This window comes from Quercus suber, unplaced genomic scaffold (genome assembly GCF_002906115.3).
Source record: "Quercus suber isolate HL8 unplaced genomic scaffold, Cork oak 2.0 scaffold_165, whole genome shotgun sequence".
Classification (NCBI taxonomy): Eukaryota; Viridiplantae; Streptophyta; class Magnoliopsida; order Fagales; family Fagaceae; genus Quercus; species Quercus suber.
The window spans coordinates 175,394-247,482 of NW_027069626.1; the positions used below are offsets into that span (position 1 = coordinate 175,394).

Consider the following 72,089-nt stretch of genomic DNA (forward strand, 5'->3'; position numbering starts at 1 on the left):
GAACCTAAGTTAGACCAAGCCACCATTTGAGGTGTTGGTTGTCGTGGAGAAGCTCAAGGTTGTCATCTCCCTTGCTGAGAGAGTGAGATCGAGAGGTAGAGATAGAGGTTTGGAGAGATTTGATGAGGACCGTGGAATAGCTCAAAGAGAGAAGAAGAGATTTTATTTGTTGATAAAAGGAGAAGAGAAATTAATATGAGACTTGGGGAAGATGCTTAAGGCCAAATTTGTATTTTCAATTTAAATTAAAATTAAGAAATTAAAATTTTTAATTTTTTATAATTAAAATGCTGACATGGCATTTAAAAATGCCAAATAATTATTTTATTATTTTATTTGCCACGTTAGCATTTACGGTGCCAACTAGGCACTTCGTGTGCCACGTAAACAACTTCCATTAGTGGGTTGATGGTAGTGACCAAAATAGATGTGATTTTCTATTTTTAGGGATTGACGTAGACGCAAAATCAAATTAGAGACCAAAATGAGAATATGCCCAAAATGTATGGACCAATAGTGCATTTTTGCCTACTAAGATATGTATTATTATTATTATTATTTTTTTTTTTTTGACTTTGACGAAATCTGATAAAAATGTCGACATGATTGACTCGTTTAATAAACATGTCATGTTAGGATTGAGGAATCATGACATGTTTAATAAACGTGTCAAGTTAGTGTTCACCCATATAGTCAAATACTCATAAGTTGACACGACACAAACTTGACATGTGAATACGAATCGTCACTCCTATCTATGTTGTTGCAACATGCCAGCACCCAAAAAACTTCTCTCTTTAAAAAAAAAAAAAATTATCATTTTCATGCATGTCTCACAACTAAAGAATGAACCACTTTGTTTGTTTGTTTGTTTCTTTTTTCATCATTGTTTTTTCTCTCTTCTGTCTCTCACAAATTTCTTGTTTATTTTTTTAACCCTAACCTACTATTTTCTTAACACGGGCAGTATTGCTTAGGATTGGATGTACTCTTATTTAATTTGTCTATTTTAGTATAAGAATCTACTTTTATTTTTATTTTTGTATTTACTCACTTTTTAAAATACCCCACATCAGATTATCTATTTTACACTATATTTTATTAAAATATAAATTTTCTTGATTTTATCAACTGTTTTTTTTTTTCCTTAACCCTCTTTTTCTTCATTGTTAGCCTTGAGATCGTAAAGTAAGAAAAGCAAAATGAACAGTACTAGGTTGCGAATTTTGGACTCGATTGGCTATGACTTGCTTTACTTTTATCTTTTTTTAACTTTTTGATCTCAAATCAAAATCAATTAAAGCACTATTCACACACATGTTTTATAACCCCTTTTTCCTTTTTGCTGCAAAAATAAAACTACATATGTTATAACTAAAAATGTAGGTTCACCCAAGATCATACTAAAAAAAAAAATGGTATTTGATACCTTATTTTGACTAAACAGTCTCATATTGTGGGTTTCAGTTAATGCAATTGATAAAATCTTTAATGGTTAAATAAGAAATTTTAGGTTCAATTATCGTCTGTACTAAAAAAAAGTGATACCTAAAGTTTATATATATTTTTTATTTTTATTTTATTTTTTAAAGAACCAATAGACACTACAAGTTGAAACTCACTTATATATATATATATATATATATAAAAGGATAATTACACTTTATCCACCTGTGGTTTGCCTCTAATTTGACTTGCCTCCGTAACCCACCTCTCTATCTGCGTTACTCTAGCACATTTTCTTTCAAAATCAAAACACAAAACAGATCAAGAAGTTAGGATTTTTGATTGCTTAAGAACATTTTTATGTGGTTTTGGTTGTGAGTTCATCTGATTTCCTTCGTTCTCGCATCCGTCTCGGTCTCAACCTCCGTCTCGGCGATTTGGAGTAATGGAGGTATCTCATCAACGTCTATTGGAGTATTCGCTGATCGCATGACCCATATCCTTTCTACATACCTGATGAACCCAACAAGAATTAGGGTAGGAAGAAGCGAAAGCCAATTGCCCTTCAAAGATGTGTTAAAGATGTAGAATGTCAGACATGATTGAACAACTAGTGCAAGAAAGTGCCTTAACCACAATTGATTGTCTTGTATCACGAAAGCTGTGATTGTGTCCTGGCCGCCAAGGTGTAACAGCATAAATGGTGCCTAGAATGCTGTGAGCTCATTATGTACTTTAGGATTATTATTGCCAAAATTACGGTTTTTACTAGAAATGACACCTAGTGCAATTGTTGGCGCTGAATCAGTCATGAGGTAGCAAAACCACATAAAGATATGGATCCTTATTTTAACATTGAGAGATGCTACATCTACAACATTTTTACAACAAATCACAGGTGGTTAGTTGTTATTGGTTCAAATTTGAAATTAACACTAAGATTACTTTTTTGCCCCAACAATAACAACCAGTAACAACTTGTTACTTAGGATTTGTTGTAAAATATTGTAGACATATTATTTTCCTTTAACATTATATCTTCTTTGTCTGCCAAAGTGAAAGAGAGACAGTTGCAAGGTGAGATTGAGAAGGACTAGCAGTCGTAGCTCCCAATTATTCCATACTTTCTGCAGTAACTATGGAACCACTTGAAAATGCTTTCCTATTTTCGGGAAAATCCAACTATTCAAAATTTCACCAGGATTTAAACCAAAAAATAATATTAAGGCAAACATATTTAATCTGTTTTGTATTTTGATTTTGAAAGAAAATGTGTGAGTAATGGTAGATAGGAAGGTGAGTTACGGAGCAGTAACGAATTGAATTTCAGATAGGTAAAATGTCAAAATTGAAACTACGAATAAGCAAGTCAAATTAGAAGGAAACCAAGCGAGGAAAGTGTAATTAAAAAAAAAAAAAAGTTGAATCTCACTAAAAAAAAAAAATAGTTCGAATTAGGTCCAATACTTTCCGTGCACGGTGACGCGAGTCAAAAGCCTCAAAACTGCCCAAAAAAACACAGCCTCACATTTAGTCGGCTCACGAACCCAAAAAAGGAAAATAGTCCTCCCGTCCTACGTTATTTCACTTGCCACTTCTCACACGTGATTCTCTCGTTCTCTCCTTCTCTAGCGCGCGCTTTAGCAGTCTCAGAAAAAATCTACACCAAAAAAATGGACCCAGAAAAGGCAGAGTTTCTCAAGGAATTTGGCGCCGATTATGGGTACCCCACTGGCCCTAAGTCTATTGATCAAATCCGAGCTACTGAGTTCAAAAGATTAGATGGTCAGATTTTCTCTCTCTCTCTCTCTCTCTCTTCTTTTCAAAGAAGATTTCAATACTTTATTATTATTTTTTTGGGTTTAGTCAAACTTGCTCTCTGTTTGACTGCTGAGAAAGTTAAAGAAAACCAGGNCTCTCTATCTGCGTTACTCTAGCACATTTTCTTTCAAAATCAAAACACAAAACAGATCAAGAAGTTAGGATTTTTGATTGCTTAAGAACATTTTTATGTGGTTTTGGTTGTGAGTTCATCTGATTTCCTTCGTTCTCGCATCCGTCTCGGTCTCAACCTCCGTCTCGGCGATTTGGAGTAATGGAGGTATCTCATCAACGTCTATTGGAGTATTCGCTGATCGCATGACCCATATCCTTTCTACATACCTGATGAACCCAACAAGAATTAGGGTAGGAAGAAGCGAAAGCCAATTGCCCTTCAAAGATGTGTTAAAGATGTAGAATGTCAGACATGATTGAACAACTAGTGCAAGAAAGTGCCTTAACCACAATTGATTGTCTTGTATCACGAAAGCTGTGATTGTGTCCTGGCCGCCAAGGTGTAACAGCATAAATGGTGCCTAGAATGCTGTGAGCTCATTATGTACTTTAGGATTATTATTGCCAAAATTACGGTTTTTACTAGAAATGACACCTAGTGCAATTGTTGGCGCTGAATCAGTCATGAGGTAGCAAAACCACATAAAGATATGGATCCTTATTTTAACATTGAGAGATGCTACATCTACAACATTTTTACAACAAATCACAGGTGGTTAGTTGTTATTGGTTCAAATTTGAAATTAACACTAAGATTACTTTTTTGCCCCAACAATAACAACCAGTAACAACTTGTTACTTAGGATTTGTTGTAAAATATTGTAGACATATTATTTTCCTTTAACATTATATCTTCTTTGTCTGCCAAAGTGAAAGAGAGACAGTTGCAAGGTGAGATTGAGAAGGACTAGCAGTCGTAGCTCCCAATTATTCCATACTTTCTGCAGTAACTATGGAACCACTTGAAAATGCTTTCCTATTTTCGGGAAAATCCAACTATTCAAAATTTCACCAGGATTTAAACCAAAAAATAATATTAAGGCAAACATATTTAATCTGTTTTGTATTTTGATTTTGAAAGAAAATGTGTGAGTAATGGTAGATAGGAAGGTGAGTTACGGAGCAGTAACGAATTGAATTTCAGATAGGTAAAATGTCAAAATTGAAACTACGAATAAGCAAGTCAAATTAGAAGGAAACCAAGCGAGGAAAGTGTAATTAAAAAAAAAAAAAAGTTGAATCTCACTAAAAAAAAAAAAATAGTTCGAATTAGGTCCAATACTTTCCGTGCACGGTGACGCGAGTCAAAAGCCTCAAAACTGCCCAAAAAAACACAGCCTCACATTTAGTCGGCTCACGAACCCAAAAAAGGAAAATAGTCCTCCCGTCCTACGTTATTTCACTTGCCACTTCTCACACGTGATTCTCTCGTTCTCTCCTTCTCTAGCGCGCGCTTTAGCAGTCTCAGAAAAAATCTACACCAAAAAAATGGACCCAGAAAAGGCAGAGTTTCTCAAGGAATTTGGCGCCGATTATGGGTACCCCACTGGCCCTAAGTCTATTGATCAAATCCGAGCTACTGAGTTCAAAAGATTAGATGGTCAGATTTTCTCTCTCTCTCTCTCTCTCTCTCTCTTTTCAAAGAAGATTTCAATACTTTATTATTATTTTTTTGGGTTTAGTCAAACTTGCTCTCTGTTTGGCTGCTGAGAAAGTTAAAGAAAACCAGGGCTGTAAATGAATCTAGCTGTTCATAAACAGGTTGCTTATCTACTAAATGAGCCAAGTTCAGCATAAGTTTAGGCTCCGAATTATAATAATGTGTTTGTGAACAAGCTCGTTGCACGAGGCTTGATTAAAGTATGTACTATATTATATGTTTATAGGTAGAATGTACTTTTGTAGATAGGAGATTAGATTATGTAAGTTTGTAAAAGTAGTTTCATGGAAAAAAAAAAAACTTAGATACGAGTGGGCCCTTTCCCATGTGAGAGCTTGCACTGCTCTGGAACTACCTAAGAATTTCGCGTAAGTTCATAAGATATAAAATTTATGTATTTATTTTTATTTTGTAAGTGTAAGCTCACAAGATATAAGATGTCAAATTCTTATTATTAACTTATTGAAAATACTATCCAATACAAGGTTGAGAATCTAATTTTTATGAGTTCATAACTGAGGATCTTTCTATCTAATAATTAGCATGTATTTGTAAAGATGTAAACAATTTTAGTCATAGGTTTTATTGAGTAAGTTAAACTCCTTACTTTTGTTTGTGTCTTTTCCCCCATACCTGGGGTGCCTTAGTGGTGAGGGAGAGTGCTTGGACTAACTGGAAAGCCAAAAGTCTCTTGTTCGACTCCTAGTTGAGGCATTTCGCGATTTATCTGATGCCTGCTCAGTGGGGGTGTGTAGGCATCCTGGGTTTGCCCCTCAAGGTTGGTCCCTCTGGCCCATACCTTGGGGGGTTCCTTGTTTTTTTTAAACAAAGAAAAAGTTATGCTCGAATCTGTTCAACAATAAAATGAACCAAGTTTGAACATATACTCTAGTTTGGTGATGAGGTCGAACTCGGCTTGTGTTCAAAATAAAATTAAATGAACAATCTTGAACTTTCAATTTTCAGCTCAACTTGACATGTTTACATTCCCAAATAAAACACAAAAGGAAGTTAAGAAAGGATTTGATTTGTGTTTTTCATATTGTTTTTGGTATCGAGAAATGATGAATTTAGCTTGATTAAAGTACTTGCTCTTTGTTTGGTTGCTGAGAAAAGTGAAGGGAAATGAATTTAGCTTGATCAAGGTACTTGCTGAGGAATCGAAAGGAAATGAAAGAAACTTTATAAGTATTTCATGGTGTCATTTTGGTTTTTTTTTTTTTTTTTTTGGGTAAACAAAGAAAAAAAATCAATGTTTAAGGGGGAAAAAGACTTGCTCTATATGTGTGCTGAGAAAGTTAGAGAGAACACTAAAGGAACTTAAGATATTATTTGATTTTTGTAATGTTAGGTCTTGTATACTTGGATCATGCTGGGTCAACTTTGTACTCTGAGTTGCAGATGGAAGCAGTCTTTAGAGATCTTACCACTAATGTTTATGGAAATCCTCGTATCCTGTTATGCAAATTAAAATGCTTTTGTATATTTTTGTAAGGTTTGCAATATTAGCTGAATCTTGAATTATTGTGGAATTGCTTAAATGACTTTGTTTTTGTTGAAGTCTTTGGTAGTGTGTTGTTACCTTTTAAAATTGGTTTTGTAGCTTTAGGGGAATTTTGCCTGGAGAAGTAGCTTGAAGTCCCCTTGTTGTTTTACACTACCTAATTTTGATATGGCTATCTGCTTTTAATTTTGTTTCCATGGTTCTGTTTAAAGCCTTCGCAATAATTTGGGTTGCATTGTGATTTGAGAGAGCATACCCTATCTGTCGGGAGGGTTTGAGTAACCCAAAAAAGAGAGAGTAGTACTTCAGCTCCTACTACGAATTCTGTGTGATCAATATCAAATAAAAAACCAAATGAGAGAGAAGTAGAAGATCTTCTTCCATCTGTGTCTTCTCTTAACTATTTCAAATTTCATAATTTACAATTTTTTATATATAATGTTTTCTGACCTTTTTTTCAAGAATATGGGATGTTCTATTTACCTTTTTGCGTTATCCTCTTGTTACATGCAAAACATATTTGTATATTTGATTGTTCATGATTGCATTTCATTGAGTAAGCTTCCTTAATCTAAGCTTAGACAGCCAAAGTGACTCCAGCTCTGCCACTTGTGAAATTGTGAGAGAAGCTCGCCAACAGGTACTATATGTTATCTTAGCAGCCTTTAATACTTTGATATCTGCCCATAAGGTTTTGTGAACATCAGACTTTCAGATTTATCATAGCTATTCTTTAACTGTTTCACAACATTCAATTTCCAAGTTATCTGCAAACATTAATGAATTCTTTGTAGATAATAGTATGTTCTCAATCAGTTTGACTGCTATCTTGTGTCAGTGTTTCATGTGTAAGCAAGTGATACTTTGTTCCAAATTCTAAAATTTCCATCAGTTGTTGAATGACCTGTTGTGAGTATCAGGTCCTTGAATATTTCAATGCATCCCCAAAGGACTACAAATGTATATTCACTTCTGGGGCATCAGCGGCACTGAAGCTGGTTGGGGAGGCCTTTCCATGGAGTCAAAAGAGCTGTTTTATGTATACAATGGAGAATCACAATAGTGTCCTTGGTATTAGAGAGTATCCTACTGTAGTAGCTTCCTTTGGCTGCTATTGAATAGGCACACTTTTTGATGCCTTGAGTATCTTCTGTATATTTTTTCTTCAATTTTTAGCTTATTAATTAATTTCCTGAGTGGTCTCATTATAATTTTTTTTTGTTCTTCTTTCTTCCTTATAATTCCATGGCTATGCAATCCTTATTAAAATTTTAGATATGCTCTCAGTCAAGGGGCTGCAGCCTTTGCAGTAGATATTGAAGAGACTGTGCATCATGGAGTATCAAATGGCATTGCTGCATCTGTCAGTTTATCCCAGCACCAAATACAAAGGAGAAATGAAGAAAAGTTCCTTGAGGAGGAGCTGATAGGTAGCTATGATGTTTATAATATGTTCAGAATTGATTAGAAATATTTTTGCTATTTTAAAATTTTGATTGTGCGGTGCAAAATGGACGTTAGTGTCCGTTGTCTTATCTTAGAAGAACTTGTTTATACCTCCTCCAGCATATAAATTTTACATGGTTGCAATAATTTTATGGTCCTTAAAGATTTGTGATATGGATATAATGATTATTAGTGCATCTTAGACCTCTTAAAGTCTACTTTTTTTCGGTACTTTTTTTCTATGGGCTTGTACTTGGGGTTGTACGAGTTGTATTTCATTGTCTGAGTTTTTACCCTCCCTTTCTTTTAGCTCTTGATTTGGTTGTATTTTTTCCTTTTTCAGAGTGTTCACTATCGTGAACATAATGTTTAGTTTCAATAAAAGTTTTATTACCTATAAAAAATAAAAAAATTTAGTTTTTAAAGGGTCTTGTATTGTACCATAATTTGAGTTCCATTTAGTTAATTGAAGTTATTTGTAAGTTTCGATGTTGTATAAACCATTAAAATTCTTGTAGGTGAATATCCTTAAGGTCTTTTGTGGGATTGGAATTTCTTCTTGCATAAAATTTTTGCCCTCCTATGCAGTGATTATAGCAATGACTGAAAATAAATCATTCCTAACGCTAATACTCTGTTACAAACTCTAATCTTACCTTTATATAATCCTTAGGATATTATATTGTATTTTAGTTAGAAAAATAAACAAACTCTTATAGTATTTTTGCAAAATGATATGTGCTTAAGAATTCATGATCATGTACATATATTTGACACTATCTCACTTTCTTTTATCATGTACTTCACTTAATGCAGGTGATGCATATAACTTATTTGCCTTCCCCTCAGAGTGCAATTTCTCAGGTTTGAGATTCAGCCTTGACTTGGTGAAGATTATTAAGGAAGATTCAGAAAAATTTTTGGAAGGCTCCCCGTTTTGCAAGTATATAACCCATATCATGTCATGCATCCTTTAGTTAACTTAGGCAACATTCTACCATTGATATACAAAAATTTTGCAATTATGAAATTCATAACAACATAACTTGTGTATGAACTATATGAACTGATTTGGGTGTAGCTTTTGATGGATGAAGTTACTGCTAGTTTGTATGTGATTTGTGAGTAATTTAGTATACCATGTCAATGCCATGTCCGTGGCTTGCTTCTGCTAAAGAGGATCATGATAAAATGGAGACTATGTCCATGTGCATAAAGAAACTAGTAAGTAATAACATGCATGATGACGTGCAAGCATGTGTGTTGTTTATGCCTTGTTTTGTTGTTTTCGTTTTATGTCCATGTCTTTTCTCTACAAGAGCTCGCAGAATTGGTGGTTGAGTCTGTGCCCATTCTAGTATTTGTACAACATAACATGTCAAATTTTATTGTTAGTCCTTGAAATTTGGGGTAAATTTTACTTGTCAAAAAAAAAAAAAAATTTGGGGTAAATTTAATTTTGGTCCTTAAAAAGTTTGGATTTATTCCTGAAGTATTAGAAAGGGAACATTTCATCCCTTCGTCTATGGGGTCAGTTTGATTTTGGTCTCTTAAATATGTTGGTTCAATTTTATTCCCTTAAATACATGGTTGGTTTGATTTATTCCCTCGTAAATTGGGAGCCTCAATAGTCAACATCCATTTGTCATGTAAATAGAAAAATAGACGGGGGGAACCACATTGTCCACTTTTTTGAAATTTCAGGAACCAAATCCTAACTTTTTTAAATTTGAGGGACTAAAATCAAACCTACACTAAATTTCTGGGATGGAAAGATATATACATGCATGCATACATACATACATACATATATATATATATATATAAATCACAAATCAAACTAAAATTGAATAAGGTACCTGAGTTGAGAATGCGTGAGAGAGAGCTGAAGTTTGAATGGCTGTGTGGCTGAGTGGCTGTGTCTAGACTCTAGAGTGGCTGGGATGCACGGACTGAGTGAGTCAGTGAAGCAACCGAGCAACCAGAGCACAGAGAGAAGAGAGAGACGAGCGATGGAGATTGGAGTGAGGGAGGGAGTAAGTCAGTGAAGCAGCCGAGCAACCAGAGAGCACAGAGAGAAGAGAGAGACGAGCAATGGAGATTGGAGTGAGGGAGGGAGTGAGCACTGAACAGCCCAGCAACCAGAGAGCACAGAGAGAAGAGAGAGCCGAGCGATGGAGGGACGGAGGGTTTTGGAGTTTCTGGACAAAGTGAGAGTGTGTGGGAGTGTTTTAGGTTTTAGGTTAAGTCAAACGGTGCGTTTTGCACCTTTTTTTTTTTTTTTTTTTTTTTTTAAATTTCGGCCTGAACCGGCCGTATCGACGGTTTCGGCCGATACGGCCGAAACGGCCCGAATCGAGCCGAGTCGGCCCGATTTGAGCCGCGTCGGCACGAGTCGGCTTCGCCACGTGGCCGACGCGGCCCGACGCGGCACGGACACGCGGTCAACGGTGTCCACGGCGCGTCGCCGCGTCCGTGCGTATCGGACGCGGGTGCGGCGCCTGTGGCGCCGCACCCATGCTTTCCAGGTTATAATCTGACACCTTTGACTTTAAATTAAAGACAAAATTAATTACCTGAATAGCTGTAATCATCTACTTAACTATCCAAATTGTAAGTGTAAAGTAGTACTTTCAGGAAGAATCAGGAGTAAAAGATAAAAAAAAAATAAAAGAAGAAAAAATGAATTCTAAATACATATCATGAAATTAAATAGATATGGGATGATGATCACACATGATAAATGGAGAAACCTTTCAAACCACAAATCACATAATAATTTCAAAAAATTATACATATTTCAGAATCAAATGCTTACCATTTCGAGCGATGAGAGCTCCAAGTCCAGTTGGATAGCCAAATATCTTCACAAAAACAATATGAAGACAAAAAGACATCAACATCCAAAGGTAGTTGTTTCTTACAGATGAAATTTCAACACACACACACCACACACCTTATAGAAGGAGATGACGACAAAATCCACAGGATATTTTGATAAATCTGGTGGTTCTGTTGCACATCCTTTTGCCGCATCAACCAATACCATCCATCTCCCACTGTTATGAGATTAAGAAGACAATATTTGCATTCATGAGTGATATACAAATTATTGAAATCATTACTTTGAGGAACCAGCAAAGAGAAATCTCCTCTATCATCCAGATGCAACAACAATAACAATAAAATCTGCTAACAATCAGGTAACATTTATAACTTAAGTTTCATAAGTTTCTTGGCAAGCACAGCCTGATCAAAGATTCTACAAAAGGGGCTGACTTGTGGATATACCTGAAGTTACTGTTTCCTTCACATTATACATGCATTCAGAAAGCCAAATCATCTAAAATAATTTCACTATTTTAGATACCTTTAAGTCTTGTTTTGATAAGTAAAACAGAAGCGGTACAAAAGTTTTGGAAAAAAAAAATAGTTAATTTTATGGTATTTAGATAGCTTTAAGTCTTTCTAGTCAATCAAAAGAAAAGGTCAAGAAATCATTTATAAATATTTCCATTCATTATGGCAGAACTATAAACCTAGATGGAAATTTTCAAAATATGAGGAAATAATGGGAATCGTTCTCTTTTTTTTTTAAATATAAATTCAAAGATTCTTGTTTGAAGACATAAAAGCATTATACACATAAAATTTAGCAGGTTCATAGAATATAGCCATGTACTGTAACAAACATTGCACAAGAAGTAATTTTGTCCGCCAGAAAATCATTAAGATCAAAATCTCTCTCTCTCTCTCTCTCTCTCTCTCTCTCTCTCTCTCTCTCTCTCTATATATATATATATATATGTATGTATNGTGCTAGCAACTTCATCCATTGCAAATTCAATAGATTCAATTTAACCAATTAAGTATTAACCAAATAAATTAGTAATAAATCAAACCCAGTTCACAGAACACAAATCACAAATCACAACTCACAAATCAAACTAACTAACAAATCACAAATCAAACTATTAACTAACAAATAATAACAAACAAATTTAACCTACAAATAATAACTATTAACTAACAAATCACAAATCAAACTAAAATTGAATAAGGTACCTGAGTTGAGAATGCGTGAGAGAGAGCTGAAGTTTGAATGGCTGTGTGGCTGAGTGGCTGTGTCTAGACTCTAGAGTGGCTGGGATGCACGGACTGAGTGAGTCAGTGAAGCAACCGAGCAACCAGAGCACAGAGAGAAGAGAGAGACGAGCGATGGAGATTGGAGTGAGGGAGGGAGTAAGTCAGTGAAGCAGCCGAGCAACCAGAGAGCACAGAGAGAAGAGAGAGACGAGCAATGGAGATTGGAGTGAGGGAGGGAGTGAGCACTGAACAGCCCAGCAACCAGAGAGCACAGAGAGAGAGAGGAGCCGAGCGATGGAGGGACGGAGGGTGGTTTGGAGAAGTGAGAGTGTGGAAGTGCTACTACTAGTGAAAGTGAAGTTCGAAGTGAAGCAATTGATATTGAGGATGATGATGTTGGTATTTGATTGTGTTGTTGATTATCTTTTATTTTGTTTTAGTTTCAATCTTGTGAGTTGTATTCTAATTTTCGAACATCATGGAATGTTTTAGACTTTTAGTTTTAATCTTGTGGGTTGTATTTTATTTATGAACATCATGTTTTAGTTATTAAATTTGGTATATGTTTATATAATGTGAAAAATTATGCTTAGCAATATATTAAAAATATAAATAAAAATATTTTTAATAATTTTTTAATCGCCGAGTCCCGCCGCACCCGCACCCACCTTTTTCAAAAATTGCCGAGTCCCGCACCCGCACCCGAATCTCGAAACGCACCCGTGCTTCCTAGATTATAACAGAATTCCAGCTCTTGTAATTAATTTTTCAATTGTAACAGAATTTCATTACCAATTTCAGAGCATAGGCTCAGTTATATCGTGATTTCTTGATCAGCTATTCTTGTCTAAACCTTAAGTTTCTCTCTTTCTTCTCCTATCTGAAGGTTTTAAAGATCATAATTTTATTAGGTCTATTGATCTTTGAGGGAAAAAAAAATTTTATTTTCCTCATTTTATTTTTGATTATTTTGTTCTGCAGATGCAGCAAAGTTACTGAAGAAAGCCTACTTCAGTGGAGGTTTGTGCTTGGGTGTATAATTGCAACCAGTATTCAATGTGGTTGTTACAGTGTTTCACTATAAGAGCTTTACAGGCACAGTTGCTGCCTCAATTGCTGACATTGACTTTGTTAAAAGAAGAGAAGGGATTGAGGAACTTTTTGAGGATGGCACTGCTTCATTCTTGAGCATAGCATCAATCCGTCATGGATTCAAAATTCTGAATTCCCTGACTCTCTCTGCAATAGGCCGGTATGTAAAATTGGCTTCCTTTATAATGTGAATATTGTTTCTCTTGATGATAATAATGGAATTATCTTTATTTGTTTAACGAATTTCTATGTGTGCTTATTTGGTGTGGTTTATCCTTAGTAGAAAAAGAAAAAGGATATTCATGATCATCATATTTTATTTCAAAAATTTAAATAATTTTGTTTGTGATCCTTCTCAAAACTTTCTTTTGTTGGAGATATTATAAATACCTTCTTTTATTAAAAAAATACATGCAAGTACAATGGTGGGATTCCATTCACTTTTTTGTCTAGTGTATTGTTGGAATAGATAGTGGGTATGAGAAAGAGACTTTCATTTACAGTTTCCTATAATAAATTCAATGCAATATTTGATAATGAGAAAGTCATTCTCTCTCTCTCTCTCTCTCTCTCTCTCTATATATATATATATATATAGACATATAATTAATGGAAGATTCAAAGTGCATTTCTTGCTTTAATGTATGGGAAGATATACAGGGAAAAAAGAAAGAGGGAAATACACAATGGAGAACACAAAAGAGAATAAAATTGTTGAAGTGTATGGTAATAAAACATATGATACTCTATTAGTTTAATAACAATAAAACTAGAAGAATACATAAAACATTTAGTTTCATCAACTCTCACAGATAAAATTAGTTGATGGAATGAGAGGAATATGTCTGATCAACTGGTAGTGAGCAAATTATCAATTGTTTGTTGATCAGTTTTTTTTTTTTTTTCAAAGAAGTTATAGCTCATCTATTTAATTGAGACTCATAAGATAATTCACGGTTCATGTGTTTATTCAGACTAGGAAGGAATAAGGAATAACTGAAGTGAGTTCAAAAAGTAAAGGTGGGGTTAAGGACCCATAATTTAATGCCTATTGGCTTTCCTTAGTACCTTTTCAATGTCTGTAGAGGAAGATGAGCCTTGGGTTGACGTATGGAGCTACTCTTAGTACTTCTGTTGTAAATGCTGCTAGTTCTTGTAACTGGATATTGATCAATAATAATAAAAAATTCGTTATGTCCCTCTTATTTAATTTACATGTCTTGTTCCCACATTTGCTATCAGAGGTTAAGAAAAAAATGTGTGCCAACTTTTGTATTATTTTGTAATGTGCACACAAAAGATTTCATGTTTGTCAGGAAAATTATGTTCTCCTTGCCGTTTATACTCTTTCTTTTCTTTGCTCTTTTAATTGAAAATGCACGCTTTAGATTAATATGCAGTGTTCTAAAGTGCATATCACCTTTCAGGCATACAGCAGCACTTGCTACATATCTGAGGAAGATGCTTTTGGCCTTAAGGCATGAAAATGGAGCCAGTGTCTGCAAAGTTTACAAAAGTGACAGTTTGAAGGTTAGTTTTGTTTTGCCTTTTTTGTTTTATTATTATTACTTTTTTGTTTTTGTAAGTAAAGAAAATGGAGAAAAAGTTAGTTTGTTATTGAAGTTAATTGCTAATTTTATTCAGAGAAGATGCCTCATTCTGCACCTTCTCATTTACTATAACCAAGAATGCTTCACAATTTCAGTGCTTATGATACTCTAGCTTCATATTTATATTAAGTAAAAAAGTTGGCTTGAGGATTTTGTGGGTATTATGTATCAGGTTGGGTCAGTTCTGTGGGTCTTAAGGGTTTGCTTTTGGGTCCAAGCGTTTTGATTCAGACAACTTGGTTTGCGAGTTTGGTTGGTAGCATATTGATTCTAGTTCCATTTGTCTTCTTCCTTCTATCTTGTTTGTTAGTATTTTCCAGCCTGCAAGTGCAACCCAGTGTCTCATTGTTTAGCCTTATCCTGATCGTTTCCCTTCCGAACAGCCTCAGTCCACAAGCTCATTGCTTTCCTGGTTCATTGGTGATGAATGTGAAGGCCCTGCACCAGATTTGATATCAGAGGCATCAAGTTTTGTCTGAGTTGCGGTCCTTCATCAGTTCTGATCTTAGAGCTGTCCTACGTCTATTATAGTGTCTTTTTGATTGTTAGAGTTGTTATTTTTCTATTCCCCTGATATATTATATCAGCATAGGGGTAGTCTTGTATTCTTGCTGTATCCCTATAATATAAATATGTGCTCAGGTTCGTGACTGATTGATCAAGCCCTAAACCTTTTTTACCTTTCTTCTCTCTGTCTCCCTCTCAATTTTTCTCTCTTAATCCTAATTTTTCATACTTTATAACGCTTAACTCTGATGTATTCATGCTCCAAAGTGTATTGTGTCATGGTGATAGTAATTATTTAAGGCTGTCTATTTTCAAAATCTGGGTCCAAATTTATTAATAGGATGTTGTGAATATGATGCAGGAGGCAGTGAGAAGACAGATTTCCTAAATTTTATTTGATTTTATGCATCAAGGGCAATTTTATAATTTCATAATATTCTGGAATGGGCTGTGCTAACAGTCTATTAGATCTTCTTTTGGGCTTTATTTTAAGTTTGTTTATTTACTTGGGCTTAGTAGTAAAAGCCTAAGGATTTCTTAGGGTTTTAAGAAATCCTAGTTCAACTAGGATTAGGTATTAGTCTTCTATTTAAAGAGTTGTAGTACTTTCTATTGAGATAGAGATTAATGAATGTTTTCAGAATTTAAGAGCTATGCTTTCTTTTACGGTTTGTGTAATGCGACCTTCTCCGAGGTGTGATGCCAAGGAACCTAGGTGTGATGCTTAGGAAGTCTAGGTGTGATTCCTACAATTTATCTATTTTCTTTAAATTTACTATTCACGGTTACTATTTACATCACTGTTCACAGCCACCCAAATCTTGATTTTCACCTTTTTTTTTCATTCCAAAATCCTATTAATCCTTGCCTCCTTTGAAAACCCTATAATCCCTATTATTTTCTAGCCTATTCCCCACCAAAACCTAACCCTAATTCTTCAAAACCCAAGCTATACCAGATCTGCCCCTAGTGTTCTAAATCAGATTTTGTTGTTCCCCTTGTCCTACATCAGAATATGGTTGGGTCAAGGCCAAAAACACAATTCTCTTGGTGGAACAACTAACAAGGATGCCTTATTTTACAGAATGCATGTTTTCTTCCTATTTTTTGGTTTTGTTTGTTGACATTCTTGTGAGAAGTGAAAACTAGATATCATATTCCATTTTAGCTTAAGCCAATTATACAACTTGGATTAAGATTCTTTTGGAGCTCCTAAATGATATTATGTATGTAAAGTGATCACTTTGGAATGCCTGCCTTCAGGCGAGTCACATAATGATAAGACATGTACTTATCTCAAAAAAAAAAAAAATTACAATAACATATGCATATGCATGTTCTTTCCTTCTAACTTATTCCAGAATCTGTTGAAAAAGATCTGACAAGTGTTATGGTTTTTCTCCCCTAGGGATTATGTCGTGAATGGGGTCCTATTGTCTCATTCAACTTGAAAAGGCCTGATGGTTCTTGGTTTGGATACCGTGAAGTGGAAAAACTGTCATCCTTATCTGGAATTCAGTTACGGGTAAATTTTTTGAAATAAACATGCATATTTATGTTTTATTCTTGTACATTACATCATTTTTTAAATATATTTTTGTTACTTTGTTTTTATAATTGAATTTTTCTGCATAATAAATGGCTGAATTGATGTTTTCACTCCATAAGGATTGGGAAGATCCAAAGATGCATTTTATTTGAGTTGAAAAAGCATATAATTGATTTCTTGAAGTAGCTTCTATCTCAAGTTGAGAACTTTTTATTTTTTATTTTTATAAGTAATAAAATATTATTGATATAAAAAAAGGTCACCCAAGAATACAGGGATCAAACAATCAATTGCATACATTACATAAATCTATTAAATTAACAACAAAAAATAAAGTGTGACTCTGTCTAGCTGACAACCAATCCAATAGGGTTCTTAAAAAGAATAACTTAAGATAAAGGATAGTTCTTTCTGTATGTTCAAAGCTCTATTATTTCTTTCCCTCCAAAGGCGCCACATCAAACAATAGGGCACAGCCATCCATATATCACCCTTCCTATGGTGACCAAATCTATCTTGCCAGCAAGCTAACAACTCAACAGCAGACCTTGTCATCACCCAACGCACTCCAAACAAACCCAATACTGTGGACCACAAATCAGTAGCAATAGAGCAATGAAGTAACAGGTGATCGACTGATCCCCATTACATTTGCACATATAACACCAATCTGAAATTCAAACATTTTTCCTCAAATTATCAATCGTTAGAATTTTCCCCAAAGCTGCCGTCAATAAAAAGAAAGCAACTCTAGGAGGGATTTTTGGTTTCCAAATGCTTTTCCAAGGGAATGGCTGATCACTAGGACCAATCAAGAGATGATAGTAACCTTGCAGTGGATCAGCAGATCATAACCCACCAATTTCTCTTTAAAATGAATAAATGTCTTCAAAATCAACAATATTATTTAGTTCTTGAAAAACACAATTTCTTAGAAGTACTCCTAGATTTTATTGATTGTACTACTAATAATTTTATTCTCAGTAGTTTCCACCAATTCAGGTAGGATTTTGATTAGTCTCTCCTATTAGTATTGTGTTAACGTAAATTTTCATGCATATAGTAGCAGTACTAAGCAAAAATCATGTTGTCATTTCCACACAGTTTTCCAAGAAAAAGACATGAAGGGGATGGTAAGACTTTATAATAGGATCTAACTTCAAACACCCCCTGGGATGATAGTTTCCAGCACAACTTGTCCACTCCATCCCCCTCCACACTCCAAAATATAGTAAATCCATAAAAGAGACAACCGATTCCAACTTCCAATCTTGAACCGCTTGGTTAAAACTGATATTCCAATGGTAGCTATCCCCTGAGAAAGATAAAAGCTCTGCACAGAATCATCTTTATGATGTTCAATACTATATAATTCTGGGAAGTTCTCCTTTGGAGGATGTCCCCCACACCAATGATCTTGCCAAAATTTAATAGAACAACCATCCCCCGCCTTAAAGCTAACAAAGCAATGAAAAGTATCCCACCCCTTCCTTATACTCTTCCACAGGAAAACCTCATAAGGGCCCTGTACGATATTAGAGCACCAGCACCACCATATACTACATATTTTGTGTCAATAATCCCTCTCCTCAAAGCTTCTCTCTCCAAAGCATACCGCTGCAACCACTTCCCCATCAATGCCTGATTAAGAAAATCAAATTTCGTATACCTAAACCCCCACTATGAAGTGGTACAGAAACATTCCTCTAGCCAACCAAGTGATACTTAAATTCATCTCCCATCCCTCCCCACAAAAAAATCCCTCTGTACTTTTGCAATACATCTAGCAACACTCATAGGAACAAGAAAAAATAATAATCATTTAACCATTATTCTAGCACTTTCCCTCACATGGGGTCAAATTCCTCCTTACTAAGTGGGGTTCCACATGTTGGAGACAAGGCTCAACGCAAGACCACTTGTTCTAATACCATGATAAATTACTATTTGTCCCAAAAGCTTAATCTATTAGGAAATTGTGGATATAATCACTCCAAATATTCCATATCAAGCATGATGAACGATGTTCCATACCCTATTTCTCAAAGAATTGAGTCTACATTGCCAACATTGAAGCACTCCCACACACCATCTTCAGCACCATCCATTTAACTTGAAACACTAAAAACACAAACCCCCATAACTCCCTTGCTATTGGGCAATGCAACAACAAATAATCAACAATCGCACCCTGTTATACACATACAATAAAAATTCACTATAAATTTACACCGTTTAATGAGATTTCCTATATCGCGTATCTTCTTCCATGATGCTGTCCACGAGAAAAGGTACTCTTGAAGGAGCCTTCACTCTCCATATTGCCTTCCAAGGAATGGACATTATACAATCATTTTTATTTAATTTCCAGCAATTGATGATCCTTTTTTTTTTTAAATTACACACACACACACACACACACACACACACACTCATACAAACTTTTCTTAGCTTTGGTATGTATTTTACTTTTTGGTAATTTTCTTTTCATATTCTTCTTTTTCATCATAGAATGCAACCAAGGCGATGATTAGTTACTAGAATACATGATAAATGCTATCTTTTGTTGCTTACATTGGCAACACTTAAGCATACTCTGTTGGACATTTTCACTGTCCCTAACAATGCATGTTCACTTTACATTGCTGTATTTTTTTGATGTCTTTGTATCGTTTACAAGTTTGATTGTATGATTTGATGACTTCTAATACACATCTAGTTCTTGATGATATGGGAGGAGCAGAATGAAATAAATGGTTCAATTTCTTAATTTTTGATAGGATGCTGATTGGTATGGTATCTCTTTGCCTGCTTTCTTGTGTAGACAGGATGCTTTTGCAATCCTGGAGCATGTGCAAAATATCTTGGCTTGTCTCACTTGGATCTTCGTTCAAATATGGAGGTATTTCTTATTTTATGGCTGATACTTGCCCACCTTTATATGACAATAATTGCTTTGTATCTGTTTCTTTGGTTTCCGCAAGTCGAATGTCTGCAATACATCCTTGACAATTGCACATTTGAGTTTAGGCTGGCCATGTTTGCTGGGATGACTATGATATACTTAATGGAAAACCAACGGGAGCTGTTAGAGTGTCCTTTGGTTATATGTCATCATATGAAGATGCCAAGGTAGATTTTCTTTTTGCTACTGCTCAAATTTTGAGGGATAAAAAACTCTTTTTTATGGCTCTGCAGTTTATTACATTTTCAGCATGAGTGTGACAACATATTTTAGGTAAAAATATATTGAGATAATTTCAAGATTCATCTGATTAAAGAATTTCTTTTGAAAATATGTTGATGGCTCTCTTAATTTTATTCGGGATGTTAATGGATGCCTTAAGGGTATTGGTTTAGGAAATATTTTTAGAAATTTTTTATAGGAAAAGAAAAATGTAATTTATTTTTTTAACAGCTTTTTATATTTTCCATAAAAGTGGTATTAAAACTTTCCTAAAATGATCAATTAATAAATGTCCTAAGGGCACCCATTAACAGGACCCTTCTTTTTTTTAATGAATTTTCAGTTGATGGCTTATTTATTGTAGATGTAAGGGGTTGCAACTCAGAATAAATTTTAAATTTTTTTTTTGTTGTGCCTTTCTTTTCAGTCTTATTTTTCTTTCTTGTAATAATATGCAGAAATTTATTGACTTCGTGAAAAGTTCCTTTGTATCATTGCCAAATCAGGCTGGACTTGGGTATCACTTGAGAGAAAGGTCCATCCCCTTTCCAGACAAAGGTCACCCCTCTATGCTACTTAATACAATATTATTATATATGGTCTTGGAACTTCTCAACATGCTATAGCACTAACAGGAAAAAAATATTGCTTTGTGTCTCTCTCTTAATCAGTTCTTAGTTGGAGTAGCCTTCCAATTATACAGGGTGCCACATCAAGCACTAGTTTTGTATGTGCTTCATTTTATAAGACGTAATTAACTTCGGTTAGGGAAATGGCAGTTAGAGAAAAATGTGCTCTCTGAGAGGCCTGGCTACCTCAAATTAGTCAGAAATACTGGTTTTGGTTATTTTTTACATTTGTCTTGGATCGGTATGGGTGGATTTCAAAGTTTTTTTTATTGAATCGAAGCTGTTTCAGTTGGTGGTTGAGGAAGGGGGGAATTTTTTCTCCCTTAAGATTTTTGAACGGGGAAAGTATTACACGCAATCAGTTTTTATGGGTAAGAATGCAGCACGTTGGTTAATGCATAGCTTGGAACACATTGTGATTGGGGTCAACCCCAAGCACTTTTTCACGCTCAAGGAAGGAGATGCTGCTTACACATTGCAACGGGGTTTTATCTCGTTTGGTCAATATTTATTAGTGACAGAGCTCAAAGTAGGGGGGATGAGGAGATCTATCATTATTCCTGCAGGCAAGGTACAACAAGGTTGGAGGGCCTTGGGATTGAATAAAGTAGAATGTTGGAACCTTCTCATTATGCGTTGGGTGGTCCAAAATTTTTACCATACAAGCCTAAGCAGTTTTCAGAGATTCATTCTTCTCGGTCCTTTGTTGAAATGGTAAAAGCTCTTTTGTAGGCAAGGAGGCACTCACAACAGCCCTCCATTAGAGGGAAGGAGAAGAATTGAGTAGTGGAGAATAAAGTGGAGCCTCCGAGAGACAAATCTTGTACACAGGTGGTGGTTTTTGAAGCTCCAGCTGAAAACGCTATCCCGACAGCCATGGGTGGTGTGGAGGGTAGAGACCGTGGTATTAATGGGGAGAATAAGTTTAAGGAGAAAATTTTCGAAATGAAATAAATTTAGATTTCCTTTGAATAACTTGAATTCAAAAGATGTTGATTTTGGAAAGGAGCGACAAATTAGGAGGTCACATTGGCTAGGGATTGTGGAAGTGAATGATTTTGGAAAGAGGTAGGTATCTTGGGATCGTTATAAGTGTGATAAGCAAGCCATTAATTGGGTAGCACAAGAGGCCAAATTTGCTCAGATTGATATTATGGGAATGGGCCCTTGGCATTCAAAAGCCCATGCACCTCTATTGGGAAATTATAAGAGTTACTCAGGCCCAATTTTGACCAGCCCAAGTAACTTTGAGGCAGGCGACTGTTCCAAGCATACCCAGGCGGGAGTGGCTATGGCAGTTAGTTGAGTCCGAGTTGGCCTACCTCGTCATCCACCATGCCGATCTTGACAGCGGAAGTGGCCCAGGCATCCTTCGAGCTAAGATTGACATCCTTAGAGCCGATATGAGCTTTTTTCGAGCCGGCAATGGTGATGGTGTAGTCACCTAGTGACTCGATGGAGTCAGCGGTGGTGAATTGGTCATCTTTGGTGGCGATGGATGAGGATGAGGAATCTGTTGGTTCGGAGGTAATGGTTACTGTACATGAGTCTTCTGATTTTAAGGGGGTACAGCACTCTTGTCCCATTATTAGGGACTTGGTTGGAGATTTGGATAAATCATGGGGTAACTCCAAAGAGTGGATGTTACAATTGCATGATGGTTGGCAAATAGTGCTTCCTATGTCTCTATATTGATCTCTAGAGAGCATGTCGGATTACTCAGTCATGGAGGGAGAAGTTGTAACAGGTAATGATTCTCTTGTCAATGAAGGTCAGATGGTTAGTTGGGCAGATGAATGTGATGGGTTAGTAGATTCTTTGTTTGTTGTTACTGGGTTAAAGGATGAGATTTGGGAATTTGATGAGAGGTCGATGACTTGGGAGAGAGGTGGCGAGCCTCTAGTTGTTGTACTTTTGGCCACAGAAGTTCCCTTGGAGTTGGAGTTAGTTCTGTGAAGGAGTTTGGGTGTAAGGAGAATGTTGATAGCAATTAGTTATCATAATGGGTAACCAATTGGATTAAGGCTTTTAGAAAATCGGTGGAAACTTCACTGAAAGGTTTTGAGAAGCTAATTACAGGATTGTTGTTAGCTATAGAGGCTAGGAAAAAGAATAAATAGCATCATGTAGTAGGTGATCAAATGAAGCAGGTCAAGTCGGGGCAGAAAGGTCAGCAGGAGTTGAAAAATTTATTGACCTCTATGAATGTTGAGAATGGTTCAACTAAACTAAGGAGTGTAAGTAAGGAGTGGGCTGTTGTGGTTCATAAATGAATTTGAAGATTATTTTTTGGAATGTTAGATGGTTGAATGAGCAGGATAAAAGGCTGCGGGTTAGAAATCTGGTTAGGAAATGGGGGCCAAATGTTGTTTGTCTTCAAGAAACTAAAATGGAGTTGATAACTAGAGCTGTGATTTGCAGTTTGTGGGGTAGTCAACATGTTGATTGGTCTTACTTAGGCTCTTATGGAGCTTCTGGAGGGGTGTTAATGATGTGGGACACACGGGTTGTGAATAAAGTGGAAGAAGCAGTGGGGCGATTTTCGATTTCTTGCAAATTTACAAGTGTGTCAAATTAGTTTGTTTGGGCGTTTACTGTAGTTTATGGTCCTAATTCATTGAGAGATAGAAGGTTCTTATGGGAGGAATTATTTGGTTTGAGCAGTTGGTGGAATGTTCTATGGTGTGTGGGTGGTGACTTTAATGTGGTAAGGTTTCCTTCTGAATGCTCTGGTTCTACTTCTTTTACTGCTGCTATGTCGGAGTTCTCTAATTTTATTTCTGAGCAAGGTCTCTTTGATCTTTCGTTACAAGGGGGATCTTTCACTTGGTTGAATTCTCGCGAAGTTGCTTTGAAGGCTAGGCTGGACTGATTTTTGTTTTCTGCAGATTGGGAGGATAATTTTCCAACTGTTTCTCAACGACGGATGTTTAGGTTGTTATTTGATTACTTTCCGATTGTCCTTGAGGGTGGTTCTTTTCAGAGAGGTAGAAGGCCATTTAGATTTGAGAATATGTGGCTTACGGATGAGGGTTTCGTGGCGTCTAAATTACACTTAGTTAATTAGGCTAAGTTTTGTAAGGCGTTGCAGGTTGGGGGGTTAGGTATTAGACGATTGAGGAGTTTTAATTTTGCTTTGTTAGGAAAATGGTTGTGGAGGTGTGGCATAGAGACTGATGCTTTATGGAGGAGGGTTATAGAGGCAAAATATGGGAATGTTTGGGGTGGTTGCTGCACAAAAAAGGTGACAAGTGCTTATGGTGTTAGCTTGTGGAGATTCATTAGAAGTGGTTAGCTGAATTTTTCTAAACTCCTTCTGTATGATGTGGGGGATGATACTAGAGTAAAGTTTTGGAAGCATGTGTAGTGTGGAGATCGTACTCTCCAAGAGGCTTTTCCGGAACTTTATTGTATTAGTAGGACAAAGGATTCTTCAGTAGCGGAGCTTATGTGTTGGTTTGGTGAGAGGATTCATTGGGATGCTAAATTTCATTGTCCACCACAAGATTGGGAATAAGAATCTTTTGATTTGTTTATGGATATGGTCTACTCTTCGACTGTACAGGGGTTAGGTCCTGATAAGGTTCGTTGGAAGCCAGCAGGGAGTAGAGGTTTTGAGGTTAGAGGATTCTATCTTTCTTTCTACCCTCCTACTCTCTTATCCTTCCCTTGGAGAATGACATGGCAATCGAAGGTTTCTCCAAGGGTAGCTTTCTTTTCATTGTCTGCTTCCTTAGGTAAGATTTTAACAACACATAACCTTTGCAAAAGACGTGTGCTAGTTCTTGATTGATGCTATATGTGTAAAAGTTGTGAGGAGTTAGTGGATCATCTTCTGCTTCATTGTCCCATAGCTTGTGAGTTGTGGTCGTTGGTGTTCTGCTTGTTTGGAATTCATTGGGTTATGCCTCACAAGGTTATTGAGTTGTTTAAGTCTTGGCAGGGTAAGTTTGGACAACATCGCAACTTAGATTTTTGGAGATTTGTGCCTCATTGCTTGTTATGGTGTATTTGGTGTGAAAGGAATGCTAGAAGCTTTGAGGGATGTGAACGTTCTACGCCAGAGATTAAGTCTTTTTTTTTTTTTTTTTTTTTGCACACTCTCCTTGATTGGAGTGTGGTTTTTTGTCATCTTTCTTGTTCTTCCCTTACTGTTTTACTTAATCGTTGTAATTTTGATTCCTGATTTGTGTACCCATAGTACATTTCCAATGTACTCAGATTGGTTGTTTTCTATTATTAAATAAAATTTTACGTTACCTATCAAAAAAAAAAAAAAAAAAAAAAACTTTGGTTAGTTCCCTAAATTTGGCTGTACATCTTTTGGCACCACAATGCATTGTTATGAAATTGGCCTAACATTTTTTCCAATCACTCTTAACATTAGTACTCATGGTGGATAAAATGCATATTGCCATATTACAAGAGAATGTGTTTCTAGAGGAAAAACTCATATTGCTTGTCACAAAAAAAATTTATATATAGAATTAGTAAAGGTTATAAAGCAAAGAAGCACCCGCATTTTTTTCCTGTGAACAGTTGCAATGCCCTTAGAAACACCTAAAACCTTTTCTAATCAATAAAGTTCTGGAAAATGTATAAAAGGGAAGCTGACAGGAAAGGAAGTATATTGATATCAATGATTATAACCATAATGAAATTTTGAATCTCCCCTTCCCCTCCCCTAGGTGCCAAAACTTTCTTATAAAAAAAAGCAGATAAAGAAATTGCTTACGATACATTCAATGCGAAAGAGATTAGGCAGCTCACATCTTTTGTGATTTTTTAAACTGTTGAACCCTTAAGTTTATATTTCTGAGTGAGTAGATTGGATCAGAGGACCTAACAAATTAATTTTTGTGCTTGTGTATGCTTTGAGATGTTTGGAATTCCATGAGGACAATGAAGCCATCAGTCATTAATGTTGCTCTCTCCCCCTCCCCTTTTCTCAAAAAGTAGAATTAGTAAATGGGTTCTTTGCAATATTTGGCAAATTGATAAGGCTTGATGAAATGGTGTAAGTTCCAGTGAAGCTCACATGAGATTCCAGCTTGATTGAGATATTGCTTGAAAGGGACGCATTTGCCACTTGAAAAAGTGACTAATATTGTCGAACATGGGATATGTATTTTGTTGTCTTGATTCATACTTATTTTAATTTTTAAATGTTAAAACACTGAAAACGTTCTTTGTTGTCACTTCTTAGTGCCATTATCATATTTACACCATAGATTCCTTATCATCAATTTTGCTTCTCAATTATGTCACTGGTATTTATTAAAACTGCTGCATACTTTCCCTGGTAAAACTATTAATAACTATACAGCATTATTTTTCACTCTCAATTGTGCTTTTAGTAGACACAATCATTGAATTACTTAATGCATTGTCTTTTTTATCCAGCATCTTACCTGTTGATAAATTGCAGGTCTTGAAAGCAGATTCACTTCTAGTTTCTTTCTAAAGTCCATTACCATCTACCCAATAAAATCATGTGCAGGATTCAGTACAGAAAAGTGGCCTCTGAGCATATCTGGTATTGCTATTTGGACATTATAAGTATTACTTTTTTGATGTAGTATGTGTGATACATCATTAATTTCTTCATCTTAATACTGGGTTTGACTGACAGGGCTGTGATTTTATTAGTTTTGTTGTAGTATGGTAGCCATTTGTGGTTTGCACATTGCATGTTCTTGTGCTTGGATGAATATGTAACACATCATTAATTTATTTGGGATACTAATGGGGCATTGTATACATCAAAGGTGAAATGCCAAAATAAATATCAGCGACAATATGATTTTATTTCCAGTTGCATGTCAATTATATTTAAAGGTTATTTAGGGCCTACTAGGAATCATGCAGTTTGGAACTTCTGTTCAGATTAGCGACAACAGAAAATGCCATAGAAAATTGATTTTTACTTCCTTTGTTTTGTACTTTTCCCCCTGGATAAATAAATAATTTCATTGGAAAGGAAAAGGGAAGCCTAAGCTCATGTTTAAAAACTTGTAAGGAGTGATCTAAAGCAAACATAAGTAATAGGTAGTCTAGAAGCAATTGCAGTTGGAATAGAGTAGGCTAGTTCATAAATAATTTCCTAAGTCAATTGGTAATTGTGAATGACTTCTCTAGCATGCATTTCCATGTGAAATGTAAACTTTTAAGGAAGTTTCCAGGAAAGCTCTCAATGTATTTTCTTTCTCTTTATGTGTAATTCCGTTTCCCTCATTTTGTTGCTTCCATTCCATTCTAGAGGCACATGAATAGGTGGTTTTGCCAACATTTTCGGTAAGGCTATAACTCGATGAGATAGAATGCGATCCAAATTTTATATTTGTCTACAAGGTAATAGTGGAAAAGGGAAAAATCAAAAGGTTGTTTACTATCTTTGTAACGGGGAGACGGTGAATCATTTGCTGCTCCACTGTGAAAAAGCTTTTCAGTTGTGGAGCTTGGTTTTTAGATCATTTGGGATCTCTTGGGTTTTGCCAAGATTGATTGCAGATACGCTCTTTGGTTGGTGGAATTGGTTTGGAAAGCACTCTTCTAGTATTTGGAATTTAGCTCATTTGTGCCTAATGTGGTGTATCTGGAGGGAGCGAAATTGGCGAACTTTTGAGGATACGAACAAATCCGAGGACCAGTTGTTCGCTTTTTTTAGTGGTTCTCTTTTTGATTGGTCTAGGGCTTGGGGACTCATCTCTAGTGGCTCTCTCCCTTTGTTCCTTAATTCTCTGCTCTGTTCTTAGATCTTTGTTGGTTTATGTTTGTTTTGTTGTCTTTTCTTTTTGTTTTGTTTTGTTCTCTGTACTCCTTGCTCTACCTTATGTTTTTTCATGAGGTAGCTTTTTTTTTTTTTTTGAGAAGGACATGAGGTAGCTATTTGAGTATAATCTTTATTGACTAATATCTATTTGACCTCATTCCAGAACTCTAAAGAGTATTAAATACTTTTCAGAATAGCCCTAATCCTTCATGATTTGAAGTTGCAAGCGGCCTAGGATTTGACCTAATACAATAAATAAATAATATAGTTCTGCAGATTTATTCAGTCAGAATCTTATTTTATTTTAAAACCAAACGATTATTTAAATACAATTTCAGTAACTTCTTCCTATTCTTTTACAGATGCAATGTCTCCTGATCACAAGATGTGAATCTTATCTACAACTGTATACTTCTCTATGACGTTGGACAAACCAAACTTTGCAACAATAAAATTAAACAATAGGAAAAATAAAGATAGAACCTAGGAGTTAGCACCTAAACTTGTTTGGAGTATGCATCAAGCAAGGAAAAACCTAATTCTAACGTAGCATACTAAACCTTAATTCTAATTGACGTCGGAAACTCTAATTTACTAATTACAAAAATAACCTTGCTTCTGAAAATTAAAATACTAATAATCTAATAAACTACTTGGACCATTTACTAAAAAAAAAAAAACTACTACGAACAAGAATAAAAATATACATGGCCAATAAAAATACAATTGACTGGCAAAATAAAATAGAACTAAATTCAATTAAAAAATTTCTCTTCCCGCATCACTCTGTGTGTGTGTGTAAGTACTCTGTTTGAGACGTAGGAAATTAAGTTTTTTTTTTTTAGTTATCTGAAATCTAAGTGGCATGTGTTCTCTGATACTCTGATAATATTTGATAGTTGTCTTGCATCAGATATTTCAAAAATACTAATTATATATCTGCGAATTTTGAACAGGTCTGAGATACGATCATGAGTGGCTTCTTAAAAGCCTAACTGGCGAAATTCTTACCCAAAAGAAGGTGAAATTTTTCTTTAAATAAGTAAACTTTTTTTTTTTGGGGTTTATTTTTTTTTTGATAGGTAATAAAGATTTGTATTCAAGAACACCACCTTATGCAGAAAAACATAAGGCAGAGAGAAAAATACAAAGGGAAAAGAAAGAGTGTAAAAGGGAAAGAAAGGAAAAGAAACTAAGTACACAAGAGAGAGTTAAGAAACATAGGGAGAGAATCACTAGAGGTGAGTCTCCAAGCCCTAGACCAGTCAAATAAAGCGCCACTGAAAGAGGCTAAAAGCTGGTTATCTGAACTATCCATGTCCTCAAATGTCCTCCTGTTTCACTCCTTCCAAAGACACCACATCAAGCATAAAGGAGCTAAATTCCAAATGCTAGACCAATGCTTTCCAGGCCAATTCCACCAACCGAATAGAGTATCCGCAACCGATCTTGGCAAGACCCAAGAAAACCCAAAAGATCTAAACACCAAACTCCACAGCCGATAAGCCTTACCACAATGTAGTGACAGATGATCCACCGTCTCCCCATTACTGCGGCACATGATACACCAGTCAACAAAATCCCATCTACCCCTCAAATTATCACCAGTAAGGATCTTATCCCATACAGCAGTCCACACAAAGAAGGAGACACACCGAGGAGCCTTAACCTTCCAAACACCTTTCCAAGGGAAAGTAATGGGCAAATGACTTCTTAACTTATTGTAGAACGATCGAATATCAAAGTCCCCATTCTTTGTCAACTTCCATCGAATACGATCTCTGTTTTCAGTAGGAGGTAGATTTAAGCCCAAGGTACGGAGAAAATCATCCACCTCACCCATTTCCCAATCATTAGGTCTCTGAGTAAAATGAACATCCCAACTTCTCCGCTCCTCAATCTCCAACCGTTTGAGAGAAGAGGCCACCGATGCCCCTTTATTAGAAGCAATCCCATACACCCTCGGATAAGTCAACAAAAGTGGAGAATCCCCACACCATTGATCCGTCCAAAGTTTCACTCTATCCCCCACCCCTACCTCAAAGCGAATATTCTTGCAAAAATCCCATCCCATACGGATACTTCTCCATAAGCCACACCCATGAACCCCTCTACCTAACTTGGAAGTCCATACCCCCCAGTCTTCCCCAAACTTGAGAGCTACAACCCTTCTCCAAAGCCTTGTCTCCTCATTCCCAAACCTTTATAATCACTTCCCAAGTAAGGCTTTATTGAAAGTAGTTAATTTCCTTACTCCTAATCCACCATTTTGCAAAGGTGTACACACCTTGTCCCATCCCACTAAGTGTAACTTGGAGCTCCCCCACAAGAAATCCCTTTGTAGCCTCTCAATTTTATTGGCCACATGCGAAGGAATGGTGAAAAGAGACAAATAATAAGTGGGGAGACTAGATAATGTGCTTTTAAGCAACATTAGTCTTCCATCTTTTGACAAATACAATTTCTTTCAACTGGCCAACTTGCGCTCAAATTTCTCCAAGACAGGATTCCAAACAGTAGGAGACTTGTGAGAAGCCCCCAAAGGCATACCAAGATAGGTTATAGGCAAAGTCCCAATCCAGCAACCCAAAATCTCTGCCAGAACATGGACATTAGGAACTTTCCCAATGGGAACCATCTCACTCTTCAGCACATTAACCTTTAAACCTGTCACTGCTTGGAAACAAAGAAGAAGCATCCTAACATGTAGAATTTGCTCCTCATCAGCGTCACAAAACAGAATCGTATCATCCGCGAATAACAGATGCGAGACACATACCCCTCCACCTCGTCTACCGTCCGCCCTAAAGCCTCGAAACAAACCCGCCCCTTCAACTCTTTTCATCATCTTACTAAAGACCTCCATCATAATCAGAAACAACATGGGGGATAGCAGGTCCCCTTGTCTCAATCCCCTCGAGCTCCCAAAGAAATCAGCTGGAGACCCATTAAACAAGACAGAGAATTGGGCTGTAGAAATACAAATGCGGATCCACCTACACCACCTCACCCCAAAACCCATTCTCTTTCAACAAATCAAGAAGAGCCTCCCAGTTCACATAATCATAAGCTTTCTCAATATCTAATTTACAAATAACCCCCGGAATCTTACTCTTCACCCTACTATCAACACACTCATTGGCGATGAGGACTGAATCAAGTATCTGTCTACCACCCACAAAACTGTTTTGAGACTCCAATATCAGCTGATCCAAAACCTCTTTCAGGCGATTTGCCAACACCTTAGCCAGAATCTTGTAAACACTCCCCACCAAACTAATAGGTCGAAAATCTCGAATATTCGAAGCACCATTCTTCTTAGGGATTAAGGCTATGAAAGCTGCATTAAGATATTTTTCAAACTTACTTTGTTGATAAAACTCTTCAATCACGGCTAAGACATCTCTTTCCACAACTTCCCAACAATAGTGATAGAAAGCCAAAGAGAAACCGTCAAGACCTAGAGCTTTATCTCCTTCCATCTCTTTGACAACTCGAAGAACCTCCTCCCGTTCAAACCTTCGTTCAAGCCAGTCCCTCTTCAACCCTTCTATCTGATCAAACTCCAAACCTTCCACACAAGGCCTCCACTCCTCAGTCTCCTTGTACGATTTTTTATAAAACTGTACAGCTTGGTTGGCCATCTCGGATTCGTCCTCATAGATAACCCCATCCACCTCCAACATGCTAATATGGTTATGCCTTCTTCGAGAATTGGCCATCTTGTGGAAAAATTTGGTATTGTTGTCTCCTTCCTTAATGCAAAGCATCCTCGACTTCTATCTCCATGAGACTTCTTCCAAAGAGAGAAGGTTCTGTATCTGAGATCGCAACACCGCCCTCTCACCTAACTCCACTTCAGAAAGGCTGTGCTCCCATTCCTTAACATCCAATAATTTCAGAGCCTCCAGCAATTCTTTTTTCTAACGCTTAACATTTCCAAACTCACTTCGGTTCCACTGAATAATATCTTCCTTTAATGCCTTCAGCTTCTTGGCAAGTACAAAACTGGGAGTACCCATGAAAGAATAACGATTCCACCAAGAAGGAACCCTATCTTTGAACCCGTCCGACTTTAGCCACATGTTCTCGAACCTAAAAGGGCTTTTCCCCCTTAAAATCCCTCTTGCCTCCACTAATATGGGGAAGTGGTCAGAAATAGGACGAGGTAAAACCCGTTGGATCACATCCGGATAGTGGTCCTCCCAATCATGAGAAACCAGAGCCCTATATATCCTAGACATCAAAGGCTGGTCCGAACCACTCGACCAAGAATAACTCCCTCCTTCCAAAGGCAAATCTATCAAGCTAAGCTCCTCAATAAACTCATAAAAATTCTCCATAGCCGGGGTAAGACGTGATCCCTCTAATCGTTCACTTGGGAACCGAACAATGTTGAAATCCCCAATGAAACACCAAGGAACTTCCCAAAGATGCTGAATACCAATCAGCTCATCCCACATTTGCTCCCTCAAGAGATTATCATTTGGGCCATAAACCCCAGAGCATGCCCAAATAAAACCGTCCCTAAAACCCTGCTACCGAACAAAAATGGAAAAAAGACCTACCATTACCTCCAACTTTTCTAAAACCCTCCTATCCCACATCATCAAAACCCCACCAGCTGTTTGATCCGCATCCAAGGCTACCCAGTCTACATAGGGGCAACTCCACAAGCTACAAATCAACTGTCTATCTAAGCCTGCAAGCTTAGTTTCTTGAAGGCAAGCTACATCACATCTCCATTCCCGTAATAAATTTCTAACTACCAAGCGTTTCCGCGGATCATTTAAACCTCGAACATTCCATGACACCATTCTTAACTTCATTGAAACTGTAAACACCCTACTACACCTCAATCAAGCAGCCAAAGAAAAGAAAACTATCTACCATCATAATTAACCGAGGAACTCAACATCCTCAACTCCCTCTTCCCTCTGTCCTTGGAGACAGTTTTTCGGTGGGCAGCAACTTTCCTGTGCACCAGCTTGTCTGCCTCAATCTCCATCTCAAGTCTTTGTAATAGCATAATACATCTCTTCTCATGCCGACCCAAAGAAAGCCCCATCATCTTACTAAAACCTGGGAGTCTATGTTTCACCCAATTAGATACCTTCGGAGTATTCTCAAACCTCCTCACCTCAGTATTGCCATTCAGTTCAGCCATCACAACCACCCCCATCGGATTAATAGACATCAAAGGGGAAGAACTCACCACCTCGTCCAGGACCTCAATTACCAAATCTGTTTCGACCTCAGTCAATGCTAGCACTGACTGGTTAGCCTCATGGGAGGTGTCTGTCCCCTGAATAACACTTGCACCCTCAACCCGATCACCCACCTCTCCACTCAGAGCACCCCATTCCTCAATCTCAACTCTCGGAGGACACAGAACATAATTGGATAGCTCAAGGCCTTTTAAAGCCCTTTCACCCTCTGTTACGACCTTACCCATTGAGAACGGAGACTCAACGGCGCAAAGCCCACCTGATAAAAGGCTCTCATCCTCCTCCGGCGTCTCCGCATGGCAACCCAAATGCTCGGTTGGAGGAACAGACACCAAATCTGTCCTCAAAGGAGCTGAAACGACCCTATCTGGTGTCGCCGGTGAAGCCCCGTCGTGAAAACCATTGGGAAAGGGACCTTCCATCACCGATGCCTTCGCCGGAAAAACCCTCGTCTCGATCTGGGTCTCCGAGCTCGCCGCTGTCGTCATCGGAGCTTGTTGACGCACTGTGTCGTCCTTCTCCGCTGGCGCCGGTGACTCCACAGCGATATCCTGAGCAACCGAAGCAACTGAAGCTTCGTGCGGAGTTTTAGGCAACACCAAAGCCTGGGCTTCCAGACTTAAAGATTTCGGGTCCCCCAAAGTTGGGCTTTCACCCACTTCTATCCAACTTGGGCCGGTGGGCTCTGGAAAAGAAATCTCTGGAAGGCCCACTACAGGACCCACTTGGACAGAGCCCACCCCAGGGAATTTGTGAACCCGTGAACCTCTAGGCACGTACTCCCTCTGATCTCTTAATACCCATAAGGAACTCTTCAGATCACCTTTATTCCATGCCACCCTCCTTTTTCCTTCCACATTCACTTCTAGGTTCGTCGGACCTGGTAAGCACTCCGGCGCTTCTTTCAACGTTATTTGTTTAAATCCTGGGTTTTGCTTCACTGACTGGTTTCTGCCCCTGACCTGCACCTCATGCCCACGTACTGTATCTGCAAAGGATTTAAAGGGTTGAACCCCTGAGTTAACCTTATGAGGCTGAGCCACAAATTTCAGCTGCCCAGTCCCACTGTGCACATAATTTTCAGGTTCCAACATCTTCTTTAACTCTAACCCAAAAACCCTCCATCCATTCTTCGCTCTACCTACTGGAATAATAATGGACCTCCTAGACCCGCCAACCTTAAGTTCTGTCAACAGTAGGAACAAGCCAAAAGAATTGGAGCTCCGTTGGAGGGTGTAGGCTAAATCACCTTCCCTAAACGAATAAAAGTACTTGGGGCTGATCCCAACGACTGTCTGTTCAATACTCTTCATCAGCCAAAGTGCCACATTCTTACCCATGGAAACTGACTTCATGAAGTACCTACTCCGCTCAAAAATCCTCAACGAAAAGAACTGTCCCCCTTCCTCTACCACCAGCTGAAAAAATTTGGATTCGATAAAAAAACTACGAACACCACCCATAATGAAGCAAAGAAAATCCTAAAGAAAATTTCATGAGTAAGAAAGGACATTACACAGGCACGAGGAAAAATTGTTTCCGCATTTTTTGGGGTTTATAGCAGGCTTTGTTTTAAATTTCTATGATGTTTCACAAGGGGGCTATGCATTAGTGACTAAAGACAACAGGAATTATGTCTTGTTTTTGAGGAAAATTTTAAAGTCCAAATCTTCTGACAAGCCAACGTTCTCTTAATTCTTAATTGCCTTAAACCTCCTTCAATGTATCTTAAGAACCATAATTGTTGACAGCCATTATATTTATGCTGTAATAGTTGTTAATTTTTTTATGTATTTGCTAAGAGTGTCTTAGGGAGGTTCTTTCACTATTTTGTTATGGAAAGCTAGCAAATTGACAAAAAAGAGATCACTTAAAATTTATTTCTACGTTTTGGGGGGTAAGCTTGGAAAAAATCTGAGTCAGAGAAATGACATGACCCCCCCACCCCCCCCAACAAAAAAACCCCCCACCTCATTCTTGGGTCTTTATGGTCTATGTACTGAATTCGTTGTTAGGTCTACCTGTTCCATCAATAGGTTTGTCTTTTGTTTCCCAAGATTATTATTCCATAGCTATTACACTTAAGTTCATGGAGAGGCTGTCTTTCATCTTTATGCTTATTCCACTTATCTGCTAAAATTATTGACCTAGTTTTAGATGAAAGATTTTATTTTTGTTTGATATTGTATCTGGGTTGAGTTTTTTTCCACATATTCTTTCCATTTTTGGAGTGCTTAGTAGCCATACTCTTACTCATTTCTTGTCATGTCGACATGGGTATGTGAGGGTAAAGTTCAAGGTCTGGGTAACATAAATTATGCTATTATGTAGGTAAGTGTTATGTGGGAGTAACTGTCATTTGACATGTGTCAATTACTTAAATAAACAGATAATGATTTGTTAGATAAACATATCATCATTCTTCATTGTTTAATATTTTAATTTTTAATTGGAATGACTTGATTTTGTAGCTGCCTGAAATGTGCCTTATCAGTACTTCCATTGACCTCCATCGGGGAATAATGTTCGTTGAGTCACCACGTTGCAAAGAGGGACTGCAGATCAACCTTAAATCAGACTTACAAAGTGGTGGTAGAGAAGAAGTTGATTTATATGGCCAGAGGTGAGATAAGATATCCATGCTAATTATCTTCATTCAGCTATCAAAGAAAAATAAAATCTTTCCTTGGGTTGGTCAGAAATAAAACTGATTTAAATTGGTTGACTATCATTACTGCCTATACCAGTTGCATAAGATAAGGGTCATAACTCAAGTGACAATAATGTTGATGAGGATGATGACAACTACGAACAATATGTCTATGGAACCATTGCTGAAAAATAAGTTGGCAACAATACCTAGCATAGGATTTAATGATATGTTAGGCAACTTGGAATAAACATGAAAGCTTGGTCACTTTTTTGATTTCCTGTCTGCAGTAACCTCAAATATTGCGCATCTAGATATTAGTAAGTTTTACAGTTTGACTATTGTGAGAGATATCTAGTTTTACACACACACACACACAAAAGTAAGTGACCAGCATGTGCCTTGTTACTCAAGAGAAAGGCTTCTTGAGTGAGCTGGTTCGAGTTCTGTATTTGAGCCAATTTGAAAATGTCTACCACATTAAAATAACAAAGTCCAAAACTCATCCTAGTTTTTCTTTACTATTTTCTTTTTACTTTTTGTTACTTTTTCTTTAACTTTTATTACAATATCTACCCCTCCCCCCTTTCTGAAAAATACCGTTTTGAAAAAATGATCTACTAGTTGTCTTTCTGAAAGTTGGATTGGAACTAATTAATGTGCAATCCAAGGAGAGGTTGAAATTGGAGAAGTTATGTCCCCAGATGTTCAAATGTTCAATGTAAAATGATCATCGTGTAGTGTTTTATAGTGGAATTTCATAGCTCATCATATCTGTCGTCTATCTTTAAAAAAAAATCTTGCAATCTGAATTTGATTTTGCTCTCTCTTGCTGAGGCCAAAAGATTTGGCTGAGGAATAAGCAAAAGATATTTTGTTGCCTACTGCCTAGTAATTTTATAGTGAGAATGTTTCTTTATACACGTAATTGACTATTGAAAACCTTGAATTGCCTCAGAAGCAAGGTGGCACTCTACGCGGTATACAACTTGAATATTACAAAACATTTGAAATTCTTATTGAATATTTTATGATTGCTATGAAGCATACTTACAACAGCCTTTGGATCAGCTTTAACCCATAGGAACCTTGATGATAAATTTTGCTTCACTGTTGTGATAAGGGTCAGAAATGTAAACTTTGGAAGGATATTAAATAATCTTAATAATTTTCAGTCATGCATGGTTGTGTGCTTATACCTCAGAGACAATGGAAAACACTAGTTTTGAACAGGATAGAAGATACACTTCTAATTTATTTACCAAATTATTTTTTGTATGACTAACACTGTAAACAAGCAAGAAAATGTAAATGTTAAACAACTTATTGATGCTACAATAATTAAACATCTATTTGATGTACATAAATAAATAGACATTTATTTAATAGAAATACAATGGGTAGTATAATATAGGCCTGTCCACGGGTTGGTCCGGGTTGGGTTTGTGCCCAACTCGGAACCGACCCGACCACTTCGGGTCTCCAAAATCTAGACTCGCTGCCGACCCGTAAGATGAGTCGGTTTGGGCATGTTGGATATCGGTTGGTGTTGGTCGGCGGTTGGTCGGACTTGGGGAAGAAAAAAAGCCAAAATGTGTCAGAAATGGCCGAAATCTGGCCAGAACTGGCCAAAATCCGCCAGATCTGGCCGACACATGGCTTGATCTAGTGAGATTTCTAAATGAACTTGCGGGATCTCAAAGTGATCTCGACTAGATCTGGCCAAATCTCAACGGATCTGTCGATATCTTGCCGGATCTCGACATATCTAGCAACAAATGATCGAAAATTCCTCATACCTGCGAAAATTGGCTTGTTTCTGATATATAGGCTGGTCGGATTGGTTGGAATCGGATTTTGAAAAGTAGACCCGTTAACCGACCCACCGGTCTCTGTTGCTGGAGGCTGTGACCTGCCGCTGACCGTCACCGGTGTCGAGTCGGCCGGTTTTCGGGTACGGATTGGACGATTGCATCAGATTGGTCGGTTATAGGTTTTGGTGGACAGCCCTAGTATAATATTACAAACACCCAACTAAGTAGATCGATCCTTATTTGCACTTATCAAAAATAATTTAGAGGAAAGATGAGATGGAGAGGGAAAATTTTGAAATAGCAAAGAGACTGCAATTGTACTACATTGATTTGATGTGCTGTATTGGCGGCTACATAGAGATTAGGTCCACTTTACAAAATTCTAGATTTTGAATTAATAACCTTTCCCAAAACTAACTAATATTTTTCTGTTTACTCGCACTACAGTATTAGGGTTTAGCATGTGTTGAAACTTCATATTTTCCCATCTAAGTTTAAAACCGAAAAAGGGAAAAAAAAGTATGAAGGTATGATTGTACATTTGCTCTTTATTACTTAAATTTTGAAATATACTAGAAAGTATCACATATATTTCTGAAACTAGTATTGAAAATTACTTTTAGTCTTTATACATCCTCTTCATCATGTTTAGCTCCCAAGGTTGCAACTAATTGTTATTTGTTGGTTAGATATGAAGCCCAGGGTTATACCGATGAAGTCAACAACTGGTTTAGCTTTGCCATTGGTCGAACTTGCTGTTTGCTACGGTATTCAAGGTCCAATGATTACTTGCTCTTGAATAAGTGTAAAAATGGAGGAATGCGTAGAGATATGCAGAGCAGAGTGACTTTTGCCAACGAAGCTCAGTTCTTATTAATATCTGAGGAGAGCGTATCTGACCTCAATAACAGAATAAGCTCAAGTATGTCCTTGTACTGTGTTCACTTATGAATAAGTTAATGAAATTTGTTAATTTCCAGTTCTGTTTGGAAATGCTACTTTCTTTTTAGGCCACACATTAGATACTCAAATATATTTGAAGATGTGTAATAATACTTGGACCTTCCCTTAGCAATATTATGTTAGTTGTTTAATTAAAACCACTGCACCTTGACCTTTATAGAGCATCAAACCTCTTAATATAATTAAAAGGTATACCAATACCTTAATTGTTGGTTAGGACCCAGCCAAGAGGTCAGTTATTGAGGGCTTGTTTTACTCAAAAGTTGGCTTACCCCAAAACATATTTTGATGCAGTGAAACAAGTTTTATATTAGCCAAGTTCACATCATTCCTTTAAAGTAAATAAAATAAGATAAATATAAATATTTGAGCCATAGAAATTTTTTTCATAGCTGGACTGTTTTCCCCTTTGGCTTTCATTCCAAGTTTTGTACATATGGTGGTTGGGAATCTTTTTGAATTGTATGTAAACTATTAATTTATCGTAGCAGATGTACAGAAGGGCACTTTCGAAATGCCAGTTCAAATCAATCCAATGAGATTTCGACCTAACCTTGTCATATCTGGAGGTGAACCATATGTGGAAGATGAATGGAGAAATCTTAAAATTGGAAATAAGTATTTTACAGTAAGTTCTCCTAACTTTGAATAGGAATAATAGTGGCTTTTATACTGTATCAGACAGAGAAGAACAAGAATAGATTATTTTTGACATTACAAGACTGTAACCTCATGATGATGTACATCTCTAGAGCTGTGGTGGCATCTTCCAAAACTTATTCACTTATCACTTTTGTAATTCTTACTGCAGACATCATCACAAAATGTTTACATCTCTTTCAACTGTTATTATTGTAGATTTGCTGGAATTCTACCATAACCTTTTGACTCCATAATATTTGTTGCATACATCACTGCACAAGATGATACAATACACTCCTCATGGTTGATGCCCTCATCATTACAAATTTATGCGAAGCCTTTCAAATGTTATTTGTAGATTATATTTTGTCCTGAATTTCTCATTCTTCTAGCAGGAATACAGGCAATGATCGAGGAAGTGTAGATAGTCCTTTTGGTGTTGATTCTTTGAACGCTTAATGCATTGACCGTATAAAACCAAGTTTTTGTTACTATAAAACCATTTACTCTCTAGGGGTGGGTCCAGAGGGCCTTACCTTGCTTAGGTTACACATCATGAAAAGAAAAAAACCATTTAATGCGCCATAAGGGAAAAATAAATAAATTTAATGCTGACTATATATCATAATTTCTTAAATGAATATTGAAACTTTATACAGCCAAAATAATTGCATTTAAAATCGTATATACCTTAGTGGCCAAAACAATATCTGCATGCGCACCATGTATGCACTTTTTTAGATAGATCAACTTTACATGGTCATCTCTACTTTCTTTTTCAGTCATTGGGGGGATGCAACCGTTGCCAGATGATCAATGTTGTTCACACAGCTGGAGGAGCGCAGAAGTCAAATGAACCTTTGGCTACTTTAGCATCATATAGAAGATCGAAGGTCAGCCAAAATAGACTTATTTGAAATTTGATACTTTGTTGATTGATTCTGTTCTTAGCGTATGTAACATTGAACTTACATGGAATCAGGGGAAGATTTTATTTGGGATACTTCTGAGATTACATGAGACTGACAACGAAGTAGAGCAGGAAACTGATTCTTGGCTTCAAGTAGGACAAGAAGTACATCCAAATTCCTTTTAGCTTTGAGGAATAAGCATGAAAAGTGTTATCTTTACATCAGCAATGTAAGTTTGAGAAATCTCTTAATGCTACCTTTATAGCTTAATCCTAAGAAGAATGATGCCTCTAACATTCGAGATTTCAGACCTATTAGTTTGGTGGGGAGCATGTATAAGACCTTGGCTACGGTTTTGGAAAATCGATTGAAAGTGGTTTTAGATCAACTGATATTTGAATCTCAGAACAGTTTTGTGGGAGGTAGACAAATCTTTGATTCAATTCGCATTGCCAATGAGTGTGTTGATAGCTGGACGAAGAGTAAGATTCCTGAGGTGATTTGCAAGTTAGATATTGAGAAAGCATATGACAATGTGAATTGGGGGGCACTTCTGAAGTTGTTGAAGAAAATGGGCTTTGGGGAGAAATGGTGTAGCTGGATTTGAACTTGAATCTCTACAGTTCAATTTTCAGTGTTAGTTAATGGGTCTACAGCTGACTTCTTTGGTAGCTCTAGAGGTTTGAGACAAGGGGATCAACTATCTCCCATGTTATTTTTAGTTATGATGGAGGTGTTTAGTAGGATGGTGAAGAGAATGAAGGGGGCAGAGTTACTTAGTGGCTTTAAGGCAGATGGTAGGAGGGGCACAGGAGAATGTGTTTCGCATTTGCTGTTTGCGGAAGATACTACTTTGTTTTGTGATGCAGCGGTGGAGTAAATCCTACATGTTCGATTGTTGTTACTTTGTTTCAGGCTGTGACCGGTTTGAAGGTTAACGTAGCTAAGAGCAAAATGGTTCCTATAGGAGAGGTAAATAATGTGCATGCTTTGGCAGAGATATTGGGTTGTAGGGTTGGGACCCTGCTAATGACTTATCTTGGTATGCCGTTGGGGGTGTCTCATAAATCTCCCTCTATTTGGAACCCTATATTGGAAAAAATTGAAAGAAAGTTAGCTGGGTGGAAGAAGTTGTATTTGTCAAAAGGTGGTAGACTGACATTGCTTAAAAGCACGCTATTTAGCCTCCCTACTTATTTCTTATCTCTTTTCACCATCCTACACATGTGGTGAACAAAATTGAGAAGCTACAAAGGGACTTTTTGTGGGGTGACTCTCAGACACATTTATTGTGTTGGGATAAGGTGTGTATGCCTATTGCTAATGGCGGTTTGGGTATTGGGAAGTTGACCACTTTCAATAAAGTCTTACTAGGAAAGTGGCTTTGGCTTTTTGGGATTGAGGAGAATAGACTTTGGAAGAGGGTGGTAGCTTTGAAATTTGGAGAAGAACGGGGGGGATGGACTTCTAAGTTGGGAAGGGGTGTTCATGGATGTGGTTTGTGGAGAAGTATTCGGATGGGATGGGAAGTGTTTAGCAAAAATGTCCAGTTTAAGGTTGGGGTGGGGGATAGAGTGAAATTCTGGACAGACAGGTGGTGTGGAGATCTTCCTCTCCATTTGGCTTTTTCGATCTTGTACAATTTTGCTGCAAACAAAGAGGCTTCCATAGAATCATCTTTGATATGTCAAGGAGCGGGGAATAGGAGAACTTGGGATGTTCGTTTCATTCGGGGTCCTAATGATTGGGAGGCAGATGTGGTGGATGATTTCTTTCAATTCTTGGCATTCAATTTACCTTTAGTGACTGATGGTGATCGTATGAGATGGAAGTTGACAAAGAACGGGGATTTTACTATATGCTCGTATTATCATAAGTTACATGGTTCTTCTTCCATTGTTTTTCCATGGAAAGGTGTTTGGAAGGTTAAGGCACCCTGGTGTGTCTCTCTCTTTGTTTGGACAGCGGCATGGGATTGGATTTTCACTGGAGATAATTTGAGGCTTAAGGGCTTTGACTTCGTTGATTGGTGTATTATGTGTCGTTGTGGGGAGATGGTGGATCATTTGTTGTTACATTGTGAAAAGACTTATCGACTGTGGTGCTTTGTCTATAGAACTTTTGGGATTTCATGGCTCCTCTCATGTACAGTGTTAGATTTTCTTTTTGGTTGGTGGAATTGGTTGGGGAAGCATTCATCTCACATTTTGAATTTAGTTCTATTGTATTTGATGTGGTGTATTTGGAAGGAACGCAATCGGCGGACATTTGAGAATTTGGATAGATTCGATGACCAACTACTTGCTCTCTTTTCTAGTTCTCTTTTTGATTGGGCTGGGACTTGGAGACTCACATATAGTGATTCTCTTCCTTTATTCCTTGGGCTCTCTTCTTCTTTGTAATTAGTGCTTTTTTATGTTTTTTCTTTTCAATCTTTTTTTGTACTTTTGATATGTTAGTGCGACTTTGCATTTAGTAGTTTTTTGAATATACATCTTTCTTACCTATCAAAAATAAAAAAGCATACACAAATATCTTTTACTTCTACTAACAAATCTCCCAAAATCTAGGTACCTAGAAAAGTGCAATTACAACTTATTGGACCTCTACAGAATTTTTTCAGATAATACTCATTCTTTCTTAAGCAAGTTGCAGCCTCCCAGAAGAATGGGATAACAAATAATTCTGTGAAATTCCACAGTTCAAGAGCGGCTATAGTTTCATAAATGTTTGTATCATAATTCCTTTTGTTTTTGATTGATCCTGTATGATCAAATAAAATAAGTTTGTAAGTTAATCCATGGATGCTCCAATTTTCATTGAGCTTTTATGTGTAAGGATCACTCACCCCTCTTTATAGCATGATTTGAACCATTACAGCCAAATTTTTTTGGCAGGCTTCCTTGTACTGAAAAATGATGACAACAGTTATAATAATTATTGATCAAATAAAATTAATTATTTTCTGTAATTTCTGGTCTAATTAGAGGAAATTCAATACCTTTCATCTGACTGCAAAAGCTTGCTGTATTGATGTAACTGACAGCCTAGAGCTTCCTTTCATCCATTTCTTGAGGCATTTTGAACCGATATTTTATTACTGATTGTGTTTTATCAGTTTGGCCTTCTAAATGGTAACTCTTGCAATAACTCAGTGAAAGCAAAAAATTTTGAGATTACTTTCATGCCATAATCAATAGTAATATAAATTTTTTTAAAGTTTTAAAATAAATTGAAAATCTGGATAGTAAATTGGTGTCATCTTTCTATTTATTAAATCTATCCCAATTTAATTGTAGAATTAGAAAAAAAAAACAACAAAAAATTTAGAGTTTAAAATGGTAATGTTAACTGATGCTTCCTGCAAACTACTCTCACTACAATTCAATTTCCCAGTGCTAATTAGATCTTTATGCCTCTGTTATTTTTTCTATTTTATGGTGTTTCCTACTGCAGTGTAGTATCATATTTGCCGTTGTGTTGGTTTGCCTTTCCTCCATTGCCATAATTGAAACAATGACATTGTTATAGCATTACAGGTATCAACACTGACCTAGCTTTATTGTTGGTATTTCTGATAAAAGATGTCATTGGTTGTAATCAAGAAGGGAAACTATTAAATTCTAATAGTTTTCTTTATATGATAATTGCTCTGTTTGGAATCTACTTATTTTGTTAAAACTGAAAACATTTTGCTGAAAGTATTGTATATAAATGTAAATGTTAGTTGAAATAGTACAATAAAACTCATGAATAGTATCAAAAAGTACAGTGAGATCCATAAATAATAGTAAAAATAAGCTAAATAATAAAATAAGTTGGCAAGAAATAAGCTAGCTAAACAGACAAGTAAGGGAATATTTTCTTTGTTGTATGAGCGGCAAGCTAAGATGGGATCTATATCTGTTAAGTTTTGTCTAAAATTGAAAAGAACTAGACTATTCCAAGTGTTATAACGTCTGAGTTGTTGTTAAAGTGTTGGGTAAATACGTCATCACATTATAACATTTTCTCATTTTTCAAGTGATAACTTAATCCCATTTATGCTTGACGAGATGTCTCTTCACAAGTGCTGTGTCCTTGCAAAAGGTTGTTTGGAAAGAGTAATGTTAGAACTACAACTTTTGCTACAATTTTTATCACAATTTGCTCACGTAACAAGTTGTGAGTGATGGAGTTATAAACCCACATGGACCAATCACTTTTACTTTTATTACTCACAATTTGCTACATGAACAAATTGTAATCTACCATTTTCAATCGGGAAATCTATAAAAGGTGTTCAAGGGTATGATCAACACCCTCAAGGAATTATTTAATTTGTTTTACTAACTATTTTGACCAATTGGGTATCTGAGCATGTATCTTACACAAATATCTTTCGCAAGAAGTTGTCTCAACCATCATAATATCATATCATATCTCGTTGTTTGACGTGGGTATATATCAGTACAGGACCGTGTGGGTGTCGTTCACATTGATACATTGGAACTTTGGGAGAAGATATCTTATGCATTTTGGATACATGCATATTTTCTCTGATAGCGCGTGTTTTTCATATAACTATGGAGCTCAAAAGATGTATATATTACCACATATCCAATTGCGTGAGATAATTATTACATCAAGGACTCACACAACAAACCAACCGGTTTATTTTATATATGTGAGTAAAAGGAGCCTTATACTAAGAGATCTGGAAAATGCTAAAATAACAAACTATTCTATAAATGAGTGATTTAGTGGGTGGTTGTTAAGAAGTAAAAAAGTGATGTTAGTAGTAAGCTTAATTGAAAACTAATAAGAATTTGTTCAATAAATAGTTTGTAAAAATGTGTAAAATGGTATAGAAAATGCTAAAACAATAAACTTTTTTACAAATTGTTGATCTGATAAATGGTTATTACTAAGTAAACATGTGATAGTAGTAGTGGATTCATATGAGAATCAGTAAGAATTTATTACATCAACATTTTGTAAAAATGATGTAAAAATAGTTTGTTTCTATAGTATTACTCACATAGCTTTTTCCTTTTAACATTACTAGTAGAGAATTTGATCACAATCGTTGGAACAGGTGGCCATTTAGAAGAGCATCTCCATTCTCATGCATGACACGACTAGAGGCGGCTTGATGCATTTAGAGGTCTTAAGCAAAAACTGAATTGAGGTATTTTTATATTTAAATATAACTTTTTTAAAAATTTAAATATTAAACTTACTAATTAACCACGTAGGTTTTAAATTTTTTTTTTCCCTGAGAAAGCCTATAGACACAAAAAAGTTGACAAACTTTTCACATCAATTTATGTGGTAGCTTAATAGTGGTAAATAAAAAAGTAATGTTAATGGTGAATTTAGATGAGAACTAATAGTAAAAGTTTGTTAACTCAATTTTTGTGAAATTTTGTGTACTTTTTTTTTTTTAAGTACTACATTCACAATATTTTCACAACAAATATTTGGTATTAAGTTGTTACTAGTTCCTTCTCAAAAAAAAAAAAAAATTGTTACTCGTTCTAATTTGAATCCACTATTGAAATTACTTTTTTTATCCTACCAATAATAGTCAGTAACAACCTGACACTTATTATTTTTTGTGAAAAATGTCGTAGACATAACATTTCTCTCTTTTTGTTTCTCGTTTCTTATTTGATAAAAAAATATTATTTATTTATTGGCTAATTTGTGGGCACTATCTTAGAAAGAAACAGTGTAAAATATTAATTTTAGAATTTTTAAAATTTAAACAAATTCAAAAAGAGAGAAAATGAATGTGGATTCAAGTTCAGTGAAACTCTGAACTTGTAAGTAAATTTCCTTACTTGTTACTTTGTAATATTATTGTATGCTAAAGAAAAGATAGATAGACAGGAAAAGGTGTTAGGCTTTGTGGAGCCTAGTTTATTTTTGGGCCCGTTTTGTAACCCATTGTAACCCTGTAAGCAGGATATAAAAGCCGCTTTTATGATTAGGGTTTAGTATTACTATTGTTGTGTTTTTAGGGAGAGAAAAAAAAAAAAACACTGTAGCTGCACTTTGTATTTTTTCCCTGATAATAGTGAAATCTCTGCAACTCCGTGGACGTAGGCAAATTGCTGAACCACGTAAATACTGTCTTGTGCGTGTGATTATTTTTCTTTAGCATGTGTTTTCTCAATTTTTATTGTTTCTCACAGGTTGAAATTTTGGTTAAATTCCCAACAACTGGTATCAGAGCCTAGGGTTAGGTTTGAGTGGGAGCAATGGCAGAGGAAGCAGGAAAGGCGTCTGGAATAGAAAAGTTTGATGGCACAGACTTCGTGTATTGGAGGATGCAGATTGAAGATTATCTCTATGGGAGGAAATTGCATCTGCCTCTTTTGGGGACAAAACCTGAGGCGATGAAGGCTGATGAATGGGCTCTTCTTGACAGACAGGTACTGGGAGTTATCAGGTTAACTCTGTCTAGGTCTGTTGCACATAATGTTGTAAAGGAGAAAACCACAGCAGATCTGATGAAGGCTTTGTCTGGTATGTATGAAAAGCCATTAGCAAACAACAAGGTGCATCTGATGAAGAAACTGTTCAATTTGAAGATGGCAGAGAACGCATCAGTAGCACAATATTTGAATGAATTTAACACTATTACAAATCAATTGTCGTCTGTAGAAATTGATTTTGATGATGAGATTCGTGCTTTAATCGTCTTGGCTTCTTTGCCAAACAGTTGGGAGGCAATGAGGATGGCAGTAAGCAATTCTACAGGAAAGGAAAAACTCAAGTACAATGATATACGAGATTTAATTCTGGCTGAGGAGATTCGCAAAAGAAATGCAGGTGAAACCTCAGGATCTGGTTCTGTCCTAAACCTTGAGACAAAAGGCAGAGGTAATAACAGAAATTCAAATCGAGGCAGATCAAAATCCAGAAATACTAATCAGAACAGAAGTAAATCTAGATCAGGCCAACAAGTACAATGCTGGAATTGTAGGAAAACAGGTCACTTTAGGAACCAATGCAAAAGTCCTAAGAAGAAGAATGAAGACGATTCTGCTAATGCTGTAACAGAAGAGGTACAGGATGCATTACTTCTTGCAGTAGACAATCCACTTGATGATTGGGTTTTGGATTCAGGAGCCTCGTTTCATACCACTCCACACCAAGAAATCATACAGAACTATGCTGCAGGTGATTTTGGTAAGGTGTATTTGGCTGATGGTTCAGCCCTGGATGTTGTGGGTATGGAAGATGTCCGGATATTGTTACCCAATGGGTTTGTTTGGTTACTGGAGAAGGTTCAACATATTCCTGACCTAAGGAGGAATCTGATTTCTGTTGGACAACTTGATGATGAAGGGCATGCAATACTATTTGTTGGTGGTACTTGGAAGGTTACAAAGGGAGCTAGAGTATTGGCTCATGGAAAGAAGACTGGCATTCTCTATATGACCTCAAGTCCAAGAGACACAATTGCAGTTGTTGATGCAAGTACTGATACAAGCCTATGGCACCGCAGGCTTGGTCACATGAGTGAGAAAGGGATGAAGATGCTGCTGTCAAAAGGAAAACTACCAGAATTGAAGTCCATTGATTTTGACATGTGTGAAAGCTGCATCTTAGGAAAGCAGAAAAATGTGAGTTTTTTGAAAACTGGCAGGACACCGAAGGCAGAAAAATTGGAGTTATTACACACTGATTTGTGGGGGCCTTCTCCGGTTGCACCCCTTGGAGGTTCTAGGTACTACATCACTTTCATTGATGATTCAAGCAGAAAGGTATGAGTTTATTTTCTGAAAAATAAATCTGATGTATTTGAAACTTTTAAGAAGTGGAAGGCCATGGTTGAGATAGAAACAGGTTTAAAACTAAAATGTTTGAGGTCTGATAATGGAGGAGAGTACATAGATGAAGGGTTCAATGAGTATTGTGCTGCACAGGAAATTAGGATGGAAAAGACCATTCCTGGGACACCACAGCAGAATGGTGTGGCTGAGCGCATGAACAGAACTCTTAATGAGCGTACTAGGAGTATGAGGTTGCATGCTGGACTACCAAAAACTTTCTGGGCTGATGCTATTAGCACTACAGCTTACCTGATAAACCGAGGGCCATCAGTTCCCATGGAGTTCAAACTTCCTGAGGAGGTTTGGAGCGGTAAAGAGGTAAAATTTTCCCATTTAAAAGTTTTTGGTTGTGTTTCTTATGTTCATATTGATTCTGATGCTCGTAGTAAACTTAATACTAAGTCTAAAATATGTTTTTTCATTGGCTATGGTGATGAGAAATTTGGCTATAGGTTTTGGGATGAACAAAACAGGAAAATCATCAGAAGTAGAAATGTGATATTTAATGAACAGGTTATGTACAAGGATAGGTGAACTATAGTCTCAGATATTGCAGAGATAGATCAAAAGAAATCTGAGTTTGTCAACTTAGATAGATTGACTGAAAGTACTATCCAGAAAAAGGGTGAAGAAAATAAGGAGAATGTAGATTCACAGGTAGATTAGAGTACACCTGTAGCTGAAGTCCGCAGATCTTCCAGAAACATTAGACCTCCACAGCATTATTCACCCGCTTTAAATTATCTACTATTGACTGATGGTGGTGAGCCAGAGTGTTATGATGAAGCCTTGCAAGATGAAAATTCAAGCAAGTGGGAGTTAGCCATGAAGGATGAGATGGATTCCTTGTTGGGGAATCAGATATGGGAACTGACTAAATTGCCAGTAGGAAAGAAGGCTTTGCACAACAAGTGGGTATACAAAATAAAGAATAAGCATGATGGTAGCAAACGTTACAAGGCCAGATTAGTTGTTAAAGGGTTCCAGGAGAAGGAAGGCATTGACTACACAGAGATATTTTCTCTAGTTGTGAAGATGTCAACAATTAGACTGGTGCTGGGAATGGTGGCTGTAGAAAATTTACATCTTGAGCAGTTAGATGTGAAGACGGCATTCCTTCATGGTGACTTGGAGGAAGACCTTTACATGATTCAGCTAGAAGGGTTCATTGTTCAGGGACAAGAGAATCTAGTCTGCAAACTGAGAAAGAGTTTGTATGGCCTAAAACAAGCTCCTAGACAGTGGTACAAGAAATTTGACAGTTTTATGCATAAAATTGGGTTCAAGAGATGTGAAGCTGATCATTGTTGCTATGTTAAATTCTTTGACAATTCTTATATCATTTTACTGTTGTATGTGGATGATATGCTCATTGCAGGGTCTAGCATTGAGGAGATTAATAATCTGAAGAAGCAATTATCAAAACAGTTTGCAATGAAGGATTTGGGAGCTGCAAAGCAAATCCTTGGTATGAGAATCATCAGAGACAAGGCTAATGGTACATTGAAGCTTTCACAGTCAGAGTATGTGAAGAAAGTTTTCAGCAGGTTCAACATGAATGAATCTAAACCAGTGAGCACACCCTTGGGTAGTCATTTCAAACTGAGCAAAGAACAGTCACCAAAGACAGAAGAAGAAAGGGACCATATGAGCAAGGTGCCCTATGCCTCAGCTATTGGCAGCTTGATGTATGCTATGGTGTGTACAAGGCCAAACATTGCACATGCAGTGGGAGTTGTGAGCAGATTCATGAGTAGGCTTGGAAAGCAGCATTGGGAGGCAGTCAAGTGGATTCTGAGATATCTGAAGGGTTCATCAGATACATGTCTTTGCTTCACAGGTGCAAGTTTGAAGTTGCAAGGTTATGTAGATGCTGATTTTGCTGGCGATATTGATAGTAGAAAGAGTACTACTGGGTTTGTATTTACTTTGGGTGGTACAGCTATATCATGGGCTTCAAATCTACAAAAGATTGTTACTTTGTCTACTACAGAAGCTGAGTATGTTGCAGCAACTGAAGCTGGAAAGGAGATGATTTGGCTACATGGTTTACAAAAGATTGTTACTTTGTCTACTACAGAAGCTGAGTATGTTGCAGCAACTGAAGCTGGAAAGGAGATGATTTGGCTACATGGTTTCTTAGATGAATTGGGTAAGAAGCAGGAGATGGGCATTCTACACAGTGACAGTCAGAGTGCAATTTTTCTTGCTAAAAATTCAGTTTTTCATTCAAAGTCGAAACATATACAGACAAAATACCACTTTATCCGGTACCTTGTTGAAGATAAACTGGTAATACTTGAGAAGATATGTGGATCTAAGAACCCGACAGACATGTTGACTAAGGGTGTCACTATTGAGAAGCTGAAGCTGTGTGCAGTTTCAGTTGGCCTTCTAGCTTGAGGACAGGAGGATGAGTTGCAGGGATGAGGGATTGCTTTTGGAGGATAGCGACTGATGTTGGTGTTTGAACTAGTCTCCAAGTGGGAGATTTGTTAGGCTTTGTGGAGCCTAGTTTATTTTTGGGCCCGTTTTGTAGCCCATTGTAACCCTGTAAGCAGGATATAAAAGCTGCTTTTATGATTAGGGTTTAGTACTACTATTGTTGTTGTGTTTTTAGGGAGAGAAAAAAAAACACTGTAGCTGCACTTTGTATTTTTTCCCTGATAATAGTGAAATCTCTGCAACTCCGTGGACGTAGGCAAATTGCCGAACTACGTAAATACTATCTTGTGCGTGTGATTATTTTTCTTTGGCGTGTGTTTTCTCAATTTCTATTGTTTCTCACAGGTTGGAATTTTGGTTAAATTCCCAACAAAAGGGACATGCGAAACAATACTATCCATTAATTATATTTATTTCTCTTATCCTTAGCATATACTGTTAGTCTATACCATTAGGAATAGAATAGAAATTAGTTTATCATCGTATCAACAGATCAAGCAAGATCTCTTGTCCAGATTGTACTGTTTGGACTTAACCTTATTTTATTTTATTTTTTGGTAATTAGTTTGGAGTTTGGACTGTAATGCAAGCAAGTTTTCCTTCTTCTAATGAATTTCTTACTTGTTACTTTGTGATTGGCTTATTGTATGCTAAAAGTCCCCTTAATTGAAACAATGATGAACCCACATAAACAAAATCACAAAATTTGGTAGACAATTTCTGAGTTCTAATGGCTATCTTTTGACATAGTCTTTGCCTCGTTACTACTTACTAAAAAAATGTAAAATTTTTCAACTTGGCATGTAGAACAATTTTGACAAAATCGACTCTCGAATTTGATGTGCACTTCAAACAAATCACATAATGGGACGACTTTACAACGTGGAAGTAGCAAGTCTTTGTGCTTTAATGAGTTGCGTTATGGGACATGAAGGTCTTGACGTTGAACTTCTGTAAAATTATGTAAATATTTAAAGCATGAATACAACAAGTCTTAATTTCCAATCCCAGCCATCCGAAAATTCTAATACTTTGACCAAAGTAATGAAGAATACTCAATACGTACGGCTCCAAACCAAGATTAAAGAAAGCAACAAAAAAAAAAGTTATTGACAATGAAGAAAAGAGAAAGAAAACAAAAACAATACTATGATCTATTCTTTTCAGAAAATGAAGGTTCCAATTAAGACCCATGTCATGCCTCTTGACTGAGGACTTTTTCTGGTCTTCTCTTTATAGATCTTTGGCCATCACTTCTTCAAAGTCTTTTGAGAGAGAGAGAGAGAGGTCCTAGGGTGATGAAATGAAAATTTATTCAATCCACATGAAAACTAATAAACAAATTTGCAAACATAAAATGGCTGCATACAAATCACTTAATCAAACTAACAATCACCTGTGATAAAAAAATATTCCAATAGACTGAAAAGGAAGAGAATAATTTAAGAATTATATATATATATATATATGGATTGCATAAATTATGCAAGTTGAAAATGAGCTCCATTTATTTATTCATATATATATATATATATATATTCATTCCTCTCGTGCATTAATTAACTGGTTCTGGTTGACGGAACTCTTCTATATATGCATGTTCCACTTTTCAACCTATAGGCTGATTATGTCAATCAAACTTATCCCAGATTGTTCAATGCACTCTACCTGTGTGTGCTCTTAATTTGTATCATATTTTTTTCAAAGTCGATCCTAAGACCAGAAAAAAATGAGGCTGACCACGGCTTGACAGTCTATATATATATATATATATAACTTGGCTCTTTATTTTGAAAATACATCATATATAATAAAATGTTGGTAAAAATCAGTTAGGGCATTTCCTATAAGCAGTGCTACAGTTGGGTGTTAATGAGCAAGAGTTCTCACATTTTGATGGACAAGCGTAGGTAAGAAGTTATGAGTTCAGAAAATTAACATGGTAAATGTGTATGCTCCACAAATAAGTTTGGAAGAATCTGCACGTTAAGTAATAATTCTGATAGGACGTGAATGGATTGATTCAATGGGGTATTAAATGAGGAAGAATTTTTATTGAAGGAGACTTTTTTTTTTTTTTTTTTTGAGAACCAAACTCAGCGGCAATTTTATTAATAAACTGGTGCGCAAATCAGCCCGTGCAAAATGAGAAATGTTTGTTGGAACATCTTCCATTCAGACTAATAAAGGAAAAGAAAACTTAGCTCTTTGAGCTAAGGCATGGGCCACACCATTGCCCTACCTGGCTGCCTCTTTACATGAGAGAAGGAATAGATTTGTAACAAATTTGAAATAGACATAACGTCTTTTACAAGTTATCCTATGCTAGCAAGGAAGAAATTTCTATCTACCAAAGCCTTGATAATGAGCTCGGAATCAGCATGTACAAAACGAGAAATGTCTGTTGGAACATCTTTCATCCAGACTAATAAATGAAAAGAAAGCATAACTCTCTGAGCTAAGGCAAGGGCCACACCATTGTCCTGCTTGGCTGCCTCCTTACATGAGAGAATGAATAGATTTGTAACAAACTTGAAATAGACATAACGTCTTTTACAAGGTATTCTATGCTAGCAAGGAAGAAATTTCCATCTACCAAAGCCTTGATAAAGACCTTGGAATTGCCTTATTGAAGGAGACCTAAACAGTCATGCTGGGAAAAAAAAGTGATATAAATATAATTAGATACCTGACATCAATTGCATTAAGAAAAGATAATGATGGTTTTAAAAAGTTCTTAAAGCATTCTCATTAGCTCTCTCAAATGTGTCAAATGCCAAATATTTGGCACATTTGGCACATTAAACACAAAAACGAATGCTCATCAGGTATGTTAAATGTTCCAAAATTTTGGAACATGCTACAGTACGCTCTCATTTTTGAGAGCGTACGGACAGAAATGCCAAATACTGTTTGGCTTATTTAAATCGTTTTTTCTCTCTCCTCCTATCAGATCTCACTCCCATCTCACCCGTCTCTCTCTCTCTCTCTCTCTCTCTCTCTCTCTCTCTCTCTCTCTCCTCGTCTACAACCCTGGCACTCTCATCGCCATCTGGCCACGTTGATCTCGCCATCACCGATCTCGCCACATCGATCTCACCACGCCGATCTTGCCACGCCGAGAGACAGACCGCCCAGGCTCACCACTGTTGCTTGCCGTGTGTTGTGGGTGAGATTTTCTTGCCATGGATGGCGGGCTTTGCTCGTCGTGGGTATGGGTTATGGGTCTTGGCTATGGTTTCTGTTTTTTTTTTTTTTTTTGCTGTGGTTTGATGGGTAGGTTGGGCAATGGGTGGCTTCAGATGGATAGATCGGTGGTGGATGGGTTCGGAGGGGCAGATCGGCGTCCACCACGCAGCATCGTCCATCTCACACTCTCAGATTTAGATTGCTTTGGTTTTTTTTTTTTTTTGGTGGATGTGGGTTGAGTTTCATGGGTTTTAATGGGTTGATGATGGTGGGTTATGGCGGTGGGTGGGCTGATATTCATAGGTTGTGATCGCTAATGTTGGTGGGTGTGGGCTGATTTTGGGTTTTGTTGATTTTGGATTTTAGCTATGGTGGTCGGTGGTAGTGGGTTGATTTGTTGATTTTGGGTTTTGGTTATGGTTGTCGGTGGTGGGCTTCTATGGGCAGTGGTGGTGGTGGTGGTGGTGTGCTGGGCAGTGGTGGTGGGAGGCTGTGTAGTATATATTACCGTTTGAAGTTTTTTTTTTTTTTAATGATATTTTAATGTGATGTATATATTATTTTAATGTATGAGATTGAAGAATAAAACACCTGATAAATAAGATGTTGTAAAATGATATGGTAAAATAGTAAAGTAGGTTTTTGGTGTGTTAAAATGACATTTTTTATAGAACAGGTGATGAGAATGCTCTTAGAGGCCAAGGCTCAAGAGTAAAGACAAAACAATAAGGAACAAATAAGGAGATATTATTATAGACTTTACAACAACATATGATTTGATATTGACGAGCACTTGGTTGAACGAGAGTGATTCACGCTCAATTACTTTCAACAAAATGGTTACTTAAATAGATTTTATTCTTATTTGAAAAGCTGATAATAGATGTAATATATAAAGATTGTAAGTTGATACCAGGAGAAAGCGTAACCAATCAACATAGGTCGGTGATATTAGATATTTGTATTAGGAGGAGATATTAAATAGAGGAACCCCAAGAATTAAGTGGTGGGTTTAAAGGGAAAATGATCAAGTGGGGTCTAGACAAAGATAGTGATAATATGTGAGATGAAATGGCTAATCAATCAATATATATATATATATAATATATATATAAAAGTAGAGACCTTATGCGAGAGAGCATGAGGTTCTATCATGTGGCACACTGTATGAAGAGAAGTGAAATAACTTTAAGCTACATTAGAGATAGGAACAAATTTAATAGTAGAGACTCTTTATTTCTTTTGATTCAATATTTCAAGACTATTTTTGTTACATTATTATTCAATATTTTAAGACTACTATTTGTTTTATTTGGTTCAATGTTTCAAGACTTTTCATCTCTCACACACAAAAAACTCTTTGCATTTCCATTCACCATTTTCTCTTCTACTCCTTTATATACACATGTCCATAGCCTTTCATACCATCCCATCTCAAATACGCTTAGACAAAAAATGATGTCATTTACTTTCAACCTTTCAATGACACCTACAAGACTCCAACGTTGTAATATCTTTTGATCGTAACTCGTATGAGTAGGCTATGACCAAGGAAGGAGGCTTGCGTTTTTTATTCAGTGATAGTAGCTTACGGTTTTGATGTTGAAGTCAGACATTGTAGATTTTGTGAAGAATACGATTTGCTTGGAGTCTTTGGGTGTTTGAGATTTTGGTTTGGAAAAGTTATAAATGTATTTTTTTAGAACTAAAGAAAAAGAAAAAGAAACATTCTAATATTTTATTTATGAAGTTAGATATTTTTTAATTTTAATTTTGTGTTAGAATTCATAATTTGTAGGTTTCTTTGTAAGTTTATTTTACTGCTATTTTGTGCGGTATGAGCCATAGTGATAAAAACAAAAATTGATGGTGATTTAAAAGTGTTTTCACTTTTCTTTTCTTTTTTAAAGAATACGAAAGCCCAACTAAAGACAATTAAATTTTGATAAATGAATGTGTTTTTGGCAAATTTTTCTTTGTTTAATCATGTTCTCTTTATGTTGGTAATCATAAATGATTTCCTTAATTTTATTGAGATAATTAATTGGGTGTTTGTGATCAAGGTCTCTATATTTGGTTGTGAGAACAGAGCAGTTGAAAAAGTGTTTGATAGGTTGCTAAAATTTATGCAATTTTAGAATATAAAAGTATTATATACTTTAAATTCTTATTTGTAGATTTCCAAATCATTTAATCAGTTTGAAAAGTAAAATCTATTTTTAACAGTAAATATTATAATATATTATAATCTTATAGTGTTATACAAATTTTTTTAAGAAAATCAAGTTTCAAAATTAACAATATTGTGGGCAAACATAAATAATATTAAAAAAAATCAATATATATATATATATATATATATATATAAACAGAAACCTCATATGAGAGAACATGAGGTTCTGCCAAGTGGCACATTTATTAAGCTTCTCTCATTTAGGCTTCCACCTCATCAAAGTTTACATTTATGTAAAACTTTTAATTCATTGAATGTGTCAATGAAGTGAATACACATTTGTAAGGACACAATTTGGTTCCTAAGCTCAAAAGGTAAAAGGATCTAGGCCCAAAGAGCCCAATACAATGAATTTGTAGAGAGTGTGTTAGAAAACTAGGCTCTAATGAGTTGGGTAACAACTATAATAGATCCAGATCACAAAAAAGCAAAGATAGATTGGTTTTATCTAAAGAAAATTGTCCTCGGCACAATCCGAGGAGATCAGTTTTTATATATATTTCTTAAATTTGATTATAAGCATAGTTCTTGTTGCTACAACGTTTTTCCTTTAATTTTCAATCCCCTACCCTTAAGGTTTTTTTATTTTTATTTTTATTTTTTATTATTTTTATTTTTTATAAATTTTATACTATCCTCCTTCCTTCATTTCTATCTTCCACGTATAGATTAGATTACTGGTGTTAATCCTTGTCCTATAAGCAAATTCCTGAAGTCTTTGAGGAACAACTGTAAGGCTGAAAATTACTGTTTAGGTATTACTTCCTCATTAATGCGACTAGATAGTTAGTTATAGAGTATTCAATGCAATGATAGTAGCTTTCTCTTAGATATTATATGGTTTTCCTCTGTCCTGTGCTTCCAGGATGCTAGTCCTTATTAACGAAGCCTCTTGGAACGTTTCCTTGGATGGCAGATCACATCTTCGGACCTCGGCTATACTCAGCCGAGGATGCATTCATCCTCAGACTACCTTCTTGGACTCTTATGACCAAACCTCACCTCTTCATTCACTAACATGGACTCCTATGACAGTGTTTTACTCATCCTCGGACTACTTAATGTCTTCGGATTGGGTACTCGGCCCAATATATACATAGATACATACTACTGGGCCTACCACCCCTACAACATTAATTATCTATAAATATAAACTAATTATATATATATATATATATATAAGATTTTATATGGTTTTCAAAAGCAAAGATCACATGTGAGAGAGCATGAGGTTTTGCCAAGTGGCACATTCGTTGAGCTTCTCTCATTTAAGCTTCCACCTCATCAAAGTTTACATTTATGTAAAAATTTTAATTCATTGAATGTGTCGATGAAGTGAATACACATTAATTATCTAGAATTAAAGTAGAGCTAAAAGACCATACTTAAATGTCTAAGGAGGTGCAGCTGGAGTGCTCGGATCATCTACCATGATTGGAAGCTTCAAATAAGGAAAGAAATCAAAGAGGCAGAATCTGAAAAAGAAAAATCTGATTTGAGCACTGATCAGTATTTTGGTCATATCTCTCTCCTCAAAAATCCAATTGACACAAGGTTAGATGGGTTGGAACCGTGACTTAAATATTTACAACTTTCCAGTTTTGAGTTTTTTGAAATTCTCAATTTTTGAGTGCCGAAATTAACTCACAATTTACTGCTATAAACCTGGACAGAAATTAAAATAGTAAAAGTTTTATTTTCTTTGGAACACTTAGACATTAGGGTTTTTGAAGGGAGGCTATGAGAATGAATTTTGGGCAGAGAAAACCTTGTATTTTCCTTTCTCTAATGGCAGCCTAAACTCTTTACTAGGGCTAGGGGTTATGTTTCTTCTATACGGTATGAATATTCAATGTGATTCTTTCTAAGATTTTATCAATGACATATTTGATTGTTCAATTAGATTTCTTTTGATATATTAGTTTTTCCATGCTTTCAATAAGTTTAATCATGTTTTTCTTATTGTTTAGATGAATTTTTAATATTTTCAAATAGAAATTAGGTTTTAAAGTGAATGGGTTTTTCTGAAAACTTTTCTAACCGCATTATCAATCTAGGTTATCATGCGTTCTTGAATTGTCTCAGTTCAACCAAATCATAAGTATTTAATTGTATAAGAACAATCAATTATGAAATATATAATTTCTTAGATCACAAAGAATTTCATATCGATATAACGAAACACCTCGATGCCCTGGTATCTACATTATTGATTTAAATAAAATTTTATTATTATTCTTGTTAACAATCACCAAGCAAAAGTATTTTTCTTCTTCACCCAAATTTTTGTTTAATTATATTGTCTTTGAATCTATCCTGCTCCTTATGGTTCGACCTCGGTACTCCAAGAATTATATTGCTATGATCTCCTGCACTTGGGAGTGAGCAAGCAATCATCACATATCCTAGACTGAAACAGAGAATGCTTAAATTTCAATTTATAATAGTTAGGAGGAATGTGACCAAAAACACCACAAAAGTGACAAATATGAACAAATTTAGAAATATTAGTATTCCTAACAGCAGATTTAGTATCAGATTTTGGTTTTTGCCTCAACAAGGAACAATTTGGTCTAATGTGACCAATAACACCACAAAGGTGATAGGTAGGCACAAAAACATATTTCTTATGCACTTTAACAAAGGGTTTAGACATAGGTTTAGAAACTTCAGCATCTACATTAGAACTTTTACCTTTATCTAATATAGCAACATAAGCTTTTTCTTTATGATTCCTCTTGAAAGGAGGAATATAAATTTTGTCTTTAGGCTTAATAGGAACAAGAACAGGAACAGAAATAGAAACAAATTTGTTATCAACAAGAAGTTTGGTTTTAGACAAATTTTCAAGTTTAGTTTCAACGTCAGCTAACTTTTGTTCCAAACTTTTCATCTTGAGAGGAAAATTGGTTTCTTTAAAATTCATTCTTTTTATTAGATTCATCCAATCCCACAATCAATTCCTCTTTTTCAAGTTTAGCCATTTTTAACTCTTCCTTGAATTTCTTAGCAATTTTCATAGATTTAGTTAATTCTCTACAAAGAGTTTCACAAGCGTCAATAAGATCAACAAAAACAATAGCATTTTCATCATTCAAATTTTCACATACATGAACAGAAAGATACTTAAAATTATCCATGATAGCAGGGATCAAGGATCTCACTCAGGACGTTAATCCAATTAGAGTGAACCTACTTTGATACCACTTGTTTGTTTGTTTAGACCCCTTAAAAACATATTAGTTTAACCTAATGAATTAGCCAAGTATTTAAAAAGTAAAGAAGACAGTAATATAATGACCTAGAAAAACCAATTAAATCAACCGTTTTAAGGTAAAAACCTGAGTAGGATTTAACCTAACTATCTTCAAGGTAAACAAATCCGCTATGATAGAATGGAAGATTATAATAGATTTAACTCTAAATCTAAAGCTATCTCTGTATAATTTACTAACATGATCAAGTGCAGGTTCGACTTCATGGACTCTTCTATATTGGATTTGCAGAACACAAACTCCCCGTTTGTGACTTTGAGATCCCACTCAAAGGTTTCAGATCACCGTTAGTAGTAGATCTTTTTGCAGCAACTTAACTATCTTCAAGGTTTCTGATCACCGTTAGCTATCTTCAAGGTAAAGAAATCCACTATGATAGAATGGAAGATTACAATAGAATTAACCCTAAATCTAAAGCTATCTCTGTAGAATTTACTAACACGATCACGTGCAAGTCCGACTTCATGGACTCTTCTATATTGGATTTGCAGAACACAAACTCCCCGTTTGTGACTTTAAGATCTCACTCAAAGGTTTCAGATCACCGATAGTAGTAGATCTTTTGCAACAACTTAGTTCCTCCAGTTCTTGATTGTATATCTCTTGATCTGGCAGATGCTTATTAAGTTAGATGGTACAGATCTCTCATATCTCACAAGAGTAACTCACAAGACTTTTAGAACCTCTAAAACATAGTTATGGTTTTCCTTTTATACCAAGCTATGTTTCACTTGAAACCCTAAATGTTTTTGTAGTGTTTGGACTGAAATAGAATTCTGCAGAAAAATCATGTCTATGATTTTCGATTGGTCAAGGCTTAATTTCGATCGGTCGAACCTCACTAAAATTAAATTCTTCTTTCTATAGCATCAATGTTCTTGAATCCTGACTCGTACTATCATGAGCAATGTCTAATAAATAATCTAGACATGTTTTGATCTCGATTTGCTAACATACATAAAAATAGAAATCTAAATATTTAAACCTAAATATTTAAAACCTAACAAAAATGAATATTCAAAATTGTACAAGTTACCAGTACTGTAGAGTTAAGCTTATGAGTCATACTATGAAAGTTTTAGAAAGAGTGATTGAACAAAGGTTAAGACATAAATTAACAATATCAGAGAATCAATTTGGTTTTATTCTAGGATGATCTACCATGTAAACTATTTTCTTACTTAGATGTCTAATGAAAAAACATAGAGAAGCATGTAACAGTGGCGGAGCCACGTTGGGACTGAAGGGGGCACTAGCCCCTCAAAAAATTTGGGAAAAAGTAGTAGATATATAGATTTTGGAGTTATCCTAACCAATTTGAAAATTTTTGAGGAACGTTTACCCTTTTGGCCCCACAATCCCCATACTCGGTTAATATATACAATCCAATTAGTGATAAATAAATGTCAAAAAATTACAATAATTAGACACAATTATCTCAACAAATAAAAGGGAAAAAATTCTAATTTTCCTCCTATCAATTGTGTCTCAACAAATAAAAGGAAAAAAAAAAAATTCTAATTTAATTTCCTCTGGCCACTTCTAGGGCTTATTGGACGGCGCCACACCACACAGTGGCAGCATTCTGCTCATCACAGGTGACTCTCTCTCTTTGGCGTCTCAACTGAGCAGTGAAGTGTCGAACCACCTTCTTTTTACTTCTTTTCTGCTGCGTGTACCTTCTTTTTCTTTAATCTAGTTCTTCTGTTATTTACAAGGTAACTAAGCAAAGCGTGACTGATAATTGTAGACCAACTTGATTTATTAATCCTCCACTTGATGAACATTTGTATGGTTAGAATCTAATCTCCAAAAGTAAGCGTAGCCGTGTAGGCTGTGTATCATTCCCAGGTATTGCTCCAAAAATAATATAATTAACATATATTTGTTTGTAGTTTATGGTATTTTTTTAAAATGTATTGAAATTTGAATGATTGTTTATCTATTATTTAGCAATTTTTAGATTATTAGTATTTTTTTTAAGAGAAATGATATGTCCACAATATTTTTATAACAAATCTTAAGTGGCAGGTTGTTATTGGTTGTTATTGTTGGGGCAAAAAAGTAATCTTTGTGTTTGGTTCAAATTTAAACCAATAACAACTAATTGCCTATGATTTGTTATAAAAATGTTGTGGAGGTAGCATCTTTTTATTTTTTTTATTCTTATTCAACTTCATGGGTAATAATTTAATTTGAAAAATCTAAATCCTTGGGCAAGTTTTGGACTACTGACTCATTCTTTAGGAAAATAATACCTTTTGGATTATGATGTTGAGCATCCTTCCAAATGTCCAAGGATTTAACCTGAAAAAACATCATTCTAGACCAAAATTCATTTGAATTTTTCACCTTGAATTTTTCACCACTTACCTTCAATGAAGTTAATGTTAGAACTTTAAAACAAGATCCATGATTATGCACTCAATTGTGAAACTATTCAGCCAATATATAGGATAAAATTAGATAGGAAAACATAGAGAAAAAAAATAGTTATGTCATTTTTTTGTTTGGCCCCCCCAAAAGTAAATTCTTGGCTACGTCACTAGTACATAAAGATCTTCATAAGGTTTTTATTGACCTAAAAAAAGCATATGATAGAGTACCTAGAGAGGTTATGTGATGAGTTGTAGAAAAGAAATGTGTCCCTCTAAAGTATATCAAGCTTATTAAAGATATTTATGATGGAGCTATAACTAATGTGAAAAGAAGTGGAGACATTACAAGTGAGTTTTCTCGTATTACAGGTTTCTATTAAGGATCAATATTAAGTCTATGTATCTTTGCTTTTGTTATTGATGAGCTCACTAGATCAATTCAAGATAAATTCCCATGGCGCATGCATTTGCAGATGATATAGTTCTAGTGGATGTAACTAGACATGAAGTTAATATCAAATTAGAAATTTGGAGAGATGTTTTAGAATCTAAAGATTTTCAACTAAGTTGGGCAAAAATAGAGAACATAAGTTTAGTAATAGGAGAAACAAAAATTATGTCAAAGAGTGAGTGTTTATGATATCTTGGATCTATAATTCATAAGAGGATTGAGAGATCGAAGAGAATTAAGCATAGGATAAAAGTGGGGTGAATAAAGTGGAATAAAAACACATAGGAAATATTGTGTGATTGTAAAATATCAATAAAGTTAAGAAAAGTTTTTTTTGTATAATTACTACAAGACCATCTATGCTCTAAAGCATTAAATATTGGGTTATTAAAAATTAAAGTAACATGTTCAATTAATAAGTATAACTAAAAATGAAAATAAGATTAAAATTAATAAGTGAATATACAATAATAAAAGATAAGATTCAAAATAGAAAAATATGCTTAAAATATATGTGGCCCCTATTGATAAATAGATTTTTTTGGGGGGTGGGGAGTGTGTGAGTTTATTCAAGAAAAAAAAAGTGTAAATGAAGAACTAAGATAACATTAGTAGTAGTTAAAAATGACAACAGTTAATGAGGATAATGGAAAATATGATTTTGGATCGCGATAGAACTGTGGAAAAAAAATATTGTCCTTATTCAACCCTAAAATTAAAGGGTAAAGATTTAATTGTTGTAGTAGTATTAGCAGCAGTAATGTGCGATATAATCTAATCTAATCTTATAAAGTGTAAATAATTTTTATTTCTATCAGGTCTGCTGGCCAACCAGGTTTGGCAGTTGGTTGGCCAGCAGACCTGATGGATCTGTGTTTTGGGAGCTTTTGGAACCATGTAATAAACACACAAGTACTTGTTTAATTAAGTACATAATTGAAGCATTCATATTATATGAAAAATGTTTATCCAAAAAGAATAATGATGAAATATAAAAAGCAAGTGAGAGCTTTATGCACTTCACAACATTTTTTTGTCTTGTCTTGTTTTATTTATTTATTTATTTAAATGATGAGCAAAATATTAGTATTCGAATCCCTACAAGTACAATAGAACTTGCAATCAACAATGCTCTCTGACCCAGAAAAAGAAAAAGAAAAACATGGTTTTATCCACTTACATGCTAGATTCGTTCATGACTGAGGGCTGGTTATATGTTGAGCTGACTAGGTTTTCCTTTCCTCTTGACCTACTTTTTCGCTGAATACTTTTGACTTAGCAAATATGGAATGAGTCTTTCAATTTATAATCAACAAACCTGATGCTTTTTTCAATTTTCAAAGTGAAGGAACAAGTGACTGGTCTTATCTGTTGACCTGGCTCGTGGCTGAGTCTACTCGAATACAAAGTATTTCTTTTTTCTTTCCAAACAAAAGCAAAGAGTAGTGCTTTTCTTACTTTTCTTTTGGAACTTTTTTTTTTCAAAGTGATGTTTTTCTCTTGGTCTTAATTTTTTGTTCTAAAGAATAGGTCTCTTGGTTTTTTCTGTTAGGTCTTAGTTACTTTATACCTACTTGTGTCAACTATAGTATCCTTACAATTTAAGGTTCAATTTATCATGATGCAAATTGATGGGGTTAAGAGTTGTTTTGTCATTATGGAAACAGGCCAGTCAAGCATGACTTTATAGTTTTACTCATACATGATTCTTCTCACCAAACAAGAAAACTGAAATAACAGCCAATATCTAACAGATATAATCTGAGGCACACCCTCTACATGACTAAATTGATTCGTATTCTCCAAAAGTTTCTCGAAGCATCAGATTCACTTAATTAACTTAATATCTACTATCTATAACTTGGTCATTGTTGTTTATTATCCGAGCCATTTGATCAATTTATTTTAAGAAATCAGCTGTATCTTCCACATCACATATTAAACTCTCTCTTTTTTTTACCTTATTTGTTTACATAAAACTTTTCATAATCTTTTTTTTTTTTTTTTTTTTAAAGTACAATGGTATGTTACACATATTTTCATGTAAAAAAAATAAACAAATGAAAATATATATGTTCATCTAAATTAAGTTCTATACACACTGGTTTCGTTTAGAAGTTTGAATGAAATAAGTAAATTATAAAGAAATGAAATATATATATATATATATATGTAATTAGTATAAGAAATGGAATGAAACAAAGTTATTTCATTTGAACGTTAAAATTTTTTGAAGAATGAGATAGATAAAGAAACGAGCTTAGTTGAATTGTACCTATTCGTTGAGTGTTCAGAAGACTTTTTTTTTTTTTTTTTTTGAGAAAGAAATACTTGCATTTTATTCATTTAAAGGTAAATCTAACAAAACAATAGAAGTAATATCTGGAGGAATAAACTCTATCCAAACTTGTAAAAGTTAGAAAAGTATATACGTGCATGAGGCAGTTAGTGAAACGTTCAGTTATTATCAACTTTTTGGACCCAAAAAATGCATGGTTTGAACATAGAAACTTGTCCAAACTTAATAAGGTTTGGTAAAAAAATGTCATTAAAATTTCCTTTTTCAAAGTCGTTGAGAAAGTATTTCCTAAAGCAAATAAATCTCAACCATGAAAAAGATAGTTGTAATAAACTTGGACTCTAAACCATGAATGTGCACATCTGGTCCTGTTTTCAATACCCAAAAAATCAAGATTGGCGTCCAAGGTAAATAGTAACAACTCGATTCAACATAATGTGAATAAAGTACAATAAATGTAAAGAGTCTCTGCAGACACAAAGGATTTCAAAAAACAGATCACATATATCAAGTGGCAATATGGAATTGGTTGTGAGAATGAAAAGACAATATATGGAGACGTGCATTGATTTTGATTTACATTTACAAAGTCAAAAAGGTGGAAACTGAAAAGTCCTAGCCAATTTTATAAATTTAGAATCATTTAAGAGGGAATGACAAGACTATCATAGACACCTTTTGTTTTGTTTTGTTTTTTTTTTTTTTTTTTGGTTAAGTGAAAGAGACCCCTTGCCTTAAGATAATAACCTGCTACCTAGTCAAACTAAGAAATAATAGTGTCTCTTATAATCTTATGCAACCATGCAAGCAAGCAAGGTCATGTGATACATGTATACGGGGATATTTAAAATTCGGCTTATTTCCTTTAATATTTCAGAAATCATTTAAAATATATATATGAGTTATGGTTTTATTTTCTTTACGAAATTGAGAGTAAATTCATTATAAAGACCTAGTATAAACCTCCTTTTTTATACCTTCCAATTAAACTTAATTAGTAAGTTGTTCGTGCAATGCATGGATAATATTTTAATGTTTTATATAAAATGATTTTAGAGAATGTTGTATATATATTATAGCATAATTGTTATAGAATTTTGTTTGTAATGAATTCATCTCAAAAAGCAGCAACAACGAAAAATTGCCCGTAGGGGGTTTCGGTGGTTTAATGGTGGTGGGAGACCAACATGATGATGGTGGCTGCTCCTCAAATTACTCTCTTTGTTTCTCCTACAAATGCTTTGTTAATATTAGATATTTTATTTTGGTAATAGTGTAACAGTGCGTTACATTTAACAATTCACAACATTTTAGTCTTTGATCTTTTTTTTTTAATATTAAAATGGTGGATATGCTAAAAGACACGAAGAAGAGAGAAAGGAGAAGTGAAATTTCAAGAAATTAATGAGATAACAGTAAAAATAAATAAATGTGATCTTTTGGGATAACAATAAAAAAAAAACTTAGTAAAAAAATGTATAAAAAAAAAAAAAACTAAATGCAAAATTAGATCGTCATATGGCATAACCTCATACACTTCCGCATAAAGTCTTTACTTTTATGTATATATTGACTATGTTATCACTTTTCGCAATCAAAAGACTCACTCAAATATAAACATCCCTCTTAACATTTATATTTACTAGTTTGAACCTCTCAAAGATAACACAATCAAGTACCTTAGGGCTCATTAGTTGAATCTCCCTTTCTTCTATCTCTATGGCCAAATTTAATATATATGAAGAGAATATTTGTGGATGCAACTTTTGTTACAATTCTAATGTGGTATAGTGTGATAGTAGACAAAAAATGGTAGGTTCATATAAAAGAGATAAACAACCACTTACATTTTGCTATATCGATTAGAGTTGTAACAAAATCTATAGCATAAAAGTTGTTGTTATAGAATAATCCTTATAAAAAAGAACACATAAGGAATTCCATAGTCCTTGAAAATGATTGTCATATAACTCCTCCCCTATTGTTGATGATGCATGGATTGGAGGCAACAAATGCATGCGAAGTCAAGTTTTTGATGTCCACCTATCAACTGGGACTATTTGAGCCTGTCTTCAAAACGATAATGTTTATTTTTTCTTTAATAATGAACCATAATAATTTAAAAGGGCTACTCATTGAGTTTTAATAATAAAAATAATAATAAATCTATCAGAAGGGTCGTTAATCTGTAATAATCATTATTAGTATGTCGTTGATTTTATTATTATTATTATTATTATTTTATTTATAATTCAGTAGATGGGGTTGAAGAAATTTAAACCCTGTGTCTCTAGTTGAGCTACAACATTCTTGGCCTTATGTGCAATAATTAATTGTGTTCAAATTGATGATTCAAATGTTATATTTTAAAAAAGACAAAGGGCTAATTGTGCAAATAAAAAATGTAGGAATCAAATTGGCCCCATGTCAAATTATAAAGGTACTATTTGTAAAAATCCCAAAATAAGTTCAACAAAATTCTATTCCAATAATTCTACAACCAATGTCCATTACTAATATGTTGCAAAAGAAATCCTAAAAAAACATTTTATTTCGATTCTGATAATTCAAATCTCTCTCTCTCTCTCTGTCTCTCTCTGTCTCTCTCTCTAAAATAGTGAAACCTTAAAATTCCAAACAATTATGCGTCTGGTAAAACAATCCAAATCGTTAACTGAAAATAGAGCTGTTTACAAACTTCCTTTTAAAAAAAAAAAATATATATATATATATATATATTTATATATATTTTTTATCAGAATAATATGCAATTTACTTTTAAAAAAAAAAAAAAAATATATATATATATATATTTATATATATTTTTTATCAGAATAATATGCAATTTTACGCAGGTAAAAGCATGATGGAAATGGGGGCCGGGTGGGAAAAAATAGAAGACCCTAGTCAGTTTTGTCATGCCATGATCTGTAAAGTGTTTAAATTAATGGGAAAATGTTAAGAGAGAAATTAAGCTAGAAAAAACAGAAACCACAAGAAAATTAATGTAGTACTTCTATCTGACGGTATACATCCATACTGTAAAATCTTTTGATATTCTAAATTGTATATTATAATCAACATAATATAGAGTGTATATAAAAGTACATTAAGCTTAGTGTGATCACTTTAAAACCATATAAACCTATGGTAGTAATTACAAAATCACAACTCTAGTATTTTACAATTTACAAGCCAATCTACTTGTCAATGGTAGTATCTTAATATATTCTAATAAATTTTTTTATGCCTAGTCTATAATAGTTTTCCATTTTATAATCCTCTTTTATTTTGTTTTAAGATAGTAAATATACATCCCCTCTCTTGTACATGTGTGTGTTTTTGTTTCTAATATAAAAAAAGTAATTATCCTACATTGCTTTAAAAAGTGTATTGAGTATATGTCTCCCTTAAGAAGTGTATTGTGTAATTGTATTGTGTGTAGCATAATTTGCTTCACTCTCCCTTAAAATCTATCATAACTTTTGAGTGAAATTTGTATATGTCTTTGTGTTAAAACCTCACTTATTTCTTAAATAATAAAAAATAATTATCTCACATTACTTAAGAGAGAGTGTTGTGTGTAATATAACTTGCTCCATCATTCTTTAAAAGTTACCATAGCTTTGAAGTGTAGTTTTTAGTGTAGCTTTGTATTAGAATTTCATTCTCTCTCTATTGAGTGTTTGTTTCTCTCAACAACAACAAAAAAGAAAAAAAAGAAAGAAAAAAAAAATAGAGATATGCAATTAGTATATTTACCCTTCATTAAATTTTTATCAACAGAGATAAACTAAATAATTTTTTTTTTTAATTCTTACATATATATTTGAATTCGATAGTTACAACTTACAATAATGGAAATAGATTTGCACCTAGACGATTATATTGGAATCGCATTGAAATGTTGGTTCCAACTCTAAAAAAATGTGATCAATAAGTGAATATATTTTTTAAGGGATGCTACAAGCACTGAAAAAATCACATAATTTTTCACTCTATTCTCACAAGCAATTAAATTACTTAGGTCACATTGTAATACACATGAGTAATTTTAGGATCACACATTTTATCACACCATTTTTTACAAACTATCTTTTATAACAGATTGTAATTGGTTATTTATTATTTTCATATAAATCCATGCCATATCAAAACTATTGCAAAGTTATAGTACAAAAAGATGTATTCCTACTTCCTAGATTTTTTCTAAAAATATTAATTACTCATAGATTTTCAATGCTTTTGGCATTTTTCTTACTCTATTTTTCTTTTCATTTGTTGTTGTTTCTTTCCTTGAAATTAATAAAAAGAGAAAAGGAAATAAATTTTAATATCATATAAATTTTACTATAATTATTTTATGCAGCAAACTGTAATCTACTTGTTTTTTTATCATGTGGATGCGCTATTTTTTTTGCACTAGTAGCCTGCCATGTAAATAATTGTTGCAAAAGTGGTGATGAAAATATGGTCCTAAAATTTTAGAAAACAAAAAGAGTTCGATGTTCTTGTCCAAATTACCGTGATGCCAGAATGACATCATGCCCGCGCTTTGTGGATCACAAATTACAATGATTCAATTCAACTTTTTCAACTTTTTTTTTTTTTTTTTTTTGAAAAATGGTCAATTCAACGTGGTGCAGCTACTGTCCTTCAAAAAAACGGTGGCTAATATCACTGTGACTCTACGAGTTTTTTCTTTGGAGAAAAGGACTATGAGTTTTTTTTTTGGTAAGCAAAGGACTATGAGTTAATGCTAGGGATGTTGTAACTTCTTGTTATTGTTATTTTCGTAGGAATAAAGTTTAGTTATAAAATTAGAGTTTATTTGATATTTTTTTATTTTTATTTTTTAAGGAGGAAATTGTTGAATTATATGTTTTTTTATATTTTTAATATTTAATATTTTTTTTATTGAAAATAAATTTTGACAAATTCACCATTGAATTATATATTTTTTTTTATATTCTCCATATTTGCAAAATTTTTATAAAATTAAAGATCAATAACTATGTCATCAATAAATTGTTTAAATTGCAAGTTTTTGTAGTTTAAAATTATGTATAAAATGTAAGCTTATAAATCATATAATAAATAATATCTAATTGACACAAAATTTGATATATGTATTAAGAATATAAAGAACATACAATTTAACAGTTAGATTATTAAAATATGTAGTAATGTGAATTTTGTAGTTTTAGGCTACAACTAATTTTGTAACTAAATTTTGTCTTTTTTATATTTATTATTATTATTATTTATTCATAGGTTGTAATATAAGAAATGATTTTTAAGTTCTGGATGTTTATGTTAAAAATACTAAAAATATCAACTAATTAAACGACATGATTCTTCATAATTATGCTAAAGCTAGTGTCAACACTACTCATTTATTTTTATTATATTTTTTTCATAATATGGTCTTTTGAGATAGGAGTAGTATCATTTTTATTTGGCACATTACACATTTTTATCATGAACAATAGGGTAGTCAAAATTTGTGAAAAACATTGCCTCTAAATCTTTCTTTCTCTATAAAATTTATTGTTTTACCTATTGATTTTTTTGTTGAGGTTGAGAATGTATTTAAGTATTAACCTCCAGCAATATTAGAGGTAAAAAAAATTTTACAATTGACTAAAATGGTATATAAGTTAATTTGATCGTAATAGCATTATTTTCATGTAAATATATTATTAGTATAAATTTTATTATGCATTAATCATAACACAAAAAATGTTATGTCTTTAATTTAATTGGTTTTTTTGGGGGGGGGGGGGGAGCGGGAAAAACCCCGCCCATAAATGCAAAGGATCCCCACCGTTAGATTTGCATCAGATCGTTGAACGTGTGGAACAACAAAGCAGTTATCATTTAATAATGGCGTGCTCATGACGCTGAAACGTCAGGAGCGTGCCTTGGGCAAACAAAAAGACATTCTGAAAGCGGGGGAAACCTACGAAATAAATAAGGGCTGGATATCAAAATCTCCCTTTTTTCCCGAGGTGGCAAAAAGCGAGATTTTGAGGGGCTATTGTGGGGCCTGTTAGTTAAAAAGGTATAGTAATCCTCAGAAGTTGGCTCGGGGCCCAATGGCCCAATCCGAGGACACCTAGTTATCCGAGGACAGCCTAAAAAAGTTTATTCTTACCAAATGGGTAATATAGGAGGAACGAGTAGATATTATATATAGCGGCATAACACACGTCCGAGGACACCAAAGTCCGAGGTGAATGCAACTTTCGTGTTAGTGGAGAGACTCCGCCAAGTTGTATCTGAACTGGAAATTGGATATAACTTAAGGAGGCGTCGGGGAAGGTAGCAAATATCTTCTAAGGCCATCACCTCCACATTAAATGCTTTCCAGCTAACACTCTGGCCGCATTAATGTGGAGGTGATACCTGAACAGTAACTAAGCAGCTTTATGGCCACTAAGCTGAAGGTTCCGGTAGGTACTGGATGGGACAGAAAGGAGCTCCCAAGATAAGAACTACACGTGTACGATGGAAACGGGGGGAAAACGGAGTATATAACATAGGAACGAAGGAAATAAGGGGACTTTTTGAGAAAATAGAAAAAAGAAGAGAGAGATTGACTGAAAGAGAGCCGAGGAGAGTTTTTCTTAAGAAACGAACTCAAAGTATCCCTTGTTACTTGATGAGTAGAACCTTTCCTGTTAAACAGTACTAGTTCTTGGACCCATACTCTAAAAATTTATTGTTTGGGCTTGTTGGGCTGAAAACCCATTCATATTCAGGGTCAATCCAAATTGAGTCCCTACAATTAGTATTTCAAATTCTCTCTCTCTCTCTCTCTCTCCCAATTCTGGAGTTATAAAACAAATGAATAAAAAAAAAAAATCTTCAGTACCAATACTTATCTCTGCCTTAACAATGAAATGAACTAATAGCTAAGAAAAAAAAAAGGAATGAACTAATAGTAAAACAATAAGTTATCCACCCCCCCCCCCCCCCCAAAAAAACCAATTAAATTAAAGACATAACATTTTTTGTGTTATGATTAATGCATAATAAAATTTATACTAATAATATATTTACATGAAAATAATGCTATTACGATCAAATTAACTTATATACCATTTTAGTCAATTGTAAAATTTTTTTTACCTCTAATATTGCTGGAGGTTAATACTTAAATACATTCTCAACCTCAACAAAAAAATCAATAGGTAAAACAATAAATTTTATAGAGAAAGAAAGATTTAGAGGCAATGTTTTTCACAAATTTTGACTACCCTATTGTTCATGATAAAAATGTGTAATGTGCCAAATAAAAATGATACTACTCCTATCTCAAAAGACCATATTATGAAAAAAATATAATAAAAATAAATGAGTAGTGTTGACACTAGCTTTAGCATAATTATGAAGAATCATGTCGTTTAATTAGTTGATATTTTTAGTATTTTTAACATAAACATCCAGAACTTAAAAATCATTTCTTATATTACAACCTATGAATAAATAATAANAGTAAGATTAATCCAGTGCCTCCCTACCTCAAACAAGGGTTTTAAAGACGATTTCCTTATTTTTTCCGGGGAGTGGCACGATGGTTTGCCTTGCCCAACTGAAGAGGGACAACCAGGTGGGGTTCCTAGGATATACGTCCCTGATAAGTCAGATTAATTTTTTATTTGAAGCAGTTTTTGTTCCTAATGGAATTTTCCTTTTATGTTTTAATTACTTTGCAGACAAACGCGCCACTAGACGCCGTCTCAGGCTGATCAACAGGGAGAGCCTAGATAGAATTCTGCGGTCCGAGGTATATGTGAATCCCTCCGACGGCCAATTACGAACAGCACACTTAATACTCAAGTACAAACCTGCGTCCACAGCCTTTCAGGCTCCCAAGTGCGTGATAAAGGCAAAAGATCATCGGCTCCACCGTATCAGTGTAGTCTTTGAGGGATTCATCGTTCCTTAGGGCGACCCTATTCCTGAAGGTGAGCCCTTCACTGAACCATCGCCTGAGGCCATTCTTTCTATAGGAGCTTCATCATCACGCTCCCTTCCCCAAAAAGTGAGAGAAGAAGAAAAAGAAAAAGAAGCCGAAGAAGAAGAAGAAGAAGAAGAAGAAGAAGAAGAAGACATCCCAGGAGGACCTGTGGAATTGCCCGATTTTGCCGACGAATTTGAAGTTTTTGATCACCCCCAGTCTCCTGAAGTGACTTCTAAGAAGATGGTTATCCAAAGGAGAAGTCAGAGGAGCTTGAAAGAAGTAATTGAGGGCCAGCCTGACAAGGTGGTGGAAAAGCAAGTTCAGGTCCAACCTCCGTCTCTTCCCCCTCCACCTCCTCAGTCATCCCAACTAACTGTGACTGAGCCCAGTGATCCGAAGAGGAGGAGAAAGCCGAAGGGCAAAGAAGTGATGGACGCAGGGCGGACTCACACTACCAGTGAGGGTGAGGACCAAAAAGCTGCTAAGCAGCAG

The 72,089-nt window shown here is 35.2% G+C and overlaps 2 protein-coding genes across 2 annotated transcripts in view; both read left to right on the forward strand.

Moving 5' to 3' along the window:
* Positions 1-4,598: 4,598 nt before the first annotated feature.
* Positions 4,599-39,767, forward strand: LOC112038259 (molybdenum cofactor sulfurase). The gene is made up of 21 exons (XM_065777809.1): positions 4,599-4,882; positions 6,294-6,392; positions 7,028-7,086; positions 7,367-7,527; positions 7,722-7,876; positions 8,709-8,868; positions 12,328-12,377; positions 12,960-12,998; positions 13,074-13,230; positions 14,498-14,600; positions 16,596-16,712; positions 19,561-19,638; positions 19,767-19,868; positions 20,382-20,481; positions 25,981-26,088; positions 28,281-28,345; positions 35,024-35,175; positions 37,706-37,938; positions 38,471-38,607; positions 39,404-39,514; positions 39,604-39,767. The coding sequence occupies exons 1-21, from the start codon at positions 4,771-4,773 to the stop codon at positions 39,715-39,717; spliced, it is 2,412 nt and encodes an 803-aa protein (XP_065633881.1). The 5' UTR covers positions 4,599-4,770; the 3' UTR covers positions 39,718-39,767.
* Positions 39,768-71,777: 32,010 nt separating this feature from the next.
* LOC136069368 (uncharacterized) overlaps positions 71,778-72,089 on the forward strand; it is a 1,520-nt gene continuing 1,208 nt past the window's right edge. The window contains exon 1 of the mRNA XM_065777810.1: positions 71,778-72,089. This exon is cut by the window's right edge and continues 258 nt beyond it. The gene's annotated coding sequence lies outside the window, so the exon portion shown is untranslated.

Coding starts and splice junctions, on each gene's coding strand:
- LOC112038259 (XM_065777809.1), top strand. CDS start 4,771: ATGGACCCAGAAAAGGCAGAGTTTCTCAAGGAATTTGGCGCCGATTAT. Junction 19,639..19,766: donor ATCTTCGTTCAAATATGGAG/GTATTTCTTATT, acceptor ATTTGAGTTTAG/GCTGGCCATGTTTGCTGGGA. Junction 26,089..28,280: donor GTGGCCTCTGAGCATATCTG/GTATTGCTATTT, acceptor AATTTTGAACAG/GTCTGAGATACGATCATGAG.